Source organism: Lactuca serriola, chromosome 5 (genome assembly GCF_051521515.1).
Source record: "Lactuca serriola cultivar US96UC23 chromosome 5, Lser_US96UC23_V15, whole genome shotgun sequence".
In the NCBI taxonomy this organism is placed as follows: Eukaryota; Viridiplantae; Streptophyta; class Magnoliopsida; order Asterales; family Asteraceae; genus Lactuca; species Lactuca serriola.
Window position 1 is genome coordinate 320892805 of NC_136412.1, and position 72089 is coordinate 320964893.

The window sequence follows — 72089 nt, forward strand, 5'->3', positions numbered from 1 at the left end:
AATGGATAACGGTTCTTGACCGTCAACTTGTTCAACTCCCGGTAATCAATGCACATCCGGTGTGAACCATCCTTTTTCTTGACAAAAAGGATCGGCGCTCCCCAGGGAGAGCTACTGGGATGGATGAACCCTTTCCCCAACAACTCTTGCAGCTGTGAGGATAACTCCTGCATCTCTGGCGGTGCTAGCCGATATGGTGCCTTAGTGATAGGTGCAGCCCCGAGAATCAAATCGATACGAAACTCCACCTGCCTCTCGGGAGGCACACCCGGCAACTCCTCAGGAAACACGTCCGGAAACTCACGCACTATCGGCACCTCATCCACTGAACTTGGCCTCCCAGCGGCCTCTCGTACATCCGACACATAGGCTACGAACCCCTTGCAGCCCTGCTGCAAACTCCGCCTAGCTCTAGCGGCCGAACAGAACACCGAACCACCACGAGTCCCCTCGCCATAAACCGTCAGCGCTCCCCCACTAGGACCTTGGATCGTCACCAATTGACGCTCGCAATCTATGACAGCCCCGAAACGGCTCAACCAATCCATGCCTACTATGACACAAACATCCCCCATAGCAATCAGAATCAAATCAATCGGGAACTCCACCCCGAAGATCTCCAGCACGCATCCACGTATCACCTCGGTAGCACATACCTCACGCTCATCTGCTATGGAAACCCGCAGAGGTCGACTCAACGCCTCTCTCGGAATACTAATGTGCCGACTAAAAGTCATAGATATGAAAGACCGAGTCGCACCCGAGTCGAATAAAACTAATGCAGGTACAGAACTCACAAGAAAAGTACCTACGCATAACATATAGCAATCACAATAGCATAAACTCAATATAAAATAGATAAAGATTACATACCCGCCACGACGTCAGATGTTGCGCGGACCTCCTCCGTAGTCAGTTGGAAGGCTCTCCCCCTACCCTTCGGTGCTTCGGCCTTCACTGGCCGGGTCTCAGCAGCTCAAACCACAGGCGCATATCCCTATGCTGACCTCTGAAGCTGGGGGCACTCGGCCTTCCGATGGCCGGTCTGGTTGCAATGGAAGCAAACCGAGAACCCCTTCGGACAGTCCCTCGCAAAATGTCCTTCCTTCCCGCATTTGTAGCATACCCCAGTCTTGCACGGCCCGTCATGTCTCTTGCCGCACTTCCCACAAGTGCGGCCCCTCGAACTGCCTGACCTCGAATCAGTGGGCTTTGCCCGCTTGGCGGCCGGCTGCGACTGCGTCGGTCGCCGATCACCCTTCTGCAACTCAGTCTCCTCTCTCGCCTGTGTCTCAAGCTCGATCTCCCTCTTCCTGGCATTTTCCTGGAGCTCGGCAAATGTCTGATAAGTCGAGTTCGCCATGAACTCACGGATGTCCCTCCTCAAAATACTCAAATAACGGCTCATGCGAGCCTGCTCAGTGGACACCAACTCCGGGCAAAACAGCGCCCGCTCATGAAACATCCTCGTAATCACTGTCACCGACTCGGTCCCCTGCTTGAGGGTCAGAAACTCCTGAGCTAAACGTTCCCTCTCCACCTGGGGAACATACTCGTCACGAAACATTGTAGTAAACCTCTCCCAGGTCACTGTAGTCAGCTCAGCCGTAGAATAGCTCGCTGTCACGAATTTCCACCAGTCCTTCGCCCCCAAGCGAAGCTGGTTGAGTGCGAATCGCACCCTCAAGTGCTCCGGACACGAGCACGTATAGAAACACCCCTCCATGTTTGAGATCCACCTCATAGCGGTGATCGGATCCTGTGTACCATCGAACTCCGGTGGTTTCGTGTTGCTGAACTCTCGGTACAACAACGAATCACCACCCTGGGGTCTCGCAGCAGCAACAGCTGCGGTGGCTGCAGCAACAGCAGCATCAGTCAAAGCAGTGTAACGCTCGTCAAATGTCTCGATCAGTGTGGTCTTAATAGACTCAAACATCTCCGGAATCTCGGCTCTGATGGCAGTAGCCACCTCCTCATGGATGATCTGACGGATCTCCTCATCGCTCACCCCACTGCTCTCGGGATTATGGCGTGTCCCGACCATGATCAACCTCTGAAATACAACATAAAAATATCAGGGATACTCTCGAGTATACTCACACTCGATAACTCAAACATCCTCTCTCCTGGTACCCCAAGGATTCTTACTTGGACTACGCACCAATCCGGTGTTTTCAATAGTACGAGCCCAATACTATTGTCCACATCGAATCAATATAGAATCCAAGTCCTCCTCCTAGGATCCCAAGTCGCAAATACTCTACTCTCGCTATGCACTGGCTACCCTCAATAGCCCTCTTCTGAGCTCCTAACTGCTACCTACTCACTCTTAAAGTATCTCATAGCAGCGGCGATCTCCTAAGCTAAGGCATCACAAATCAGGCCCACTCTAGTCCTAATAGGAATGCCTAGCCTCTCTAACATGCACAACATAATATCTCATAACTCATAACATATAATGTAAGGGTATTTTGGGGATTCACCGTTCGGGCGCTGGCTGACCGTACACACCATCCACTCTGCTTGTTTCCAAAACTTCTTTTTCCTTTTTAGAAAATTTGCAGTCTTGGTTGTAAAATTTCTCAAATCCTCGGTTTGAGTTCAAATACGCACGAAGGTGCATCCGAATCCCTCAAACCAAGGCTCTGATACCAACTTGTAACACCGTAGGTTTTCAAAATAATTTTTCTTTTTCAAAATCACATAATGTATCACATCACAAATCAAAATCCATAATAAATATTGTTTTCAAAAACAAATCCCAAGATCGCTACACATAATAAACTCCATCGGTGTGTGTGTGTACGTGTCAAGCCGTCGCCTTCCCACGGTCCTCGCTGGTACCTGAGACATCAAACACAACAACTGTAAGCATAAAGCTTAGTGAGTTCCCCAAAATACCACATACCACAAATACGCCACTCGAGGCTAACCCGACCCTCCGGTCAAGATGTCTCAGCGGGACCCTCCAGCCTCGCAGCTCGTCGGACCCTCCGGTCCAGTCATAGCTCATTGGGCCCTCTGGCTCGGTCTGAATCGTTGGACCCTCCGGTCCGGTCTATATAGTCATACAACATACAAATAACACATAGCATGTAATCTCAAATATAACACATAATCTCATACATAACACATAAGACCCTCTGGTCAACTCAGAATACCACTCAAGGTAACGTATAGTGAGAAGACTCACCTCGCGCGTCTCGGTAACTCGTAAATCTCTTCACCACTAGTGCTTGACCTCCCGAGCTATCGACCTCCTACAACACAAGTGTATTTCTACTTAATACTACTTGACTCTGGCTGACTAATACCACGAAGTCAAACCAGTCAACACTAGTCAACGGTCAACGGTCAACCCGACTCGCCGAGTCTGGCGTGGACTCGCCGAGTTCCTACGGAAACCCGATCCCTCTGAATCTCTTCCGACTCACCGAGTCACTCACCCGACTCGGTTACTCAACCCCAGGTTCATAATCGCTGAACAAGCCGCACCAACTCGCCGAGTCTGGGGAATAGACTCGGCGAGTGCATTCCATGCACAACCCCAAACGACCTTCTGAGGTCAGATCCGCTTCACTAATTCATAGATCCAGTCTCCTTAAGCTTATTGACCACGTAAAGTCCAAGTCTTGATGCTCATCAAGCATTGAATAGCTCATTAGTGGTGTTTTAGCCTCAAATACCTTGACCCCAAGCCAAAACCTCCATGGATGCATATAAAGCTTTGGCAATGAGGTGCTCTAGACCTCTATGGATCCAGATCCAGGACCTTAACTCGCTAAGGGACCATGAGGACACTAGATCTAGCCACAAATGGGTTCAAAAGCCCTAAATCTACATGAACATCACAATAACAGAGAATGATTTGAGATTGTACCTTAGTTGTGATGTTCTGGACCTCAAATCTTCAAGAATCCACCCCTCTCTTGCTTCCTCTTGGCTAGATCTCCTCTTTCCTTGCTAGACAACAACTCCAAGATCAATAATGGCTCCTTCCCTCACTTGAATCACTCAAACGCTCTAGGGTTTCTCTCTGGGGACTGATGAGTGCAAATGACGGCCATAAGGCCCTTTAAATACGCCTCAAACCCGAGAAATTAGGGTTTCATTAAACAGCGTGGACTCGCCGAGTCCGGACACGAACCCGCGTCCAAATCCGCGATTATACTCGGCGAGTCTAGGCTCCAACTCGCCGAGTCTCCTCCCAAAGTACCAAAATAAATAAATAAATAATACCTCGGAATCCGGGATGTTACATACATAAAACATATTTGCACAAAGGAATTTCACATAAACATTTTATGACATTTTCTTAGTATTGCAACATACTATGAAAAACTAATTTAATCTATGTATAATTGAAACTACGATGTTAGAATATATACCTTTATGTATATTAAAATATACTAACTATTGAGTTTTTCAAATGCTCCATGGAAAACTAACACCCAATAGTGCGAATGTCTCTAATGTTTCACACCTAAAACCCTAGAACACTAGAACTTGAAAGAGAGATGAGAAAGAAGTGAAATTTGTATTTCACCTTCTAGGTATGATAAGCCACAAAATTTTGATGCCCATGGGTCCTATTTATAGTTTAAGTAACTTGAAGATAAATCCATATTTAAACAATTAAATATTAGGTTTAATTCCCAGTTTAAATCATTTCCTTATCAGCCAGCAGGAGGCTTCCAAAAACCCTTCTCAAAAATGTCCATGCTTGGATGGTTCCATAATTGCTTCTTTTGTTAAACTATTGGAGAATTACAATTCAATCCTTAAACCTTTAATTAATTTCAGTTGATGCCAAATTAATTTCATATTAATTCCGACTAATAGTTAATCAATTTCAACTATTTCTAATTAATTTATTAATCATATAATAAATTAACAAATCATTTTATCTCTCTCCTAAAGTCATTTATAGCTATTTCTAGCTTTTGAGGGCAACCCAAAAAGGACTTTACTTTTATTCACTAAGATTATACCAACTTAGTTAAGACCTTATACATCTTAATCCAATAGTCTTCTACTTGGATAAGTCATCAACTACAATTTCAAGTACAAACTTTGAATAACCAGCAAATAGTGCTTTTCACAGCTACTTTTGTAACGCCTCGATTTCCAGGTATTTACATTTTTTGTCATTATGATGTAAATTGTTTGCACATGTGCCAGTTAAATAAAACGTGTGGATCTGATGGGGTACACTGGGCGTACGCTTGGTATGTTGGGTGTATGTGGACTCTGTTTAAGCATCATTATCTCCCAAGACCTCTTCCCATCATTATACTTCACCCATCATTTCATATCTTGCAAACCCTAATCCACCTTTGCGAGCATTTTGAGCCTTAGAGTGTGTTTTTGGTGTTCTTGGAGGAGGAAGAATGAAGTGGATTCACCTTAGAAGCTCAAGACCTCCTTCTATCTAGAAGCATCTTGCCCTCAAGCTTCATTCAGAGGTATAAATATCTGAACATGCTGATTATTTCATTAGATGTTGCTAGATGTGGAGTTTTGTGCTTATTAGCCCCATAATCTTGGTCCATTTGAGTAGGAGTTATTCTAGACCAAATGAGTTTTCCTTTTGGATGTTTTAGGGTGCTTAAATTGATAAAAATATGATATTGGTCCTATTTTTCCTATCATGCAAAGGTTATGATGTCTTAATGGGTTAAAAAGTTAGAGTTTTATGGCTTGGGCACTTAATAGTCATGCAAGGTCATAAAGTTGGAAACTTTATGATTTATAACACTATTTGGGACTAGATTTGGGCTTTTGACAAACGGGCTTAAGAGATTAAGCACTTAATAGAAAAATGTCATCTGACCGAGTACACTGTGCGCACTAATGTGGAGTCCCATTTTTGAATGATGAGTATGCCATGCGTACGAGTTGAGTACGTTGGGCGTACTCTGCATGGATTTTGACTATTTGACTTGTTAACTTTGACCTTTGACCAGGATTTTGAACAAGTTTGACGTAGGGTTTTTTTGGTATTTTGAGCTATAGTCTGGGTTTTAGTCATTGTTTTTGTTGTAAGATGACCGATAGAGTTGGTATTTGGAGCAGCTTGTTGTTCAGCTATTTCATCAAACTGTGAGGTGAGTTTTCCTCACTATACTTGTGCGTCTAAGGCACCAATGTCATCCCATTAGGTTATTTATCCTAATATATATGATGTTAATATGTGATATTGATCTGCTAGGTCTGCATGATTATTAGTTTGTTGGTTATATGTCTATATGTTGCTTATGTCGACATAGGGTAGTTGGGTTGAAGTTGTATTGCTTCGTGATGTAAGTCAACAACCCGGGTCAATCCAACCGGGAGGTTGTGGACCCAGTATGATATATGTGTGGCAATCCAACCAGGAGGTTATGAGCCAGGGCAATCCAACTGGGAGTTTGTAGGCCAGGGTAATCCAACCGGGAGTTTGTGGACCCAACATGCAATATGTATATTTGTTTGGTTGTGTGTAGTACTTTGGGGGAACTCACTAAGCTTTGCCTTACGGATTTCAGTTTTATGTTTCAGGTACTTCAGATGATCGGGGGAAAGCAAAGGCATGATCGTGTACATCCTTCTGGTTTTATGATATTGTATTTTAGGATACTTTAATTTGAGATTATTACTTTGAGAACAACATTTTATAAACAATTATATGCTTTGGTTGGATTTTAAAAATGAAAATTTTACCTTGGTTTTTGGGACATTATAACTTGGTATCAGAGCCTTGGTTTAAGCGAATTGGATGAATAATCGTGTGAATTCAGACTCAAACTATGGATCTATAAGGTTTTCAAAACTGATTTCAAAATTGTTTTAAAAAGTAACCAAGGAAGGACAAGATGTGTACAATCAGCCAGAGCAAACAAGTTTACCCCAAGTTATCCACACTGTTATTTGTTATTGATAATTATGATAGAACTACATGTTAGTGATAGGCTAGGGATCTTCAGTAGTTGTATGATAGAATTGTTTGATGTATGACGTCTGATAACCTAGGAGGACTTCATGTATGTTAGATGAAATTGGCATCATTACTTTAATTGCTTGGTGTGTGCAACATAGCTATACATAACTAAGATTCTATAGCTTGAGAATATTTGATTTAGTGTTATTTCCTATTCCTTGCTTGGTTGTGGGCTTAGGGTAGAATCAGGTATTTGTTTGTCTATGGTATCCAGTGTTATGTATGATTAGCATGCATGAGCAGTTACAGAGTTGGTGGAAGTTTCATGAGTGAGTATATGGGTGTATATGGTCTGTTGATGAGTGATTAGCCGCTCTCGAGATAGTGAGTATAGGATGTATATGTATCCTACTTGAGGGTTTATTTTCGGTCAATGTGTGATGATCCATTGAGAAAAATATGGGTAGGTATGGAAGGTAGTATGGGCTCGTACTACTGGAAGCACAAGACCCGTATGTGTAGCAAGGAAGTCACAAACCCCGAGGGTTTAGTCTATCAGTGATAGTATGAATTATGTCATTTTCTGATATATTTTGGTTCATTTTCAGTATGGTGTTCACGAGAGGATTTGGCTCTGGATCTGGAGCGGGTGGACAAGATAGGCCAGGGTTAACTGATGATCAGATTCGATAATTGATTGCTATTGAGGTGGCTATAGTTGTATGGACTTCTATTACGAAGCTTTTTGGGTCTATCAAGATCGTTATGATTGATCTTTTTGATGATTGTTATACTGCCCTCAATGTTGTGATATGTTGGAGAGGATTGAGTCCTAACTACAGGGGAGATCTGTGTGGGTATCTTCTCCTGGTATCACAGTGCAAAAGAGAGATATGACCGTTAGTTAACGTCCAGGAGGAGTTTCCGGGATGAAGCTCCGATGATCAAGTTAGTATGAGATCTGAGAAGGATTGTAGAAGATTACAGGAAAGAGAGAATTTTGCCCCCCCCCCCCTCATGAGGAAGAATGATCCTTTTATACATGTTTAGTAGGGGTGTCCCTCAACTAATTCTGTTAAGGATTCTTTTGTGAGGTGCGACGTGGCGGACCCATATTGGAGGGTCCTTCGTCATGTATTTTGCCTATTAGCTGGAAGGAGATCTTCTAAACGTTTGAAGATCATGACTATCGTCTAACGGGCGAGTGTGACTCTCTGATTGGTCCCACGTTTTTCGAGGTGTAATTTTATGAAGAAGGGGTTAAGGCGTGACTCTGCACCTTAACCGCCATATCAGCACTCTTCGCGTTAGAGAAGGCCCGGACTTGGCTTTAGACTAGGTTCTGACCAGGCCAAGCCCGGTGTTAGCTTGACTTCTTTTTTAACGTTCCCCTGAGAGATACGTTAACAAGTCCCTTAGACTCGTAGGTTTATGCATCAGCTTGACAGCGTCGTCGTTCGAGTCTATTAATGGGTTTTGAGCATTACAACATTCCTATGGTGCACATGCAACCCTAATTTCTTTAGATATAGGTTTTTCTCAATTTATACATGCAAATCAATTTCCAAAGCAAGAACCCTAAACTAGCATACAATTTCCGGATTCAATGAATAAACTAGGATTAGAAGAATACCTTTCTTGTTGATTTCTTGATATTGACCTTCAAGAGCTTAGTGCCTCAAGTGTTGCACCTCTAATGGAGTCACAAACATCACTTAGCAATGGATGAACAAGAGAGAGAGGTGGAGGCTACACAAATTGACTAGGGATTCTTCTAGGGAATCAAGTGGCCAATTTTAGGAGCCTTAAGGTTCCTTTTATAGTTGAGCTGCTACTAGGGTTTTCAACTGGAAACCCTAATTCCCTTGCTTAGGCCCTACGCAATCCACAGACCCACATGATAGGACTTGGACGAAAACTCTATGGGCTTCCCATAGATTTTCATCCACCCCTTATCAATAGGGTCCATTAGCCCAAACTACAACTAAGACTAATTGTCTGATTTACATAATTAGACCCCATTCTTTTAATCAGTCTCTTTTGATCACTAAATTAATTCCAAATTAATTTATGATCAATACTAATTAAATAATATGATTTCTTAATTAATATATTATTCTTATAAGATATTAATAAATTATCAATTAACCTTTTTCTCCACAACTCATCCTATCAAATTGCTATGGTGAAGGCAACCCAAAAGGACCATGCTACTATCGGGTCAAGTACATACCAATTATAGTTATGGGCTTAGACACCTAATCCAACATCTATATCTCAACGCGTGTATGCCCAGGATTAGTTCTATTGTGTGACAGACCTTAGGCAGCGCCGTCAATGTGTGTCAGTCCCATTGGGAGACGGTTTGTGACCCCATTTTCGCCTTTAAAATGCCCCCTTTTCCCCATTTTGGCTTTGTTGTATCAATTTGGGTATTCCGTTAATTTCCTTTTCGATTACTAATCCTTTTTTCGACAATGGACCGTTACGGTAGAGTCCCTACTGCTGAGGAGTTCCAATTTCTGCAAGACCGCTTCGGCTTCTTATCGGAACATGGCGTAGTGATTCCGACAAAGGGGGTATCGATCTACGATTTCCCTCAAGAGAAGGGGGGAGTTCTGATCCCTCTATTGAAGCAAGGTTACGCTTGTCGACATCCGATTTCTTCAACATGATTGTGGACCGCTATGGCCTTTTCGTCGACGAGTTGAACCCGAGCACTATTAATAAAATCGTCGGTTTTGAACTTATTTGTCGATCTTTGGGTTATGTGCCAACTTTCTGGGTTTTCGGTTACTTTTTCTATTCGACTACGAATTCCAGAGTCCGCACTTTAGCGAAGAGAAGAGGCATTCATCAATTGATTTTTGAACAAGATGCTCCGAAGAAAAATTGGCAACGACAGTGGATTTGGGTTAACCAGAACCTTGTGGGGTGCGGGTTTCATAGAACCCGAGAATTTTCTGACCGTCTTCCTAAGTTTGTTTGGGAGTAATCTGACTCTTGGCAAGCATCTGGGAAACATCACTATCATTGGGAAGAATTGGGAAGATTTCATTCTTGCAACGGCCGGTATGAGTGCCGCTTGGAGGGCTCGCGGGAAAATGGCGCAGATTTTCATTGTAATATGCAATATTAACTCATCTCCTTCTGCCTCCCCCCTTTTTGGAAAAAAGAGTTAGAATAGGAGATCTTGTTGGCTCTTGAGATCTTATTTTGGCATTTGTTTTCACAGGTGCTGAAGCCGAGATTTCTTTGGAGATGGCCCTGTGTGGTCACTATCAGGGTAAGCTTTGCCATCGGGAGATCGATCTTGTAGAGGCTCTTCCTCCTCCTATTTCTAAAAGACGTATGCGAGAGCTTGCTGGATTGCTCTTGGTGGAAGGGTGAAATGTTGGTTCTAGCGCGCCTACATCTCTTTCCCATCCAACTGTTGGGGTCGTTTCCACAGTTCATTTGCCGATTTTTGCTCCTAGTTTGGCTGTGAGGGTACAAGTAGGGAGAGGTAGTGCTCCTATTCGGAAAAGGCAAAGTTTGCGCGTGGTGCCGTCGTCGGATGAAGAGACAAAATCTGATGATGTGAGTCTTCGTCCTCGTAAAGCGTGTAGGACTGTATTTGTGGCCAAGATTCTTGGCGGTCAATTTTATGTGCCTGAGCAGAAAGAGATAGTGGTGGTGTCTATTTCTCTTATTCAGGAGAAATGTGCATTGGCGAGTGATTTAACTGCTGGATTAGTGTCTAAGTCTGTAACTATATTTAGTATGTACTTAATCCGGTTGTGCATGGTCATTTTGGGTTGCCTTCACCAAAACAACTTGATAGGATGATTCAAGGAGAAAGAGAGGTTATTATGGTTTATTAATATATTATATGAATAATATATTAAAAGAGAAATCATATTGTTTAAATAATATTAGTCAAGAATTAATAAGAATTGATTTTGTGGCTAAAAGACGTTAACTAAATAAAGGGGACTATAACTGTCAGTTTTGTGATAGTTGAATATTGGGCTAATGGACTCCATAGAAGTTGAAGTGGACGAAATCTATGGGGAAACCCATTAGAATTCGTCCAAGGCTTCTAAGCAGGGAGTCCATGGGCTGCTTAGGGCATAAGCAGTCAAATTAGGGTTTCCTGGTTGAAAACCCTAATAGCCTAAGTATAAAAGGAACCCTTGGCAAGCCAAAAACGTCCCTAGCCTTCTAAGAGAAACCCTAGGACATTTTGGTGTCTCCTCCCTCTCTCCAAGATCATCCTCTTTCATGTGGTGTTTATAAGCCACTAGAGGAGTGACATTTGTGACTCTAAGCTCCAAGAAAAGAAGATTCAAGCCATTGTAGAATAGGTAATCATCTAGATCTGATTTCTTATGTTAATTTCAAAATATGTATACTAGATCTAGGGTTTATAAGTCTTGGAAGAATTGCATGTACAATAGAGAAACCTAGATCCAAGCATTAGGGTTTGCTTGAACACATATGATGTTCTTTTGTATAAAACCCATCAGTGGTATCAGAGCCTTGATTGGTTTCTATTGTATTGATGCCTTGTATGTTCATCTTGATGAAAATCGTTTTTCTGCCCTCTGCCCGACTTGACTTGGCGAGTCTAGTTAGTGACTCAGCTAGTCGGGGAGTCAGACAGAGAGAAAATCGGGATTTCTTGCTGTTTTGCTAAAGGATGATTACCAAAATCGTTTTTTACTAATAAAATCCGAATTTTATTGTTATTATATGATTATCCTTACCAAAACAAAAGATAATTACCAATTATTTGAATAATAAATTCCTTATATGATAATATTTGATTATTTAAATTATTTGATGAATTATCTTGTGAATAAAAAAGGAATAGGTTAAATTTAGATAATCGTTAAATTAAATGTTTAATTTAAATTATTTGCTATTTGATCCTATGTGTTTTTAAAAAACTTCAAAACTTACCCTCAATTTTTGGAATTTAAATTAAAAATTTTAATTTTGAAATGTTTAAATTCTAATCCTTATGTGTTTTGAAAAGTTTCAAAACTTGCCCTCAAGTTTTGGAATTTAAAATTTGATTAAAAGTTTAATTTTGAAATATTAAATTCTAAGACACTAGTACTTTGTAAAGTTCAAATTACACTCTTATGGTTTTATTAAGTTAATTAAGTGTATAATTAATAGAGAGTTAATAAATTCATAATGATATGGTTTATATTTAATTAAAATAAAAGTATAATTTATTAAATTAAATCACCTAGTATTTTAAAAGTGTAAAATACACCCTTATATTATATATAAAATTAAAGGTCTAATATTATATATGTATGAGTAAAGAGTCAGTCTTACCATTAGTAGGCCTCATTCAAGAAGTAGGTCTCTAAGGGGTGTTTAAGGAAATTGCATTTAAAATGGCGATTGAATGGGTATCCACTCTTACCCACCGCACTCTTGACTAGTGGAGGGTCGTTGGCCGAACGCATAGGATAGGACACAACCTTCCATTATAAGTATAATGAAGTACGAAGTAACTAAATGTTTTATAATTCCCAAATCTTAGTTAGTTTAGGAAAAATGTGGAGTTGGTGTTATTCCATGAAATTACACTTTTTACCCTTGCTAAGACGTTAGTGGAGCGTGTGTGGTTAACTGACACACTAATTGGGATCTAAGCAAAGGTGGCAAAGGGTGACTCGATGTTTGTCATAGATTGATGGAGCATGTGTGGTTAACTGGCATGTCGATTAGGTGACTGTAACATTGGGGGCACCATATATATTTGAATGGTCATCCACAACTTGTTTGTGATCCTCAGCATCCCAGTCACAAACGAATGGCACAATTGAGATTAAAACATGCCATTGAAAAGTTCAATGAATCTCAAAAGATCTAGGATTTTCAATTCATTTAAAACTTAAACCTTCAATTTTCGTGTTTCATGGTGGAAATTGGTAAATCGTCATTTACCTACCTTCAAATGTTCTGCAATTTGGATTACGATATCCCTCTTCCAAGCTGTAGAATATTGTGTTAGGTCCTAGACTTAATATTTCATTTGGGTTTTTTATTAAGGAGTCAATCAACTAACTTGAATTTCTCCCGTTTTGTATATGTCAAAGTCTAACAACTATGGTCTTTCTGAATCCGTTGGAAAAGGTTTTCCACTTGAAGATGATGTTCCATGATTGGATCATGGAAATGAGAATCATGTTTCATTACCTCCACCTCCTCCAGTTGTTCTCCCTGACCCACAAGTTAGAAGGCTTGAAAAGTTCAAGATCACTCAAGCCCTATTGGTAAAAGGACATGAAGATGGGAAGTCTGTGTGTGCACACGTCTTAGAGATGAAGTAACCCTCATTGAGTTGACTTATTTGCTTATTGTTGCTGAATCAACAATGATTTGGTGCACTGGTCTAGCAAATATGTCTGGTAAGTCAACCTCCCATGCTTCTATGGATATTGACAATGGCAACATTGGAAGTCCAGAAAAGTTTTCTCTACGCAAGAGAAAGGTTGAGTCTGAGATTGTCCCGTGTACCATTCCAAAAGAGTTCATATGTTTCTACTGCCAAGAGAAGGTGCATTGGTTATGAAGTTGCCGCAATTATCTGAAGGATTGTGAAGATGGGAGAGTTAAGTTGTATGACTCTGCTTCAGGTAAAATCCACTATCTAACTCTATTAAGTTCCTATTTTTTATTCTTAATAGATGATGTGATAAGATTGCATTTTGATGTTTTTTAGGATCGAAGAAAAGAGAGGAAGCTTAAAGGAAGAAGCGTGCTTAATCTGATCGTGAAGAAATGAATTTCGATCGCATGGATTCGAAGATCGGATTTTTGAGCTGCTACTTTAGAGTTACGGTAGATTGCTAAGAAATGTAATAGCATAGTTTTCTTTTGAGTTGCATTGTAAGGACAAATTTTTCCGCAATAAAATAAATTTTGATTTTGTCTTATTTATTTATCCTTGCAATGACATGTATGAAAAATTGTTGTTTGTGTATTTCTATTATTAGCAATATTGAAATGGATGTGATTCTTAGTTATGTTATTTATGGTAATGTCATAATTTTCTAAGGAAAGATTCTCATCGCCCAAGTTTCAATTAGACAGAAACTTGGAATCATACAACTTGTATTGTGTGATGTATGGAAATCTTGGTACTTAGGTAATTAAGACTAATTCCTTATTCACATAAGTATGTGAGTCAAGTGAAGGACTAAAGGGTCTAGTACACAATGTTGTGTACTGGTCGGGTCCACCATAAATAAAAATGAAAGTTATTCATCATATTTTACTAAATGATTAGTGAATATGGTTATGCTCATAAGATTAAGTGTAATTCTGAAACATTGGAAAAGTTTCAATATTTGGCATAACGAATAAGAAGAATCAATTAGGCAGAAAGATAAAAGTTTCTCGAATTTGAAAAGATGGGAGAGTACTTTAGTATCATGTTTTATGATCGTCTCATTGATTATGAAAGCATATCACAATTTATTCTCTAAGTAAATCTTAGTGCACTAGTATGGCTAAGAAGAGGAATCGGGAATTGTTGAAGTGGTTAAATTAAAAGGATGAGTCATACTTCGTTCCAAAATCAAGTCTTAGAGTTGTAATCTAAGATTGTGTATTGAGTAACATGTCTTAATTAAGTAACACATCTTTAATAGGTTTATAACACTCATCAAATGTGAAGTAGAAAAGTTTCTTACTTTTGCACAATTGAAAAAATTGGTAAATTGTGATGTCTTAGATAAGACAAAGACCAACTAAGACCAATGTGTGTAGTGTTTGTCTTGATAAGAATCTGCACTAACCTATTGAATATTTGTTATTCAAGAAATATTTCTTGACAAGAGAATCTTATATGTTAAGAGGTCAGTGGGAGTCTAAATGATCTTGAAAAGGATCAAGAACTAATCAAGAGTAAACTTATTAGACACTAGCTCACGACTTGAGGTTTGTAACATATCGTGTTAAAATATTCTTGTTTCTGTGCCATTCCAGTTAACTTAGCTATGCATGTGAGTTCTATGAGTTCTCAATAGATTGCATAAGGCAAAGCACCTTGTTCAATGAAAGTACATTGACTGGTATAGGTGAGCTGCTAAATAACTTGGAAGCAATGGTAGGAGCCTTGATGGCAAGAAATGAAGAATAAACAAGTTCTATCCATAAGAGTTTGGATTTGTCACAAACAATGTCTTACGAATATGGTTATGAAAAAATTCACATGGATAGGAACACATACACCATAAAATCTAAGTGTCATAAGGTTTCTCTCCTTCATGAAAATGATTGTGAGGAAACGCTTTCACTAAGAGAGATTTTAAGGAGATAGCTATTGTGTAAATTGCATTCTCAAATTCGATTATGATTATGACATCCCTCTTCATAGTTCGCATTGTGAGATTTGGCAATTAGTTTAAACATTTAAGACTTGTTGCTACAAGTGCTGAAATTGTTTAGACAGATATATAAGCTATCTAAGGAAAGGTGTATGAGTTTGAGAAGCTTAGATAAAGGCTTATCGAAGCATATCGTATTATAAATGTGAACTTTGGAAGTCAATAAGTATTGCTTTCTAGAAGTCCAAATGTTTTCTGAATACGTGTCAAAGATAGTGGGAACATAACTGTTATGCTGGTATGGATATAATTATCATGTTAGTGGGAGCATGGTTATTATTTTAAGTATTGCATGTTAGCAATATTAATTATAGAAAACAAAAGTTTCACTTTGCAAAGTTGGAGGGGTTGAAAAGTTGTTTTGCTATAATTAAGGGAGAGAATATTATACTTCGTTTCGAAATCTAAAAGTTTGGATCGAGAAATTTTAATCAATTTAGTCAAAGACATATATAGACATTATGTTGAAAAGATTCAACTTAAAATGATTCTATATATGGAAATATTATAGCAAGGAACTGGTAAAGTATCACGTTTTTCATTATGAATCGTGTCCCATACGCTTCGGGTATAGGATCGATTGCATATGTTGTAATATTCGACCGTTCTCCAAATGCCTGGGGCATTAAGAGGGAAAAGGGACTAAAACCGGTTTGACTAAAATAATTAAACATTTGTCAACGACAATCTAAGGTTCGCTAAGGATTGGTCGCTTGTGGGCAGTTGGAAGTATAGTAACGAATGGACCATAATGGCATTATTATGATTAGATATGATTATATTAATAATGAGTTTTCGTATGGCAAATATGGAAATGTTTCCATATTGGGAGTTGGATATCGAGAATCTATGTCTAGATTAGAAACTTTTATGCAAGAAGGATGTTCAAAGGAATGTACTTAGAATGTGAGACTTCACATCTATGGAATTGTCTTGTAGCAATCACCGATAGAGAAGTTTGTAATTTCATTGGCAAAGTCTTTGTGACTTTTGTGAAATAAGATTACAAAAGGATTATTGCATAAAATGTTAGAATCTAACATATTTTAATAGTGACGAGAATTTTGTGTTCTTACACAGTTACACTAGAAATAAGGATTAGGAATTGTGGAATGAGCTTTGGAAATGTTTTTAATTGATCTATTTCACAAAGTATGGACCATAGGTAAACAGAGTGTGCATGCTTGGTGCATGGGACAACTGTTGTTATAATTCAAGTAATAAGTTGATTATCCGAAACATTATACACTGAATAATGTGTAATCAATATGGTGACTAAATAGAAGGAGTTTTATTTATACTCAAAAGTTTGGGGCCATATTGGATTCGATTATTCTTGTGTTTCACTTTGCATGTTTTGACTTCCCGAATAATAATATTATTCGAACGTTCCACAGTCACTCATACTTTGGAAGTATGTATGAAAGAAGATTGTCATGAATTGGTCTGTAGATTGTCTAAAGTGTATTAGAAATAGCAAAAGTTTGTTGCAAATTTCATGAGTGCTTATGAATAAGATTTGAGCATGGGATTAAACCCACGCTCACTTGAGTCACTTCATGGATTTTATCACGGGTGATTAGTGAGACGATAGTATTTTATATTCTTGAAACTGGGATGTGTGAGTTGTATTATTCAAGTCGGTTGCACATTGATAATATGTAAATGCACTAGTAACTTGGTGTTATAAAAGATATTGTTGTGTGTGATTTGATGAGTAGGTACAAGCAAGCATTGAGTCAAAGTTTATCCGTTCCTTTTACCCAAAGTGGGATAAAAGCGACATAAGTGGGCCTCTCGGTGATTTAGTGATGACACCCTAAGCGCTTGGACAAGCCGAGACTAAGTTGATGTGTTCAATTGTAGTCTGTTGTCAGTCGTCATAAATCGGAAATCGGGAAACAACACATAAACAGAGAGAATGATTATAATCCATGTCTCATGTCTATACGATATCTAGAATGGAGGAATATAGGATCCCTTATCTAAAGAACAGATTACTGATAAGATCAGAGTTTGACAACGTCTTTGAGAGCTACGATTGCTAATCAGAGTGTACTTACACTATAGTTACTAAACTTATCCAAGTGGGAGACTTTTTGTAACGACCGAAAAAAAATCCAACCAATTTAAACTTTTCAAAAACATCCCGATTTCATTAAATTATTACAAAAAGGTTTTCAATACGATTAAATTAAAGTATTCCCAGAATCACATCACAACATAAAAATGAGGAGCGGTACAATCACGCCTTCGCCTTGCCACAGTCTCCTGAAGAACCTGAAAAACATAAAACCACAACTGTAAGCCCGAAAACTTAGTGAGATATACCCAAAATACCAACCACATATACCATACACGCATAATCATGTCATAACATATCCAATCACAGAACAGCCATGCACTTCGGGTCTACTGCGTGACTGGTCCGCCGCACCAGCCAACAGTCCACCTGGTCCACCCTCCGAGTCTAGCCATATACATCGAGTCTGCAGTGTGATTGGTCCGCCTGCACCGGGCCTTCAATCCACCTGGTCCACTCTCTGAGTCTACAGTATGACTGGTCCGCCCGCACCGGGCCTCCAGTCGGCCTGGTCCACTCTCCGAGCCTCGGCACGTCTGGTCTGCCCTCTTGGGGCCTACGGCCTATCCGGACCGCTCACTGGGCCTTCGGGACAACCGGTCCGCCCTGGGTATCTTGGCCTACAGCACAAAGCAGGACCCGCCTCAACCCAACTCCAGTCCATTACAAACATGTGCACATAAACATATAATCATATAACATTTCACAGTCAACAAACCGATCAAACAGATGACATAACATATCATCACCCTAACCAGGATACCGACCTAACCGGTCACTAGCATAGCATCACCCTATATCTCAGAATACCGACCTCAACCAGGTCTCTAACATATACCATCCTAGCTACTAGGATGCAACATATCAAAGCAATTTCATAACAACAAATACCCGGATCTTAATCCGATAAAGGGCCGGCCTTGGTGCCTTAGACCCTGTTGATATAGTGAGGATAACTCACCTCGAAATTGCCGACTGAACAGATAACCCAAGCTACTCCAACCACTGATACGACCTCCAACACTGGCCAACACCAAGACACTGAACTCAAAACAATATCCAACAATTACCAAAATGCCCTTGGAAAATAACTGGTCAACCCTTGGCCAAAGCCAACCCCTGACTGACTCTACTCGCCGAGTCAACCCAATGACTCGCCGAGTCCACATACACAAAACTTCCCCCCATCCGCGACTTAACTCGCCGAGCCACCCCAAGACTCGCCGAGTCCAGCAACTCTGAGTCCTTTCTCACTCGACTCACCGAGTCACAGCTCAACCAGAAGAAACTTGGACCTCACGACCAGACTCGCCGAGTCCAAGAACAGACTCGTCGAGTCCAAGGCTATCTTCAACCTACTCGCCGAGTTGTTCTTCCAACTCGCCGAGTTCCAGACCGTCTTCAAGCAACTCGCCGAGTACACCTTTGTGACTCGTCGAGTGCCTCTAGATCTCATTCCAAACAGGACCTTCCAGGCCATGCAATTGATCCAAAATGTAGATCTAGCCTCCTACAACCCATCCATCACGTAAAGTGGCAAACTTTACGTGAATCCAAAGAGATCCAGGCATTTTACACTTTAGGGCTAGGTTTTGGGACATGATGGCTTCACTAATCACTCAAGAACAGGGACTTTAATTCACTTAAGACCTCCTCCACTCCAGATCTGAGGTAGCAACCTCAGATCTACTCTTCAAACACAAGATACCACAAGCTAAGCTTCCCATGCATTCCAAGAATCATGAATCTAGAAGAATAACAGCCCAAGAACAAGATTATACCTCAAAAGAAAGCCCCAACAGCAATGAAATACGAATCTAAGCAAAGACTCTTGCTCCAAGCCTCCTAACTCTCCAAGATCTTCCTCCAAATCTCTTTTCCAAGGTTCAATTGCACTCCAATCCTTCACAATCACGTTTCTTGGGTTTACTGGACTTAAGGGAAGGTAAGGAGGCTGGGGAGAGGGTATAATGTCCTTTATATAGGGATCATCCTCCGAAATTAGGGTTTTCTCCACTCAGCGCCTACTCACCGAGTCCAGCCGCCGACTCGCCGAGTCGGCCACTTAACACACGACCAAAATCACGACCCTACTCGCCGAGTCCACTCGTGGACTCGCCGAGTTGCCCTTTCCAATTTACTCTTTTAACCCTTCAACCTTACTCTTGATATTCCGGGATGTTACAATTCTCCCCCACTTAAATTAGGCTTCGTCCTCGAAGCCTACGGTAACTCAACTCCAGAAATACTCCTACAACGCACCACCTGGCATTAACCAAACCTGGTTCCTCAAAACACAACCATAGAAACCCGAAACTCACTTTCTCCTTTCTTGCGGTGTCCTGACCACCGACTCAAGCCGGCCACCGGCTTTACCCTCTGATAACTACCCCCACCAGGCTCCACACTTAACAACTGAGTACCACTCTATGGTACTTTTCTCGATCCTGATCACCACAATCACTTGACTCTTACGAGCTAGATATAACCCTGAACCACCGGGTTCCTGATCCGAGTCCAACTTTATCCACACCCTGTTGACAGAATGACACACTCTTCAGCCTCAGAGCAACTCCCATGAGTTCTCCTCTTGCAATCGCATGCACATGCTTAACTAGCCCTAGCACTCTCGGGTTGGGAAAACCCATCACACTGACGACATCTCCAAACATCCCCCAGGATGAACCACTACTACATACACAATTCCCTGATCAGAATCACACTGAGAGCCCAAGACTCCCTCCCTGCATCCCTTTCGAGCCTCTTGGCTCTACACCCGCTGAATTCCTTCCGCGACCTCAGCAGACATCCCAAACCGGATGTGATCGCATACCACTGCCGCAATCACGTTGCTCAATGACCGCAATTGGACACTTCAAACATAACTCTACGTTGCTGCTTTCACTTTCATGAATTTACACTCCCTCTCGGAGTTACATTCCTCTCTCTTTCCCTTTCCAAGGAAATCCACTTGGCCGCCTTGTCACTACGATAAGTGCCACGGTGTTCGGCCCACGCTACACCACTCCTTTATAGCATAACCGCTATCCATGCAACACACATGCTCTGAATCTGCTCGCAAGGACTCTTGAGTCCATGCACTATCTCCATTAATCAAGATCAATACCCGGGGCCAGACCATCTAATGCTAACACATCGCAACATACTCAATCCATTTCCTCGAACCGATCTAACAATACCTGCAGAGTCTTCAGCATGACTGGACCGCCTTAACAGGCCTTCAGCCAATTTGGACCACTCTCAGAACCTTCAGCCAATCTGGACCGCCCTCCAGTGCCTTCAGTCTGGCTGGACCGTTCTCCGAGCCTTCGGCCTGACTGGTACGCCTACCGGCCTTCAGTCTATCCGGACCGCTCAACCAACATTTATCATTCCGAGTTATCTCTCCGGGAAATCCTCCCATGCATAGTGTTCTAGCCCTCTAGGGGTTCCGAACTCTATCTCCATCATACATACTTGACCCCGGCCTGATCCCAGGCCCTCCACAATCAAATGCCCTAGGTCTGTATCCCGCCCCGCATGCCTGCCACTTACTCATACCAGCCTACGCTTTGGGCTGACATTAATTAAATAAAGGGGACTAGAACTGTCAATTGATAAGAATTGATTTTGTGGCTAAAAGACATTAATTAAATAAAGGGGACTAGAGCTGTCAATTCTGTGATAGTTGAATATTGGGATAATGGACTCCATAAGAGTTGGAGTGGAAAAAATCTATGGGTAAACCCATTAGAATTCGTCCAAGGCTTCTAAGGAGGGAGTCCATGGGCTGCTTAGGGCCTAAGCAGTCAGATTAACGTTTCCTGGTTGAACACCCTAATAGCCTAAGTATAAAAGGAACCTTTAGTAAGCCAAAAATGTCCCTAACCTTCTAGGAGAAACCCTAGGACGTTTTGGTGCCTCCTCCCTCTCTCCAAGATCATCCTCTTTCTTGTGGTTTTTGTAAGCCATTAGAGGAGTGAAATTTGTGACTCTAAGCTCCAAGAAAAGAAGATTCAAGCCATTGTAGAAGAGGTAATCATCTAGATCTGATTTCTTATGTTAATTTCAAAATATGTATACTAGATCTAGGGTTTATAAGTCTTGGATGAATTGCATGTACTATAGAGAAACCTAGATACAAGCTTTAGGGTTTGCATGAGCAACTTCCCGCGCTCATGTTGATGGTACAGTTGCTTGGGGTAGTTTGCAATGGATGTTGGAGAAAGGAGTGGTTCGCGTAATTGATAAAGTTATTGAGATCGCAGAATTCGCCAGCGGGATCCAGGGTGTTCGTGAGGCATGTGAGGCCCTTGGGTTTGAAAAGGGGAAGCAACTGATTGGTTGCTCCACATGTTCCAGAGAACCTAAAGTCCCATATCATGTTCGTGTTGCAAGAAAGGCTGAAGAGGTGGACGCTTCTCTATCATCCCTAGCTGAGACGGATTTCGTGGGTCTCTTCCGCTTGGAGGAGCTGGATTATGATGGTTCCCGCCAGTTTTGTCACAGGCCGAATCCGAGAGGTTCTTCCTCAGACTCCAAGGGCTGATTTGTGTCTTTTTCTTTTGTTCGTTGTGTAGTGGCCTTTCTATGTACTATGTGTATAGTAAGAAATGTTGGCCGTTAATGACCATAAACTGTGTATTTTGTTTTGTACTTTTGCATGGAGGTGTTCTCTTTCATTTTCTTTTTTTATGTATACACATTATAGTGGCATGTTAACACATATATTATGAATTGCCTTGTGGTATCTTTATGGACAGACTATTTTACTGCACATTCCCTTGTTCTAGGGTTTGCGTTACTCGGCTAATGTGTGCTTCAGACGTCGCATAGCTGCTATTATTGAGCTATGCTCCGTTGATTTGTATGCTTAGTTAGGCTTATTGTGTTAAGCCATGAAATGTTAGTCGCTGTTGTGGACTGTATTGTATGGTCTATCTGCCAATACATAGGCCGAGATCGTCACCTCAAGACCTTTTACTGTTGTAATATCAGGGGAAAGGTTATGAATCTTTTAAAACCCCTTATCCCGTGCCATTAATTTTGATTTGTACATTCTCAGCTCTGAGATGTTAGTGACACATTGTAGGTAAAGATTATGACTCTTTTAAGACCTACGGTTTCATCTTTGCATAGATTTTGCTTAAGTAGCGTAGGTGATCAGCCGTTGTTGCTACTCGGAAAATACGCAAAACCTCTATACTTTGTATACTTGTTCAACATGGTTTTGGCTAATGAAACCAGTGATGTGCAAAGGGTCCTTCGGGTCCCAGTGCTCTGTTCGGGGATCGTGCGTTGAAAATGTTATGTTGAGAATGTTTTAATGGTATACCTATGTGCCCATGTGTTGGCTCTGGCGGTTGCTACATGGATGGGGCCCTGTGATGGTAAGTATCTCAGCCCTTCTTTCATTATCCTTGCCCCCTGAGGTCCTTTGCTATGTCCCCATCAAATTTCGCCCTGAGGTCCTTTGCTATGTCGACTATATTTCCCACTAGCTGTTTCTTATCAATCTCCCGCTTCAATACTATGAACTCATTGGTGTCGTGCATTTTGCTTCGATGATACTCAAAGAACTTGATCTTGTCTTTGTTCACCTTGGCTGGAGTCTTATTGATTGTGTGGACATCGTTGCGGCTACTCCTGCTATCATCCATGTTGAATGGTCTATACCGCCATGATATATGTCTGGAATGGCGGTTATGTCTCTGCTGGTTGCCATCTTGCTTCTCTTGTTGAATCGGACTTGGTCGAGGCACCAGTTCCTCCTGTTTGAGATAAGCGTTAGCTATGACCTTGAGGTTGGCCTCTTTTCGTTCTTCCCCCTCGATTTGACGCAAGTGGTAAGGGCTCTCATACATCTGATTATGCATGGCCACCTGTGAGATGTACAGTTGATACTGATGTAGGATTGGCTACATCCCAATGTTCTGGGTTGCATATTGCCCCGCCGGGGGAACCAAATATGGGCTTGCTCCTACGTACTGTTGTGTGTACTGACTGAACGGTTGGCCGACTACCATGAGGGGGTTGAATTCAGATGCTACTGAGAACTAAAATACGGATCCATAAGGGCCAGATTCCTGGCTGTACAAAATTTGCACATTTATTACTTTTGGCTAAGACAGTGCAGGGGTTGAACCTGGCGTCTGCTGTACAAGTTGGTTGAAGATCGGCGGTTGTTGTGAAAATATCGGCACATGAGACAACCCTGCCATGGCGACCTGTGGGTGGACCATCGGGGAATATTGTGGTTACGGTTGAATGGTGTGAGGGATCCATGTTCCAGTGTGGGAAGGGTTGTTGTTGCAAGGTAGAGATCTCTGTTTGATGCATTGCGATGATATGTGGAGTTGTGGTTATGATTTCTACTTGTGGGGTTGTGTTGGTTGTTGGGCGCCATAGATTGGCTATGTAGGTTGTCGTCGTTTAAGCTACAGAACTGGACGGTGTCTGTGAGACCGGTGTGTAGTTTGAAACGTGCTCCTCCTGAACAGAAGTTTGGCCGCCATCAAGTGACAACATTAGACGCAGCGGGCTTTTCGCCACTGCCCCTGATGTTATTGGGATGTCACCTGCCATCGTTGCTTTCTGGGTTTGCTTTGTGGATGTATCGTTCTAAAGATATGCCCAGATAGCTTCACCTTTCTCTTTAACCAGTAAAAACCTTTCCATTCTGACTTTCCAATGATCATATTCTTCAACAACTAGCAGTGGGGCACGAGTAGGGCAACCCACACTATTTGCTATTTGCATTGAATACATTTGTTGAGGATTAGAAGCAGTCATTGAAGTTAAGATATCTTCAAGCAAAAGTGGTATATAGAAGAACTTTTATCATGAACACAAAAATGGTTGAAATACCAAGGTAATTTCAAACCAACTATGATTTGATCTTATGGATTCAAAGGACAACCACTCAAGCTTTGATACCAATTGAGAGTACAAGAGATCTGATGCGCATGGACAAGGTTTGAAAACTCAAACCTTGAGTTAATGCTTAAGATCAATGTCTGCTAACTAAGGAATGCTTTAGTCAAGTCTAGCAAGACCAGTTAAGTCTGAGTTAATGCATTCAACAAAGTGTTCAAGATATTAATGAAGAGTGAAGATAATGATCAAGGTAAAGACAATAAATGAAGAACAAGAAGAATGTTTGAGAGAATGACTTGAAAGAGAATGGAAGGTGAAGTAAACTAGAATATTGCTATTTTTGTTTGAACAATTCGTCAAGTACTTTGTCATTAAATTCTCCTATAAATAGGAAGACAGATTACATCGTTTGGACCATAACACATACATAGAACCGGATAATAGAGTTGCTCCTGACACTCTGATTATCTAAGTTTTGACAAAAGGGACTAAGTCCTATGACATGTTACATCGAACAAAATGACAAATACAATTAATACAAACGGAAGAGTATTTTCGGACATTCACCAATCTTCACTACGAACACCATACAGACTCCAGACTTTAAGTTGACTCCAGAATAAGGACTGACCTCGGAACTTGGTTGACTCCAGAACATACAAAGGATAGTGATTGCTAGAGGTTCACTTTTAGGTTCCAACAAAATTGTATTCCGGAACCGTACTGTGGAATTCGTTAGAGCTCTCCGGAACAATGTGTTCAGGAGAATATGGTTACTTTTCAAAAAAAAATGGTCATTTATGTCAAAAAAGTCACTTATAAGGGTTAGATTACTCAATATCCCTAAACAAAAAGTTTCAAATTCAAAATCTACTTCAACTAGCGTTTAGCAAAAAAAAATTAGATTTTAAAAAATTGACTTAAATACTCTTTAAAATAAATAAATCATGTCCATACTTTAATAATTATCTTATATGATTAAATATAAATAGATTTTAATAATAATGATGTCTTTATTTGAAACAATAATATCAATGAATTTTATAATTTATTAATATTCATCTAACAAAGTAATAGATATTTTATGATATGAACTTATAATCCAAAATTAATTATATAATAATATTATATCTTTTAGAACGTCGAAACACTTATAATATATAAAATATATTTGGTTTGAATTCTTACGAAATTGAAAAGTCTTATTTATTTTATCTGTAAAAAATATCATCTACGTTATTTTTAACATAGTAGCTGAAAAACTATCAGATAGCTGATAAAAAACAACGTTTGATAAATGTAACTGATAAGCTAGGTGAAAAATATAAAATAACATAAAATGACATGTAGAAAAATATGTTTTTTATAATTAACTGTCAATTTGGAAATTAAAAGAACTCCTGAAAAGTTAACCTAAGTATTTTTTTTAAAAAAAAACTAACGTATAAACTACTTTTAGTTTGCTAAACATGACAAATTAAAAAAGTTCGAAAAATAAACTTTTTGTGGGGCGTCAAACACAACTTTACTAATATGCATAAAAAAAATTTTACCAATTGAGAAACTTAACCGGTGTAACTGATATTAAAATTTGGATGATTTTTAAATTTTGATAAATATAATTTAGAAAGATTAATATATCATCATTATAATTTTAGTTTATATCAATATACAATTTTATGTAATTTTATATATTTCAACAATTTTCAGCTTCTTATGTCGAACACTCTTATACAAATAAAAGCTACAGTTTTCAGCTACTAGCTACTTTTGTCAAACACACCTATGTATGTTATCAAACACACCTTATATATGTTGTATTTTTTATAAACATGTACATATGAAGGTTAATCACAAAATTACAAGAGATGATGCATTTTTGTAATTTTTTAAAAATAATATGTAGATTTCTTTTTCACCAACACCGATCAAAACTTTTTTCTACTCTCATAAGTAAAAATGTTTATTGTTATCGAATTTTTGATAAAATGATCCATACTAAGTAGGGATGGGTATATGTGGGTACCCGTCTCATTTCGTCAGAACCGTAACCAGAACCGGCGAATCATGTGAAGTTAGAACCAGAATCAGAACTGGTGTAGGCAGTTCTTAAATTTTTGAAACCAATCCTGAAACCGGATAACCCAGTTACGTTATTTTTTTAGTTTCGTTAATACAAAATAATTTTTATCAATTGAACAAAAAATATATACTATAACTAGTTCATTACAATACAATTTATAAACGACAATAAAATAATCATTTTAAAAGATAATCCAAGTTGTTAAATCATCTATAATAAATGAATGTTTTTTGCCATTTGTCATCCTCTTATTCAATTTGCCAAATGTCATTTTTTGGTAATTCTGAATTAATTTTTTTCCATATGTCATTTTATAAGTTTTTTCTATTTTATTAAATTTCATATAATATTTTAATGTAATAATTACAATAAATATAGTATTAAATAGATATTAATTTCATTAATAAACATATCTTTTAATTTCAAAATTTCCAAAATTAAAGCTTATTAGTTTCTTTTCTTTATTTAAATTATTTGTTTAAATTTAAAAGATAAAAAATATTTCTATTATAATTATTCGTTATTTTTTTTTTCTTATAACTTCAATGTTCTCAAATATTTTGACATGTATATTTAATTTTTTTTAAATTAATCCATATTATACGTGGATCTTATAATTAGTATAAGTCATAAACCAAACTTCATGTTCTTATACCACTAACATTCTAATATTATTTAGCATCATATATTTTCAAAATGTGTCATCTATTAACATTCATTTTAGACCATTTGTATTATTGAAAAAAAAATTAAAAATATGATTTATTAGCATGTTACCTCCAATAACCAGTTAGATAGTCCCAATAAATGTTTTAGCCATCAACGCTATTATGACCAATTCGTTTAAATATTATGTATTTTAAAATTTTAATATTTTGAAATTAGTTCTAAGGATTACCCGACGGCTAACGGCTACCAAAAAAAATAGGAACCAGAACCAGAACCAATAATTGTTGGTTCCCATTTTTAGGAACCGAAACCTGAACCAATGACCTAGGTCCGGTTCTAGAACCGACGGTTCCAATTCCAAAAACAAATACCCGCTATTTGTGGGCACCCCTAAATTAGTAAGTCCCTACTATGATACTATTTGAATCTATTTCATTTTTTGTATTTTTCTTTTTTAAAATGTTATTCTAATTTAGTAAAAACAAAACATTTTCTTAAAATTTCATCATTTGTTTTTCGGAATACTAAAATTAAAATTCACCTTTTATCACTTCCAATAAGGATTTTATCGCCGACTTAATACTAGTAAAATTGAGTTTAATAGTCATTTTCAATGTCAACCGAAATGTCACCTCTGATTTTATCACTTCCTTTAAGGTTCACTTCCTATGGTCACAAACTTGTACTGTTTGACATGTACAAATCAATATTATATTACTCCCAAAACCTATCCAAATCTTATCCAAACAACTTTCTCCCAAATCCTATCCAACAACTTATGGAATGGAGTGGTTGGGAACAAGCTTACAAAAGCTTTTAAATTTTTTTATTTTTTCCATTAGAAAAAGAAAACTCATGGTCCAAAAGCTACTTCAATAGTTTTTTTTTTTTTTCCAGAGCTTTTAACTTTTAGTTTTCATGTTTTATGAAATTTTATAGCTTTCAAAAGCTTACAGCTACTTTTGTCAACAACTTCTACATAAAACATAAAAGAAGCTACCATTTTATGCCACCATGGTTTCCAATTTTTGCAGCCATTTTATGTACTGATTTTGCTCCTTTTTGTGTAAGTGGAGAAGGAGGAAGTTGGTGAGGCTTTTCCCTATTCCTCTTGATATTAGGTACTGCTTCAGCTCTTGTTGCAAACCAAGGTCTAAGTTCCTAAAATAAATAATGAATTTATCAAAAAATTAACCAAATTTTAATTATATCTTAAACCTAGAACTTAACAAGTATGTTGCGATTATGAGTAAAGAATAAAGTACATTTTCTATATTGATAAGGAAAGTAAAAACATACCTGAACAGGGGGCCTCTGTAGACTGAGGAACTGAAATCAGTAGGCGACTTCAAAAAATATGCATTTTGAATATGAAAGTCAACTCTATCTTGACCTTGGTCCAAAACTTTACAATCAAACTGCAGTATTGAGGTCAATCCTGTCTTTTTGATGCACACCTTCATATCCACTTCCTTGGGATAACAGTCATCTCCTAGAAAGGTTTCCTCACCAAGTATTGCAGAAATAGCAAGCTCCTCACCAGATTCACACTTCTTGCGCATAGTTACATCTTTGGAATGTTGTGAATCCCAAACCATCACAAAATCGCCTGAGGAACCAGTTTCATTCTAAATTCATATCCATGAATGCATTAATTAGCTTCCATTAACAAAAGAACTAGTCTACTATCTGTAAAAAGAAAGAATGATTAGGTACCTTATAAGGATCATTAGCAAGCTCGTGTCTTATCTCTGATTGCAAGACTTTAAGCAGTTCCAGTTCTTGCAAAGCTCTCTTTCCCTTTTGCAACAATGTAGTAACCCTTGACATTGCTAACCAGAGGATTGTGATTAGTGATTAAACAAGTAAGGGAAGGCACAATCAAAATAAAAACAATGTGCAGCTGGAGGGAAATCGTGTTGATTAGTTAACCACAACAATGAATCGATTGAAACGATCCGAGTTCGTTAATGACAGATCCAAGGTTTTTCACAAACGTATAGTATATCAGTTGAATACTTCAGATTAATCTCGTGATACCCGTCAATTTCATTAGCAAGCATGCGTAAATTGATTATCAGAAAGGTAAAGGCTATATTGATCGGGCGACATTGCGAACTCAAGAACAGAAATTGCAACAGTTAATAAAGCTTCGAAATATATGAATGAAACGATACCGGTATCAACAGCAAACAAATCGTCGTCGTTTCTCAAAATCCCTAATTTGACGAAACGAACATTAACTCGATCAATTTGCTGGTGTGATTATGTGCTCTGTGTGTGTGAATCTGTGACTGAAAGGAGCGAATAAGGTAAAAAAAAAAGGGGGGGGGGGGGGGGGGGGGGGGGGGGGGGGGGGAGGAACCTGCTGCCTTGCCGGCGAGAAGAAGGCCGCTGGTCGTGACGTTGAAGTAGACTTGTCGAGTGAGGATGAAGAAAGCAAAAATTGAGGGTTAGGTTTGTAATTCAACGAGACGACGAAGGGGCAAAATTGGATGTTCAAATTTGCATCATCAATAAACTAGATATGTTACCCATGCTCGCATGGACCCTGTCCGTTTGATTTGAATGTTGTTTTTGTTAAAAGATGCAGGTGGGATAATTCGACCCCTTAATTTTCACAAATGGAGACGGATAGATAGAAACAGGAAAAAAACAAAAAAATAAATATGCAGACCAATATATAAAAAATATACCAAAAGAAAAAAATGGGAGTCGACAGAAAGTGCAACGGACAGGAAAAAACAAAAAAAAGTTAAATATGAGGACAAACCCGGACTTTGCCCCGGTCCGTTTTTTGTGTTTTTTATGAAAAAATATAAAAGTTTAGATTGTAAGGACCAAAAATGTCAAAATAACTAAAAAATTAAAGGGTTGAAATTAGAAAGTGCAACGGACAGGAAAAAACAAAAAAAAAAGTTAAATATGAGGACAAACCCGGACTTTGCCACGGTCCGTTTTTTGTGTTTTTATGAAAAAATATAAAAGTTTAGATTGTAAGGACCAAAAATGTCAAAATGACTAAAAAATTAAAGGGTTGAAATTAGAAAGTTTTTAGAAAAGTGGCCAAAGTTGTCAATTCCTTAAAGTTTTGTGGCCAAACTTTGAATGTTAAAAGTTTCTAAAAAATATAAAAATTTGGATTGTAAGGACAAAAGATGTCAAAATGACTAAAGAATAGGAGACAAAATTGACAAAAAAACATGTATATATAAAGGAATGACCATTTTTGCCAAATCCTTGGCAAAGGTAAAATGAGACACAATTGAACATGTATATATAAACTAAAGAATAGAAGACAAAATTGACAAAAAAAAAAAAAAACATGTATATATAAAGGAAGGACCATTTTTGCCAAATCCTTGGCAAAGGTAAAATGAGACACAATTGAACATGTATATATAAAAGAAGAACCATTTTTGCCAAATCCTTAGCAAAGCTACTGTAGCTAAGGTAGGAGAATTTTAATATATATAATAATAATAACTTGATCTTTTGTGTACATATTTGCTATTTCTAATCTTTGTTATGTATCGTTAAACTCATATATCTTGTTTATCTTTTTATTGATAATACTCGGTTTAGATTGAGACTATGAAGGAAGAGCACCAGAAAAGTGAGCGCATAATGGGTTAGATGACTTCCTTCGATTATGATGGTCGTGGGTTATTGACTCGTTATCGGAGGGTGTGTGATCCGTATTTGGGTGGCGCGCACCAGGTTTTGATAGAAGAGGCGTACAAGTCGAGGTTCTTTATTCATCCAGGAGCAACAAAGATGTATAGGGATTCCGGCTCGACTATTGGTGACCATGCATGAAGCGAGATGTGGCCTGGTATGTGGATATGTGTTTGACTTGCTGGAAAGTCAAGGCCGAACATCAGCGACCTCACGACAAGTTGTATCCGCTAGACATTCCCGATTGGAAATAGGAAGAGATTACTATTGATTTCATCACGAAGTTGCCAAGGACAACACGCAGAGTGGATTCGATATGGGTCATCATGGATCGATTGACCAAGAGTGCACATTTCATTCCGATTCAAGAGAGTATCTCTACGGAGAGGTTGACTGACATTTACATCATGGAGGTTGTGGCACGGTACGAGGTGCCGGTTTCAGTGGTTTCAGATAGGGATGTCCCGTTTACTTCCAGGTTTTGGAAGAGCTTTCACGAGGAGCTAGGTACTCGTCTGCATTTCAACACGGCTTTCCACTCGCAAACTGACGGACAGAGTGAGTGTGACAACTCAAACTTATTGCCGTTACATAATCCCGTCTTCACTAATGAAATTCGTCATTATATATTATTTTCCGTAATATTTGGAGTCATCAATAAATAAATGTCTATTCATTTATATTTCTTGATATTATCATAAGTAATTATAACTTGTAAGTGTTAACCCCGTTTAACTAAATAGAGTTATATTACTTTTCAACCACTTCACCCGGGTAAAAAGTTTTAACCCCGTTAAACTTTAGCATCGGGTAGCCGTGTACCGGGTACAATACCCGAGACATATATGAAGCAAATGAACACCACTTTAAACCCTTTTACCACTCATTCACACTCTCTCACTACTTTTTCTCTCTAGACCCGAACTCGACTCCAAAACCGCGAATTCTGACTTCCAAACGTAAGGGTTTCTTCCCTATCTTATTCTAAACATATTCCATTGCATTTAAAGGTCAAAAACCATAAGATTTAGTGGATTAAAGGGAGTTTACGGCCTAGGAAGCCCCTTAGGCCGTAAACACCCAAAACTTGGCCAAATGTCCCATTTTCCCTTCCTTTAAGCTTGGATATTAATTAAGGAAATAGCCTAGATGAGTTTGGACATGAAAACACAAGTTTTTAGAGCCTAAAAAGGAGTTTACGGCCCAAGCTTATGCTTAGGCCGTAAACACCCAAAAACCCTTGGTAAAAGTCCCAAAAACTCATTTAAGGCATGTAGGAATTTAGTTATGACCCTAGGAAATGCTTAAGGCCATTAAGCAACACATTTTGGAGTCAAAAGAGGAGTTTACGGCCAAGACTATGCTTGGGCCGTAAACTACCCAAGTTCCATGCCAAAAGGCCCCAAAAACCCACCTAAGGCCTTCTAGAATTTAACTAAGATTTAAGGGAGTGATTTGGACCATTTAACAACTCATTTTGAGGGACAAAATGGAGTTTACGGCCCAAGCACAAGCTAGGACCGTAAACTCCCCAAAACATCATCAAATGAAGGTTTTAACCCTCCAAATTGGTCCTAGGCATTTACTAGAAAATTAGGGAATTGAATTAAGGCCTTAACATGCACTTTTGGAGGAGTACAAGAGTTTACGGCCAAGCCTAGGGGCTTACGGCCGTAAACTCCCAAGGAGTGGCCTTTGGGCCGTAAACTCCAAGGGAGTGAACTCTTGGACTCCCCCGTAAACCCCTCTTGGCCTTGTACCACTCCCGGGAACCCCTTTTAAGCCCTAAAACCCCGAATCGATGCTAGAATGCCTAAATACTTTAATGAAAAGCATAAAATGATTAATTTCTTGTAAAATACATATTTCATATGACATTAGGGTCCTAAAAGGTGCACAAGTCGTTATTTGGTACAAAACGCTCAACCGACACTTTCACCCGATTTACCCGATTCACCCGATTTACGCAATTTCAGGTGAGTTCATACCCCTTTAATGAACTTTTCAATCGTTTTTACATGTTTTAGGGGGGGGGGGGGATACAAGTCAATTATACATGTTTATGGAAATTAATCACATGTGATTCACTATCCGTAGTTCAAATCACATGTGATTTACCACTATGTTTTATAAAAGGATTTTCGTTTTCAAAACTGTTTTGGATAAATAAACTATTTTCTAAATATTCCTTTTTGACAAGATTTTTATTAAATAAATTCCTTATAAAATGTAACCACACTAATATATTTATATAAGTAAGACTTGAAAGACTTAGGACCGATAGTTCGCCTTATTTCCTGTTCTTGTTTGATTGTGGGCTTAGGGTAGTTGTTATCCGTCCGACTGTCATTGATTTCTTAGTTATATATCATATATATTAGTGTTGGATACGAGTATTTTCAAGTCATTCAATGTTTAAACCACTAAACTGCCAAGAACCATACACACTAAGTTAACTATAATAGGTATAGTTAAGGCCTCTATTACTCACTATAGCTACTACTCTACACTCTATAATACACCCTAATACGATGTTATACACTATTAAGAGAACACATTATGAGTTATACAAAAGACTACTACACTATAATACAAGAGAAAGCACTAATCAGGAGATAACACACTAACTCACTACGAGATACTCTATTCGCTACGCACTACGCCCAGAGTTTTCCGACAGGAAGACGACGCTATATGTATAGATCTATACGGGGCAGACGCTATTGCATCCCGACTGTTAACTTCAGTCTGAGCCGTACAGGTCCAAGGATGCCACTACTTCTCTACACTGTGCATGACCGGGAAGGTCATGGGGTCCTCTATTACTCACACTATTGGTAACATACAAGAAATACACTATAACCGCACTAAAATACTAAACTAAAGGTTAAGTTAATATCCCGAAGTAATCAAGTATCTAACACTAAAGGAAGTTTGAACCACTATTACTGACTCCAGGCATAACCTACCACATTGCATTACTTATTGGAAATTCACTATTATACTTATACAATAAATGGTTTTCAAAGATGAAAATTACATGTTTCTTAAAGGTTTTCACTTACCATGTATTTCTGGAAAATATAGGATTTTCTGGGTTTTTCTACTACTTATGACTGTAAATTGCAGCTTTTCATACTATTGGTTCTAATGTTTTTTTTTATACAAAACTCACACTAAACTCTTATGAACTCACCAGCTTTATGCTGATATTCGTTTTCAAAATAACTTGTATCCTCAGGTCAAAGATAGACAGGTACAAGTGCAACATTTTGGAGAAGGTGGAGCATACAAGATCCATCTCTTATTTTTGTATTACTTTTGGTGTTTGTTAAACATTACAAAACACACTTGTACTTAAACTCACTATGTAATGCAATGGTTGTATGTTTCTTGTTTTTACTATTATGCAATTGTGATGATACTGTACATGACGTCCTCCACCCCGAAACGTATTCCGCCGTTATCGGTTTTGGGGTGTGACAGTGAGCGGACTATTCAGGCCTTTGAGGATATGTTTCGGGCATGTCTATTAGATTTTGGTGGGAGTTGGGATACGTATCTTCATTTAGTGGAGCTTTCATATAACAACAGTTATCACGCAGGCATTGATCGACCTCCTTTTGAGATGCTCTACGGGAGGAAGTGCAGGAACCCGATATGTTGGGGAGGGTTCGGTCAGCGAGTCATGGGGAGTACTGAGGTGGTACTCAAGACTACTGAGTTGATTCAGCAGGTTCGGGGTAGACTTCATACATCACAGAGTCGGAAGAAGAGCTATGCCGACAAACACTAATTTGATCTAGAGTTTCATGTTGGAGATATGGTTCTCCTGAAGGTGTCACCTTGGAATTGTGTCATCCGATTCAGGAAGTGGGGCAACTTGGTTCCCATGTATATCGGTCCTTGTAAGGTTTTGACCCAGGTGGGCAGGGTTGCTTATCGCTTGGATCTACTAGAGGAGCTTAGTCAGATCCATTACACTTTTTCACGTCTCTCGGCTGCGAAAATGTTTGGTTGATGATTCCGCGGTGGTTCCATTAGAGGATATTCAGGTGGATGATCGTCTGAATTATATTGAGAGACCGATTGTCATCTTTGACATGAATATGAAGGCTCTGCGGAACAAGTCGGTGGATCTAGTAAAAGTGCAGTGGCAGCACCGCAAGGGTTCCTTATGGACGTGAGAGCCCAAGGTCGAGATGAGGGAGCATTATCTGGAGTTGTTCGCAGCGACGAGCTTTGAGGAAGAAGTCTGATTCAAGTGGGGGGAATTGTAACATTTTAATTACATGTATTTTTCCTTTTTGTCCTTAACCTTAAAACTCTTGCATTTTGGTCCTTATCTGAGTATGTTGGGTGTACGCTAGGAGTACGATGGGGATACTGGCTCAATAACTTTGTCACGGAGGTAACCCACGTACACTGGGCGTACGTGGAGTATAGAAGGCGTACAACCATCAAGGACAAACCCTAATTTTTAGGGTTTGTTCCCTATTTAAACACCTTAAGTTGCTATTGGACCTTCTTATGACTAGCCTCCACCTTTCCAAACCCTAAGAACGAAACCCTAGTTGCCTTTTGAGTGTTTTGAGCTTGGAAGTGATCTTTGAGAGCATTTTTGGTGATCTTGAAAGAATAAGAGCTCTTGGAAGTTGCATTGGTGTGGTTAGAGCTTGTGGATCTAGAATTATCACCAACTTGGAAAGCTTTTGGAAGTATAAAGCTATTAGCCTGATGGTTCATTATGTTAGATCTGGTTAGGGCTTTTTTTTATGCATTTTATGGTCCTTTAACTCATGCTTGAGAGTATGAGCTACTCCATAAGCTAGGGATGGTATATCTTAGCATTTTTTAGGCTCCTTATGCTTAAAAAAAATGCAATCTTGATGTGTTATATTGGACCATGCATGAGTTAGGGTTTTTATTATGGCTATTGGTCAAAATCAAGTATTGGGTCCCATTAAGACATGCAAAGGACTAAAGTTGCCAACTTTACGTGTTAAGGCATCATTTAGGATCAGATCTGAGAAGTGGACTTAGTGGCTTAACCAATTAAGCACTTAATGGAAAATTGGGCTTGCTGTGGAGTACGCTGGGCGTACGCAGCGCGTACTGGCCAAAGGTGGTGTACACAAGGCGTAAGTCTGAGTACGCTCGACTTACTCAGCAGCTGTTGACTTTTGTGATTTGGGCCATATTTGGACCATTAGGGTTTTAGGCCTTGTTGGGCTACTAGTCCTTCTAAATTTGGGCCATTGTTAGTCTTTGGGCCTTCTTGGATTTGGGCCCATAATGGCTTTGGGTATCATTTAGGGATTTGGGCCATATTGGGCTTTTGGTGCCTTTGGGTTGGGCCTCGATTATTGGGCCAAGTGAGGAAAGGGTAAAATGGTCTTTTACCATAGGTGTTGGACAAATGAACTAGATTCCCAGTTATGATTTATGGCCCAATTATTGATTGGGGTTTTATTTGATTGATTAGTGCGAAGATTTTCCAATTCAACAACCCAATCATTTGTTTGGCTGGCGGCAGACTGATGTGAGTTTGTTCACTATACTATAGGACGCTAGGATATGTTACGTGCTTGTAGTCTTTGTGACTCCTGTTGTATGTGTTATATGCCTGTGTGCTTGTTTGTTATATGTATGTGAGGTGAAATAGACCCGGTACAACCTTGTGGTGACATATGAGTTGAAATAGACTCTGGGGTGAAATAGACTCGGGGTTGAAATAGACCCGGTACGGCCTTAGGCCGACGCATGAGTTGAAATAGACTCAGGGGTGAAATAGACTTGACAGAGCCTTGAGCTGACATATATGTATGGTATGCGGTATTTTGGGGAACTCATTAAGTTCCGTGCTTATGATTTTTAGTTTATATTTCAAGTACTTCCTGATCGAAATGGAAGAGCTCGGGATGATCGTATCGCACACACCACGATTTCCGTTTTATTTTACTATGATGTATTAAGCTGATTCATCTAACTTTCCTTAATGGTTTATGAACACATTTTGATTGATGATTTTATTATCATGAAAACAAAATTATATAATTGTCATTTTAAATATCTGAATGACGAACCATCTATACTAATAAATGAAAATCAATATGCCACATGTCATTCTTTCATAACTTTTGACACTTGTAATTTTGTAGTTTTTTTTGGATTAATAAAATCCAAATGTCAAATTCTAGGTTTTTTCAAATTTTAAAATTAAAAATCCATATAAAATTTTATTTAAATATGTAATGTATTAAATGTTTTAAATATGGTTTATTCCTTTCTTATTTTACATCCCCAATTTCCATCTATATACTTATACGTCCTTTATTTGCTCAACAATTCACAAAGAAGGATTTCAAGATTTTATTCTCACCATAATCTTTCATTTTTTTCTGAAAAAAAAATCAAATTACAACTGAACATTATAATCAAAATATAATATAAAACCATTTATATGATGAATTTCAATTCAATCTAATATTATGTAGTTTGTATGATTAAAAATATTTTAGATATATCTTAAAAATATCAAAATATATTATATGAAAACTTTTTGATAATGACACCAACAACATGCTTATCTAGCTTGTATTTGTTGTTGTTTTTTTTTTTGTTACAACATTAAAACTTTCAAATTTTCTCTTATCGTGCCATTTTACTTTGAAAAATCTATCATTTTTTTTATTATCATGGGATTTTACTTTGAAAAACCGACCTATTATAGCAATGTAGTTTCATTTTTATTTTTTCTGTTTTCATTCTATTACACCATTCAAACTTTCAAATTTTATTAAAACAACAACTTACTTTGAAAAATCAATGCATTTTATTTTGAAAAATCCATCAAAAAACTTCGTATTGAAGGATTTACTTTGAAAAATCTATCAGATTATTTTTACAAAGGCATTTTACTTTTTAAAAATCTACCATTGATAGCATTGTTCTTTCATATTTCTTATAAACACATTTCTGTTTTGAGAAATCAACACATTTATAGCTTGCACTTTCCTGTATTCTTTTTAATATCAAAGCATTCAACTTTAATAAATCTATCATAATTTTTATTATCAGGGCATTTACTTTTGATAAATCTATCAATTGATCTAAAGCATTGTTTTTTCATTTTCTTTCTGTTGAAGCTTTAAAACTTTTTCTTATAAAGGCGTCTTACTTTTAGAAATCTGCCAACTATAGAATAATACTCTCAAGTTTCGTACTTCGAAACTCTATCAAATTTTATGAAAAATCTTTGCATTTCTTAACATTGTTTTTTTTTTGGAAAAAATCCATAATTTTTTTTTTCATATCCATGCATTTTTTTTTTGAAAAATATATCAATTTGTTTCTAGTAAAGGCATTTTAGTTTTTAAAAATCTCCCATGTATAGCATTGTACTTTTAGTGTTATTTTAGCACATTACCCCTTGAAAAATCAACTCATTTATATTGTTGCTTTTTTCAGTTACAGCATTAAAACAATCAAATTTTTATTGGTCAAGACATTTTACTTTAAAGAGTCTACCATTAATAACATTGTACATTCAGGTTTCATACTTTGAAAAATCGATTTTATGTTTTTTTTTTGAAAAATCTACCAATTAATAGCAATGCCTTTTTTGTATTGAGGGATTTTACTTTGAAAATCTATCAGATTATTTATTTTAAAGACATTTTACTTTTCAATGAAAAATTAGTTAAAATTTTTCTCATCAATGCATTTTACTTTGGAAAATTTAACCCATTTTTAGCAATGTAGTTTCAGTATTTGTACAACCCATATTTCATTTTTCTTATCTGGATGATAAATCTTTATTTATTGCTTTCTTCTTTAAATGGCTTTTCTTTTACCTTGATTAGCATTTCAAACCAAAAGAACTTTAATAAAAAAGTTGACTAAATGCAATAATTAGCAAAATGCTTTCGTTTCTGTATTACATCATAGTGACTTCCAATTTTTTTATTTTTTTTTCGCATCAAAACATTTTACTTTGAAAAATCAACCTTTTTATAATCTTTGCATTTTTTAGTTCTTATTCTGTTACAGCATCAAAACTTAATTTTTTTATCAAAGCTTTTTTACTTTGAAAGATCCACCAATTTTAAATTTTTTTATATGCATATATCCATTTGAAAAGTAAACCGAATCATGACATTGCATTTTTTAGTTTTCTTTTTGTTTTAAACATTGTAACTTTATATATCTTTTTTCTTTACAAGGATTTTTACTTCAGAAAATTGTTTTAGTACTAGTTTCAAATTTCTTGTTATATGCACATTTCTCTTTGAAAAATCAACAAAATACTATTACACTATTCACTTTTGTTTATGTTACAAAATTGTAACTTTTAAGTTTTTTCTAATCAAAGTATTTTAAATTGAAAAATCTATCAATTTTTTTTTTGATCTACACATTTTCACAAGATGGTTTTCAGTTGATTGTTTCTTTCATTCAGAGGATTTATAATAGATCTTATTACAAAAGATGTGGTGTATTTTTGAAGAGAGTGACATTTATATTCATCCATGGAAAATATAATGGTATTAGTTTTTGAAGAAAGTGAAGAAACATCAACTGAAATGCTTAAAACAATATTGGCTAGTGTAAACAAAAAAGTGAGGTAAGATTTTTGCTTGAATTTCTTTCTAGTTTCACATGATTATTTTATTATAAGTGTTATCAAATCATATTACTTTGAAATTTTATCTTAACAAATTATATTACTTTGAAATTTTCTATAAAAATATCCATCAATTTTTTTTGAACCTAGAGATTTTTATTTAAAAAACTTTTATTTTTACTTTACAAAATTCTCCATTTTTTTCTTTTCAAAGATTTTTGTTTTAAAATCTATTATCTTTTTTATTAATACAAGCACATAAACCAACATTATAACTTTTAAGGTTTTATCTTGTTATAACATTTTACTTGTAAAATTTTCCTATTTTTTGTTCAATAATTTGAAAACTATACCATTTATAGCATTGCACTTTCATGTGACTTCTTAAAAGCACTTTTCATCTATCATCTTATTTCTCATTAAGGAATTTATATTGAAAATCCAACAAAAATTTTTGTATCTAAGGATTTTGTTAGTGAAAAAATCTATATTTTTTTTTCAAAGCGTTTTGCTTGGAAAAAGCTACCAGTTATAATAACATTGTAACTTTCAAATTGTGTTCACATGAAGGCAAGATTTTATGAAAAATTTACCAATTATGGTGTTACAAATTTCAGTTTTCCTTATGTTTTAAAAATATATTTTTAAAAGTTTTTCTTATCAAGTTCATTTACTTTAAAAAATTTATCCATTTTCTTTTCTCAACAAAGCATTTTTTGAAAAATCTATGAACATTTTTAAAAGCATTTTACTTTGAAGAATCTACGAATTTATGCATTGTGTATTTAGTTTTCTTTTAATAGCCTTACACTTTTAAGTTTTCTTTCTTTTATAACATTGTAACTTTTTAATATATTTTTTTCTCGTATCTAAGCACATTTCCCTTTAAACCCATTTGTAGCATTGCTTTTTTCAGGTTTTTATTTATTTATTTATTTATGTTACAACATTAAATCTTTCAAGTTCTATCTTATCAAATCCCTATCAAATCAACACATTTATATAATGTTTTTTTTTGCAACAAACATAAAACTTTTAGATCTAGGCAATTTTTTAGAAAAATCTACCATCTTTAGTTTTATACTTTTCAAGCTTTTTCTGGCGTTTTACTTTGAAAAACTATCAAAAGTTTTCTTACCATTTACTTATAGCATTGCTTTTTTCTGTTTTATTTCATAGCATTGTAACTATAAAATTTTTCTTAACAAGGGATTTAACTTTGAAAAAGTCATCAAATTTTTTCCAAGGCTATTTTACATTGAAAAAATTTATCATCTTTTTTTATTGCAATTTTTTTTAGTGAGAACATTTTACATGTAAAGGCATTCTACTTTGAAAATCATGTCAAAATCTTTCATGTTAGGGTATTTTTTTCAAATATTATCTTATCGTGCCATTTTACTTTGAAAAATCTATCATTTTTTTTATCATCATAGGATTTCACTTTGAAAAACAAACCTATTATAGCAATGTAGTTCAGTTTTATTTTATCTGTTTTCAATCTATTACACCATTAAAACTCACAAATATTATTAAAACAGCAACTTACTTCGAAAAATCTTTGAATTAAAGAATTGCAATTTTACATTTCTTACTATGAAAAATCTATCAATTTTTTTAAAAAAGCTACCAGTTATAGCATTGTACCCTACAAGTTTTTTCTAACATTTTACTTCAAAATCTATCAAAATTGATCTTATCAATGCATTTTATTTTGTGATATCCTCATATCCATTGAAAAAAATTCAAATCCAGAGACTTACTTTGAACAATCTATCAAAAATTTTCTTATCAAGTCTTTTTAGTTTTAAAAATCTACCGATTATATCATTGTACTTCCTTTTTTATTGTAAGCACATTTTACTTTGAAAAATATATCAAGCATATTAGCTTAAGAAATCTATCATTTTTTTTATTATTAAGAGATTTACTTTTGAAAAGCTACCATATATAGCATTGTACTTTCAGTTTTTTTTCATTAGTACATTTCCCTTTAAAAATAAATCATTTTTTAAATTATTTTTCCAGTTTTCGTTCTGTTACAATATTAAAACTTTTTAGTTTTATCTTATCAAAGTCATTTTCCTTGGAAAAACTAATCATTTTTTTTTAAAAAAATCTACCATTTATAGAGTTGTATCCATCAGAAAATTTGGTATTGAAGGACTTATTTTGGAATATCTATCAGATTATTTTTTAAAATAGCATTTTGCTTTTCAAAATATACCATTTATAACAATCTACTTTATTTTTCCTTATAAGCAAATTTCTGTTTGATTAATGAACACATTTATAGCTTTGCATTTTTAGTTTTCTTTTTTAAAATCAAGGCGGTCTATTTTAAAAAATCTATCATAAGTTTTTTTATCAAAACATTTATCTTTGAAAATCTACCAATTATAGCATTATTCTTTTAGTTTTTTTACTTTGAAAAATTAATCATGTTTTTTCGAAAAATCTTCCATTTAGAGTGTTGTATGATTGTATCGATCAAGTATTTTCTGTTTACTTACTTTAAAAACCGATCAAAATATTTCTTATCAATGCATATTTTATTTAAAAAAAATCCATCACAAAACTTTGTATTGAAGGATTTACTTTGAAAAATCTACCATTTATAGCATTGCACTTTCATTTTTCTTATAAACACATTTCTGATTTGAGAAATCAACACATTTGAAGCTTGCACTTTCCTGTATTCTTTTTAATACCAAAACACTCAACTTTAATAAATCTATCATAATTTTTATCATCAGGGCATTTACTTTTAATAAATCTATCAATGTTTTCCCCACTTTTTTATTTCCTCAAAATTTCTAAAATATTTAAACACACACACACACACCCAACCCTTATCAACGTCCCACCCCCACCCCTACCCTACCCCACCCTTACTTACCTAACATCACCTATCAAATTGTACTTTTATTGAATTTCTTTTTTTTTTTTCGTTCTTATAGAGCATTAATACTTTTAGATTTTATCTTATCATGTCATTTTACTTTGAAATATTCATCATTTTGTTATTTTTATCGAAGGCAAATTATTTTAAATAATCGATCTTATTGAAAAATCTGTCTTTTTTTTCTATGGTCAAGATATTTACTTTTGAAAAATCCACTAATTATAGCATTGTACTTTCCGTTTTTGTAACTTTCAAAATATCTCTTTTTAAAAAAATAACCCAATTATAGCATTGCTTTTTTCATATTTTGTTCTATTACAACTTCAAAACTTTCAAATTTTATCTTATCATGTCATTTTATGTTGAAAAACCTTTCATTTTTTTAGTATCAAGGCTTTTTTACTTTGAAAAAAATCTACCAATTTTGTTTCTTCACTTTCAGGTTCTTTTTATAAACATATTTCCCCTTTAAAAACCAACCCACTTAAAGCATTGTTTTTTTCATTTTCTTTTTGTTTCAGCCTTAAAACTTACAATTTTCGTATTTAATATAAAGGTGTCTTACTTCGAAAAATCTGCCAAGTAATGAATAATACTCTCAACTTTCGTACTTTGAAAATCTATCAATATTTTATAAAAAAATCTTGCAACTTTATGTATCTTTTCTCTTTGAAAAATCAATAAAAATACTATTACACTATTCACTTTTGTTTATGTTACAAAATTATAACTTTCAAGTTTTTTCTAATCAAAGTATTTTAAATTGAAAAATCCGTCAATTTTTTTTTTCTTATTAAGGCTCTTTACTTGGAAGTTTTATCAAAGTCATTTTACTATGATAATTCTATCATTTTTTTTTCTTATCAAGGCATTTAACTTTAAAAAACTACCTAGTACGCCATTATACTTTCAATTTTGTTTGATACATGCATTTTCATAAGATGGTTTTCAGTTGATTGTTTCTTTCATTTGAGGATTCTATATATTCATCCATGGAAAATATAATGGTATTAGTTTTTGAAGAAACTCAGCTGAAATGCTTAAACCAATATTGGCTGGTGTAAACAAAAGAGTGAGGTAAGAGATTTGCTTGAACTTCTTTCTAGTTTCACATAATATTTTTATTTTAAGTGTTATCAAATCATAATACTTTGAAATTTTATCTTAACAAATCATATTACATTGAAAAATCAAACAAAAATTTCCTATCAAGACATTTACTTTGAAAAATGTAGCAAATTCTTTCTTTTCAAATCATTATAGCTTGTTGTTTCTTTCTGTTACAGCTTATCCATTACATCATCGTACTTTCAATTTTGTTATTATAAGCATATTTAACTTTTAAAAGTCAGCTCATTTGATGCATTGCACTCTTCATTTTTCTTTTTGCTCAGCATTATAACTTTTAAATTTTATTTTAACTATTACTTTCTTTGTAAAATTTATAATTTTTTTTTATAAAGCCATTTAATTTTAAATAGCTATCAAATTTTTTCTCATCAAGGCATTTTCTTTTAAAAAATCCATCAAATTTATTCATTGTCTTGAAGATTTTTTAAAAATCCCCATTTTTTTTTCAAACCATTTTATTTGAAAAATCTATCATATTTTTTAGTAACAAGTCATTTTACATTCAAATTTCTTATTCTAAGCACATTTCCTTTTGCAAATAACATTATAACTTTCAAGTTTTATCTTGTTATAACATTTTACTTGTAAAATTTTCCTTATAAGTAGTTTTCATCTTGAAAATCAAATAATTTAAGGTTTTTTTTTTTTTTTTTGTGTGTGTGTGTTAGAAAGTTAGAACTTTCAGTATTTATCATATAAAGTCACTTACTTTAGAAGCAAAAACATCAATTATTTTACAACAATTGATAATTTGTACAAAATCACTTTCAAAAATTAAAATTGCTAATGTATTTAATCCTTCTGGAGTTAAAACTTCAGAGATACAATTTTGGTAGCTTCAATTTTGAAAAACTTCTTTCTGCAAAAACAACCGTAACCGACACCGTTAACAATATTCTTTATGCAACCAACACATTAGGGAACATGTCCATTTTTCTTGCGTACTACGATAGTTAAATAGATGTCCAAAGACTTTCACCTTTGTGTATCTCAATAAATAACCTCAACTCAATCATTTGTCAAGTTCGATTCAAGATTTAAACATTATTTTTTAGTTCATCATCAACTAACGATCTAAATTGGATCTCAAATGAAAAACCAAATATAGATTCAAACTATTACATTTGCTTAAATTTATTTTTCATTTGAACAAAAGTTATATCTACAAAAATAATAAAATAATCATTTTTAAATGCTTCTTTGGACACTTGGTGATCTCTTTTGGTGTTTAGAATTTTATCATATTGTTTTTTTCTATTATAAATATGTTTTGAAGAAACTAGGGTTTAACTTTAACACTTTGCTATTTCTATAGCTTCACTAATAAAAAAGTCAAACCCTTTTTTTTATATATATCCTTCAAAATAAAGAAACATTTTTTTGAATTGTAAGTTTTTTACTTACAAAATATATTTGTACAAAATTAAAAACCATATAACTAAATTTAAAATATATTCAAAACTAGAAAATTCACTATTTACTACTGATTCAATATCTCTACACACTTGTCCATTATTATCATGTAAAAAATTTAATACCATATAACTAAACTTAAAGTAAATCCACAACTAGAAAATTCACCATTTAACATCTCTACACATTTGTCCATTATCTCTTATTTTAGATAATTTTTTCAAAACTCAACTAAAACACTTCATCATCTTGATGAATTGAAAAAAAAATTATAAGTTATTTGGCATGTACTAAAAAAGGTTTTTGCCTTTAGCAATAATTTGTCATATCATAAAAAACCAAATTTAAACTATGACATCCACATGACATATAAAACACTCTGCTATTTAGACAACTGTTTTTAAACATCTTTGTGTTTTCCTTTCAAATTTGCCCAATATCATACCTGTAACAACGATCATAACTAAAATTCAAATCAAAAGATTTTAGATTCTTTTAAAACAATAAAAAGACCTAGGTCGGATGTATTTTCTACATTTAAAAAACTGTAAGAAAAACTGTTCGACTTCTAATGGAACACTTTCTAAATCTATAACACATCTTATTCCGAGTACAATCAAGAATTACAGAAAAATATTTTCTCTTTTTGATTTTTATTTATAAATGCTCCTTTTAACTCGGATTCCAATATTTCAATTAAGTTATTTTGAATTTTTTGACCAGGACAATGATTATGTGTTTCTTTGTATTTAATTATTTGAAAATGTTATTTCATTACCAAATCAAAAATCAACAATAGATTCAAGCTCATTTAAAAAAAAATCTTTTTTTGTTTTTACAAAATTTGTCATTTGTACTATGAAAAACTAAGTTAGTTTTTGCTAAACATCTACAACAAAATTAATTCTAACTATAACTTCTTTACAAAGTTCAGTATCTTTTTTAATCATGGGCGTGTTTGGAAAAAGTAGATGTTAGTTAGAAGTGGGTAGCGGGAAGCTGTAGCTTTTATTTGTTATATGAATGTTTTGCAAAAGTAGCTGGAAGCTTTATAAAATTACATAAAATGTCAATTGATTGAAAATAATTAAATATATAAATATATTTTTAAGGGTAATTATGAAAATTGATTTCAAAAGCTCAAAAACATTTTGTTAAAACTAAAAGCTAAACGCTCATACTGCTAAACGAAGCTTTTTGTTTAAACTAGAGCGTTTTATCACAAGCTAAAAGCTAAAAGCTCTCTAACGCTTCAAAAAGCTTCATGCTAAACATGCCCTATTTCTTATAGCTCCTTATCAATTGTTTCATTTTTATTTAATCTAATATGCATTTCAATCCAAGTCCTAAAATTAATCATATGATCATAATTATTTTCATGTTATTTTAATGTTTCATTAAAATTCTTTCAATCTAATTCATTCGGTTGCCAAATTACTTTTTGTTCGAACGGTTTTAAATAGCTTACAACAAAAACAAAAAATTTTATCAAGTTTTTTTGAATACACTAACCATTGTTTATCTAAGTAATCACAATTTTCTAATTTACACATAAAACAATTTTCTAATTTACGCATAAAAAATAAAAAAAAATGTTTATCAAGTGCAACTTTTAGAAAAATTATGTTTGTATCCATTTCTCTATTATTACCAAATTTCTGTTAGTAAATCTTTTATTTATGAATTTAAATCTTCCAATACATTAGGATAAAAATATTAAAATTACTTGGTTTAGCTTTCTTAACAAAGTCAATACTTTTAAAATCATTAGAGATATCAACCAAATTACTGGAAGTACTTGGTGGAATATTAAAAATGTTAATCGGATTATTATAACTAACGTTTTGATTTCTAAGAAAAAAATTATTCAAAGATTTTTTTTAATTAATTAGCCTCTTGTTCGGTTTTTTTGGTTTCTATATTGTGCACCTCAATTTTTTGGGGAAACATATTTAAAACTCAACAAATCTAGTTATAAATGCTAAGCAAAAAAGATACAACCTGAACAAGAACACAAGGCAACCGATTTTGAGCAAACCTAAGTTTTCAAATTTCAATACAAAGTAGCCTCCTAATCCACATCACAAAAACAAGAAATAAAAACATAAAATGTTTAAAAAAGATAAAAGAAACTTTAGTAATTTGTAGCAAAAGCAAGCTACAATTGTCAAAAAATTTCCTGAAGTACACCACAAATAAATGAGAAAAGTTGAAGGCATCATATTTCGAGGTTAAACATAGGAGAAATCTAAGCTCAAATAAAGACGAAAAACTATTTTTTTACTGTAAAGCGAATTACTTAATCAGATACACAGAAACACATAAATTGAAATCCGACACTAAAATTGAAATCAAAAGAAAAAAAGTTGAGAAACTCACCCAAATCAGAAGAAGACAGTTAAATCAAAATCAAACAAAATCATACAGACCTTTTTTCGTTATCAAGCTTTCAGATATGTGATATATGCCTCTTGAGTCCGTATTCAAACGAATCATCTAATCATATATGTTTACAGCCTTGATCTCCTAAATATGTTGAACAGTTGAACTGTTGAGTCATTTTCTTTCGTTTTCCTCTTGCTTCATACAAAAAAATCGAACCAAATCAACCAGAGTAACTGCGAATCGTTGAACTCAGAATGAGAAGTTCAAGAGAGATTTAGAATAAGGAATAAAAATCGGACCATAGAGATATGAGATAGTTCAACGATTTACAGCCTCGAACTCCACAATACGATTTTCAAGGGTTGTCGTTACCGTTTTGACGATTGAAGTTCTAATGATATTTGGTGCTCACGAATCACGCCTTTGCCTTCACTCCTACATCCGAGCATGTTTCATTTTGGACCGGGCACCTATACTTCCGTTTTGGGCCAATATTCTTCTCGTTAAGCCATTTTACATTGAAAGTTGGATAACAAAAAAGGAATGTCTGATTTTGATTGTACTTTCTTCTTCTTATTTGGGTGAGTTCTCTACTTCGTTTTTTTTTTTTTTTTTTTTTTTTTTTTTTTTTTTTTTTTTTTTTTTTTCTGATTTCTTTTTACTGTTTGATTTCGATTTCCCATGTTTAAGCTCGAAGTCTGCTGCCTTCAATATTTCTCTATTATTTGTGGTTTACTTCAGGTAAATTTATAACTACTGTGGTTTGCTTTTTGCTACAAATTACTAAAGTTCCTTTGATCCTTCTAAACTTTTTTTTTGTTTCTTGTTTCTTTATATTGAAATTTGACACTTTGCTCAAAATCCACTGCCTTGTGTTCTTGTTTAAGTTCTATCTTTCTTTGCTTAGAAGATTTGTGGAGTTTTAAATATGTTTCCCCGAACAACCATAGGTGCTCAAAATAGAAAATGAAAAATAAAAGAAGAATAAGAGGCTAATAAATTAAGAGAGTCTTTGAATAAATTTTTTGTTAGAAATCAAAATGTTAGTGGACACAATCCCGTTAATAATTTTAATATTCCACAAAGTACTTACTAATAGAGTGTAAGATGATTTAAATTGAGAAATGAAAGATTTACTAAAAGAAAATCAGGTCAAATAGAGAAATTGATACAAACAATTTTTCCAAAAGATGCACCTGATAGACATTTTTCTTGTGATTTTTTATACGTAAACTAAAAAAATACTGATCGTTTAGATTGAAAATGGTTAGTTTATTCCAAAGAACTTGATAATTTTTTTTTGTATTTGTTGTTTTAAAATCGTTCGAACTAAAAGTAATTTGGCAACCGAATGAATTAAAAATTGAAAGCATCTTAGTGAAACATTAAAACAACATGAAAATAGTTCTGCTTATATGATTAAATTTAGAACATGGACTGAAACACATATTAGATTAAATAAAAATGAAACAATTGATGAAGAGTTACAAGGAATGATTAAAAAAGATACCGAACATTGGAAAGATATCCTAGTTAAAGTTATTTTTGTTGTCAAATGTTTAGCAAAAAATAACTGTAGCTTTTCGTGGTACAAATGAAAAAATTTATAAAATCCTAAATGCTAATTTTTTAAGTGTATTTGAATGGATTGCTAATTTTGATTTGGTAATTAAAGAACATTTTTGAATGATTAAAGACAAAGAAATACATAATCATTATCTTAGTCATAAAATGAATTAATTGAAATGTTGGCATCAAAGATAAAAAGTGCAATTGTTAAAAAAATTCAAAAAGGCAAAATATTTTTCTGTAATTGTTGATTGTATTCTGGATGTTGGTCACGAAGAGCAAATGACTTTGATTATAAGATGTGTAGATTTGGAAAGTGTTCCATTAAATATTGAAGAGTTTTTTTTTAAAGAATTTTAAATTATAAAAGATGCATCCGGTCTAGGTGTTTTTAATGTTTTACAATATGCTATAAAATCTTTTGATTTGGATAATAATTATTTTTGTGGTCAATTCTTGACATAAGGAAAAAACCTTTTTTTTTGGTACATACCAAATAATTTATAATTTTTTTTTTAATTCAACAAAAAGATGATGTGTTTTACTTGAGTTTATAATTAGTCTAACACTTAAATCATTATCAACTATTCGTTCGGAAAGTCATATCGAAAGTGTTAAAGCAATAAAATACAATTTTCTCAAATAAGGGAAGATATAAAAAAATTATCTAAAATAAGTGATAATCGACAAATGTGTAGATGTTGAATGAGTAGTAAATGGTGATATTTCTACTTTTAAATTTATTTTAAGTTTGGTTATATAAAAACAGTAATCAAAACATTGTCATATAACCCAAAAGGCCAAAGTATGTCACTACATCATATCATATCCCGAGTGCTTTCCTTTCGATCATGAAGTACCTGAAACATAAACTGAAAACCGCAAGAGTTCCCCAAATACCACATACCATACATGATTAACACATACTGACCCCCGCCCCACATCGAGCCTTGCCCGACATCGAGTCCCACGCGGCTCGGGCCCCGCTCGGATTACATATCTATCATTCATTAGGCCCTGCCTGATATCAGGCCTCGCTTGGTACACATAATAAACACATAACATATAACCTTGCTAGCACATGCCATAATCACAAACAATAACATATAATACAGTCAACGGGCCTCGCCCGACATCGAGCCACGCAAACATCTAGCATCCTATCATAATAATCAATGACCAACATTGGTGCCTTCGAGCCGTTAAACACAGTGAGGAAAACTCACCTCTGAATCTCAACGATAACTGAGTAGGTCCCGACTCCGAATATCAGTTCTACCCGTCACGTATTCATTAAATAGTGACCAATCCTTAAATACAACTAAAAATACCTAAAATACCCCTTTATGTTAAACACAATGTTTATGTTGGAAATTGGGCTTTTGGACAATTGGGCTTGGGCAAGGACTCTCAGTGTAGGTCAGGATCCGATCACTGTATTTAGCGAGTCGATGGCACCAATGCCGACCCATGTGTTATATGTTGTATGTTTACCGAGCGGGGCTCATGTCAGAACAATAACGAATATATCGATAGATTCTTAAACAAGAATATGAATAAAAAACAATAAAAGCAATGATCGAACTTGTGTTGAATAATTAATAATCAATGCCTTAGAAAAGCTCGATGAAGAACTTCTTTGTAAAGGCACCGTAGGGAATCACAAAAACGATTAACCTTAATACAACACATGCATGCTATATTTAAAGCCTAACCATAGCATCATAAAGACGGATGGACAGGCCTAAACCGTAAAAAGGCTAACTACATACATAATAAATTTGACACAATCTAATAAATGACCCAACAATCTCCCCTTTGTGTCAAATAAGGAAGACAGATTCTTCAGTTCTGTTGCCGTTTCTGGACCTTGAAGAGCTTTGGCATGAGACTAAGCAGGGTACTGCGAACTGCAATATACTATCTGATCATATCTGCGAAGCATTTCTTAATATTTGAACCATCTCTAGCACTCTTTTAAAAAACATGCTCCAATCGTCTTTTTGAATCCTTCTGAGCTTCTTCTTGGAAACATCATACGAAGCTTCTTTGGGTTTGACAATGGGTTTCTTTCGAAGTGCAGTCGCTATCTTTACATCTATTTTGCTGACTTTGTGGATATACGAGTCCAACATCCTTTTGAGATGTGCCACAATAGGTTCATATTTTTGTTCATCCTTTAGCAGGAGATGAAACGGAGATACCCAGTCAAACGGGTTAAGGCACTTCAGGTCTGCGAGTGTAAATTCAAACACTGAACTCGCAACACCTCGAGCAGTTTTAAAATGAGCATTGATAAAACTCTCAGTTTCAATTGGTCCAAAAACTTTGATAGCAGTAATCTTCTTTGAGCTTCAAGTTTGGTGTTGAGGCTTCATGTGCTTGAGATAGAACGAGAAAAGCACTCGATCAACATCATGATCCGGAAAAGGAGCATTCACAACTATATCAAAGCTACGAAACTGAAAAGCCTTCGGAGTGATAGGTAGATCAAGTTGCGAATCCAAAGAGTTTTCCAAATCAAATGATACCACGGGCTCAATCCAGTAAACATTTTGATTATTAACGACTTCGTTCAGAATACGCTCCACAGACCAGGAAGGAAATAGAAGCTTTTAAGTTTCAAGGGTGACTTGGGCTTCACGGGCTTCCCTTTCTTGAGCTTCAACTTCCTTGGCAATTTGCAGATTTTCATCAATCTCTACATCACGAGATTTGGATATAAGTTTTGCTCCTTCATCCTGTTCTCCATCATCATCATCATCATCAATCAACTTGTCTTTACCTTTCGATCCCGAAGCTTCATCACCCTTCAGATCTTTTGATTTCGGCTTTTGTCCATGCTCATCAGGGCCACCAGCCAGTTTCTTGATATCTTCACCAGATGCCTTTTTCGCTTCTCCCCCTTATTTCCGAAGAGAAACCGATGCCGAAACATCTTCTATCCGATCAAGTATAGAGAATACTAGTCAAAGTTTGTCAAGCAAATGATGTCTAATAAAGACTGTGAGCATAGAATCACTAGTCTCAGTGAGAGTTCGCAAAAACTGATTGACATCGGTGAAAACACTTTTGACCACAATGTTTTCAGATATGAGCTCTTGGATCTCCGTGTTGGCATAAGAGAGGTGGGCTGAAACAACTTTCATTTTTTCCGTTTTGAGGACAAGCTTATCCATAAGAGCATTCTCAATAGCAAGATCTGCTTTAAGCTTTTCAATCTTGGAAGTGATCGACGTTTGCAGCTCTGCATTATCAGCCTGGATGCCAGTGCGAACCTCAGAAAGAGCTTCTTTCTCAGTTTGGAGTGTTGTACCAATGTTTGTAATTACCTTGTTCGCAACAGCTGTGTTTCGTTCCGAAGAAGTTTGGAAGTCTTCCATAAACCGTTAAACATCAGAAAGTATTATCGACTTTTTCGGTCGTATCACGAACAATCTTTTCAGAGTGCTCAATGGACTTTGTCGATGTAGCAAGATTCTCAGCATGCTCCTTAGTGAGAGTGTCAAGTGAAGCTTTGTAAGACGCATGGTAATAGTCACTGCTGGACAAAGATTTGGAAGACTCAAGGAGAGTATCCAACTTATCATTAAGGGCTTTGAATTGCCCCTTCGTCATATGTGCATCTTCATCATCACTAGACGGTTGGACGTTAAATGGGCTGTAGTGGAAGTCTTGGAAATAATCCCAATCATCACTAAACACCGTATTAGGATCATCAGTTCTTAGAGGTGTGATGGGAGAGAAAGTAGGACCAATAGTGACACCATAATCACCTGCCCCCGTATCAGATACGTTGATAGTTACTGGCGGTGTACTAGTGGTTGAGGTGGTTGTTGCTGAAGAATCTGTGAAAAATGGAGTTGGTTGAGGAACTGATAAATGTGGTTACGAAACTCCAAATGAGATGTTCGGACATGAAGCAATGGCAATTGGAGTGGTGGTTTGAGTAGGAGTGTGATTCGGAGAAGATGGAGGAGTAAAGCCCTGAAAGAAGTCTTCTGTTAATGGAACAGAGGTGGGCATTGAGAAAGTTACCTCTGGATTGGGTTGAGCAGCAGATGGTTCCGAAACCATAGGTTGTGAAGTCTTAGCAGTATCTCCAGTTTCGTGCTGGACTTGCTCTGTTCGATGAACTTCGGAATTTATACAAGACTCTGAATCCTCCTCAGTATCTGGAGTAGGAGACCTAGGCTTACGAGTGGCTCTTTTGATTGTCTTCTTTGGAACTTGAGCTGGTTCGGAAGGACCAACTTTAGTGTTTCGCTTACCTCCCCTCTTAGGCTTGTTCGCTTCCTCCAAAGCCTGTTTCATTTCAGGTGTTAAAAGAAGAGGACCTAATGCAGGTTGCTTCCAATAGTTGTTGATGATGATGTTGTCTATTGGAGCATAGTTGAGCATTGCCTCAGGAAACGAGCCGATAAATGCGAACTTTTGTAGGATCCGTTACGATGCAGTTCGAATTGTGAAAAATGGGGATGGCCGCCATTATAGAACCCTCTATCACTGTAATGTTGAGGCGATTGATGACCTTTTGAAAGATGGACCAGAATCGCGAAAATGATATTTTTGAGTGCCGAGTCGTGGAAAATGTTCTCTGAACCAGTTGAGCCCAAAGGACAGAGCCATAATCCAGATTAATTCCGTGATATAAACCGTAAAGAATAGTGCAGAAGAGTTTGCTTGCACGGTCCGAACATGTGACCATCTCTGAAATTTTTTGAAAAAAGTGTGAACAACCCATTCCACATTGGAGGAAGATTGGGCTTCTTGAATTTTGACAAGATGTATGTTAGGTGGCAGAACTGACAGCATGATGTTATGAATGGTTTGAAAAATTAACACGCCCAAATCGATTCTTATCCCTTAAAGACCGCCTTTTTAGTTCTACACATTCGGAGTACAACAACATTCAAAATTTAATAACATTCGCCATAACCTGTTTTCGTATTTGAAAGTAACCATTCGGAGTTACAAACCAGACTTCGGAAAATCATGAGGATTTTCATGCAAGAGTGTGCCAAAGATAAAGAAATAAAACCAATATATCTGGGATTCTAGTGATGTCAATAAATCGACATGAAAACAGTTGGATCCCAGACAACGATTTCTTCCTTCGGAGTCAAGAGAGACTCGGAAGTGCCTGTTTTGTATCTCGTTGAATTACAATCATCTGTTTGTTGAGAAACAATGAAATGCTTTTTTATTAGGCTCAAAGGGTGGCTTCATCTTCAACTAAACGCCTAAACTCAACATGATTCCGAACATTCGGAAAAAGTACTTGTCTGACCAGTGTAGCCATTTTAACAAGTATGCTTTGGAATTATTTGAGTAGTTGGATAGTGTGGAAATCTCACGAAAAATAAAAACAGGATCTCTTGGGTGGAAATGTCTTATGACTAGAACATTCCATTAAGATCTCGCAAAAATAAAAAATATAGAGATTCCAAGGTACAAGCGACGAAGGTTGTTAATCGTAAATTCCATGGTGAATAATCTAGAACATAGCAATTGTTCACTGTCAATTCAAAAACTGGTTTCGTATTTTGGGTTTCACTAAATTTGTGGTGACAACGCATTTAAGATCATTAACACAGAAGTTGTATAGCCATAAACCTCAGTGGTAATTTCTGAGAGTCTCAAGGGTTACGAATATGAAAGTGAAGGTAATGGAGAATACATGAGGTGGTTCCAAAGAGAAAATATACCTCTGCTATGAAAGAATGACCAAGCAGTCAACTCTTAACTCAATATGAGAAGAGTAAGGTAGCTCAATGACTTATGTGAATATTAGCCTAATTGGGAAGAAATGATTGGTATTATCGATTCATTAAGGCTTCAAACATAGAGTCTCAGAGGCTTCAGAAAACATGTAGCAGCATGCTTCTAGGGACACTTAGCTAGTACATAGATTCGAAGTTATATACCTGCCCCATTATTTCGAATTGAGATGAAATTGTACCTAAAAATAAATTTGAAAATCAACATACAAATAAACAAAATATTTTTGGTGATTTTAATTTTCTGAAAAGATTAAACATAAACAAGAAAGAAAATAATTTTGTATTTTGGAATTTCTTGAAAAAGAAAAAAAATAGAAAATTAAAATATTTTTGTATTTTGACAATTTTCTGAAAAAGAAATAAAAATAGAAAATTAAAATAATTAAAATACACAATATACAAAGGATATGTGATGTTCTGAATTCCAGATAAACAGTGGAATGCGAATCGCTCCGAGCGCTCAGACCCATTCGGAGTGTGAATAGTGCGTTGCGAGTACCTCCGAGGGTTCGGACCGGTGTGAAACTTAAGAAATGCGTTTCGATTACGAAGATGGTTTCAGAACAAATTCTACTTCTATCATTCCTAGGCCTTTAAGAATACGATTGAAAGTTTGTTCAGGTAAGGCTTTCGTAAAGATATCAGCCAGTTGATCAGCAGATCTTACAAAGTGAATTTCAAATTTGCCATCCTCCACATGATCCTTTATGAAGTGATACCTTAGTGCAATATGTTTAGTCTTGGAATTTTGCACTGGGTTGTGGCAAATGCGAATTGCACTTTCGGAATCACAGTATAAGGGGATTCTCTTCATATTAATCCCATAATTCCTAAGCTGATTTCGAATCCAAATCACTTGCGAGGTACAAGAGGCAGTTGCGATATACCCAGCTTGAGCAGTCGATAGGGATACGCATGTTTGTCTCTTTGATTGCCAACTTACTAGTTTGCAATCAAGAAATTGACGTCCCTAGTTGTACTTTTTCGATCAAGACCGCATCTGCCAAGATCAGCGTCAAAGAATGCTTGCACAAAGAACCCTGAGTTGGAAGGGTACCAAAATTTTGAGCAAGGATGTTCGTTTCAGGTATCTGAAGACATTCTTAAGTGCAGTCATGTGGGGTTCGCGAGGATTTTCCTGAAACCTAGCACAATAACAAACCGAAAACATAATGTCTGGATGACTTGCTGTTAGATACATTAATGATCCTATCATTTGTCGATAGCGAGTCATATCAGCAACTGGTTTGTCCAATGAAGGTGTAAGCTTTGTTCTGAATGCCATTGGAATCTTTTCCTTCGAATCTCCCAACATTTCGAACTTGGCAAGCTGTGTCTTCATATAAGCATCCTGATTGATGAATATTCCCTCTTGACTCCGTCTAATATTCAATCCAAGGAAAAAGTTAATAGGACCCATTTAGCTCATCTCAAAATTAGTTTCCATCAATTTTTGGAATTCAATAGTTACTCTAGGATTAGTAGTTCCGAAAATGATATCATCAACATAAATTTGGACAATGATCAGATGGCCACCATCTTTTTTGCGAAAGAAGGTTAGTTCGACCGAGCCTTGTCTAAAATTTGATTATTTTAAAAAAATGAGTTAGAGTTTCATATTATGCTCGTGGAGCTTGCTTCAAACCATACACAGCCTTATCCAAAATATAGCAGTGGTTTGGATATTTCTCGTTTACGAACCCAGGTGGCTGTTCCAAATAGATTTTTTCTTCTAGTTCCCCGTTCGGAAAAGCACACTTGACGTCCATTTGATAGACTTCAAAGTTCTTATGAGCTGCATATATCAGGAAAATGCGAACAGACTTCAGCCGTGCTACTGGTGTGAAAGTTTCTTCATAGTCTATTCCTTTCTCTTGACAATAACCTTTCACGACCAAGTGAGCTTTGTTTCTTATTACATTACCTTCTTTGTCAAGCTTATTTTGAAACACCCATTTTAGTCCTACCACAGATGCATCCTTTGGAGTTGGGATTAATCTCCATATCTTGTTTCATTCAAACTAATTGAGCTCCTCCTATATTGCTTGCACCCAATCAGAATGGTCAAGAGCAATCTTAACATTTTTGGGCTCAATCTTGGAGATAAACGAAATGAACATGCAAAATTCCGTCTTGGAGAATAATGCAGTCTGCGTTGCCTTTTTTTGTGCTCTCGTAAGAACTCCTGAAGATGCTTCTCCAATTACTTGTGTCTTAGGATGATCCTTGGTCCATTTGGTCAGAGGAGGATAGTTTGGATCACAGGATGGATCCAATTATGCATTAACGTCCTCAAATTCCGACTGAGCATCTGAATCATTGTTGTAGTTCTCATTCTACCTCTTGAATGATGGATGTTGCTCATTATTCGGAACAGGATGCTCCCCCTAGATTGGACTTTCGTGGTTGAATGGAGCAGTTAAATCCCCCTGGGTTAGAGCATTCATAGCTGGTGGTGAAGATGGATCCTCAGAAGCCTATAGACTAAGTGGTTCGCTTCCAAGATCCTTCGCAACATCATCAATAATCTTCTTAATTTCATCTTCCTTGATATCTGTTGCTTTTGATTCCGAAGAGATCGCCTTTTTTGGCTCATCAAATAGGTTGTTGAATTCTTCGTGCAAATTTGATAGAGGAATCGTCATCGGATTTGTCATGGGAAAGGTCTCTTCAGATTGACGTTTGGAGGTTTGATACTTCTTTAAATAGTTATCTTCGAACGTGACATTGTAGGTTTCTTCAATCCGTTTGGATTTCGTGTTGAGAGCCCGATATGCCTTAGAAGTCAGAGAGTACCACATGAAGATTCCTTCGTCAGCCTTCACATCGAATTTGGTCCGTTTCTCCTTAGAGTTGAAGATAAAACACTTGGAACCAAATACATGAAAGAACTTGACATTAGGTTTTCGCTTGTTTAGAATCTCATAAGGAGTTATTGAAAATCGTTTATTGAGAAGAGATCGGTTTTGAGTGAAACAAGCTGTTCCGATCACCTCAGCCCAGAAGTACAGTGGCAAGTTCGCAAAGGATAACATGGTCCTCGCAGCTTCATACAGAGACCGGTTTCTCCTTTCAACGACTCCGTTCTGCTGAGGAGTGTAAGGAGTTGAGAAGCTATGTGCAACTCCCTTTTCAGTCATGAATTCTTCAAACACTTGGTTTTTGAACTCCGAACCATTATCACTGCGAACATTCCAGACCAGCTTTTGCATTTGAAGCTTGATCTGCTTGATAAAGCCCTTAAGCTTAGAGGCGGCTTCATATTTTTGTTTAAGAAAGTAAACCCAGGTGAGTCTTGAAAAGTCATCAATAATTACTAATATGTATTTGTTACCACCAATGCTCTCGATAGCAGAAGGACCAAAAAAATCTATATGTAATAGTTTAAGTGGCAGGATCATTGAAATCAGACATATAATGGAGAGGTTATGGCCTTCAGAAGGTTGGAGGGTTTGAATCTAACCCTAGTAAGCGGGGGAGGGGGGGGGGTACATAGGGAGCACATGGAGCGTCGCCGCACCAAGGTTAGTACGTGGGGTGTACCTCGGTTTACGCTGGGCGTACAAAGAAGAAGGATCACGACTCATGTGAGGAATACGCTAAGCGTAATGGGAGTACACGAGGCATACTTCTGATTCATGCAAACCCTATTTTAGGGCCTTGGACCCTATTTAAGCTCATTTTCTTATCACTAAACCCTAATACCTTCAGCCTCCATCCCTTTTTAGCCCTAGAATCAAACCCTAGGTGCAATGTGGTGATTTTAAGCTTTCAATGTGCTTGATGGGTGTTTTGTGAAGAAGGAAAAGAAGAGAGTCATTTGGAGGTGTGGCTTGAGCTTCTAGATCCAGGAGTATCTTTCCATTTGAAAGCTTCCTAAGGTAAAAAGCTTTAACCTTAATGATCTTTTGGTTGGATCTACTTTATGGGGTTTCTTTGGAATTTTTGAGTCTGTTGATGTAAAGGTGAGCTTTTGATCTACTCCAGAAGTAGTGGATGTTAGATCTATGCTCCAATTAGGTTCCTTGTTCATAAAAATGGAAACCTTATGAATGATTTTGGTCCATGCATGTATTAAGCTCTTATTAAGTTCCTATTTAAGTGTTGATTCCCGTTAAGATGTGTTTATGAGTAAAGTTGGAAACTTTATTGGTTAAGACCTTGCCTAGGGACCATATCTATGTTTTGGACATTTGGACTTAACCCATTAAGAGCTAATCAGGGTTTTGGACTTCTGGCTAGTATGCTGGGTGAACGAGGAGGTACACTCAATGTAATGCGAGGATTGTGCATCAAAAAATTGTACGTTGTGCATCATGGTCGAGTATGTAGGGTGTACGTCTTGAGTACGCTGGGCGTACTCCCTAGTGGGTCGTTTTGGGCCTTTAAGGTTTGGGCCATTGTTGGGTATTCTTAGTTTGGGCCGTGTTGGGCCATTAGACTTCTTTTTTGGGCTTTTGGTTGTTACCTTTTGGACTACTTTGGATTTTAGGCCCGTAAAGGATTTTAATGGCCTAATTTGGAAAATTGGGCCATAGTTGGGCTTTGGGTGTTTATGTTGAAATTTGGGCCTTTGGACAATTGGGCTTGGGTCTTGGGCCAAGTTATGAAAAGGGTAAAAAGGTCTTTTACCCTAGCTTGGATTCTCAGTGTAGGGCAGTATCCGATTATTAATTGGATGATTATTTTATGATTGGCAGCGCGGGGATTTTGTTAGCTAGCCAGCAACCAGGGATTCTTTCTGCGAGAATCGGCAGTGCGAGGTGAATTTCCTCATTGTATTTACTGTGTCGAAGGTACCAATGCTGACCTATGGTTTGTTATGCCTAATATGCTTGTTGTTTGCGTGACTCTTGCATATGTTATGTGTTTTATGTTTACCGAGCAGGGCTCGATGCCAAGCAGGGCTTGATGAGTATATTGTATGCTAGTTAGCTGTATGTGTTTTTAAGGTTACCGGGTACGACATGATGTCGTGCGGGGCTCGTAGGCAAGTATGTATGCTATTTATCTATGTGATTATGGCATGTGTTGTGTGTTTATATTTTATATGTTTATACCAGGCTGATGCCAGGCGGAGCCTGATGACTAACAAATCTTTATACCTAGCGGGGCTCGATGCCGGGCGAGGCCTGATGACGGGCAGGGCCAGTATATGTTGATCTGTATGGTATTTGGTATCTTGGGAAACTCACTATGCTTTGTACTTACGGTTTTCAATTTATGTTTTAGGTGCTTCTGTTTTCATATGGAAGAGCTTGGGATGATTGCAGAGCACACACATGTTTCCACCTTCTGCGATTTACTCTGATAACGATGATGTATTGATAAAACTTTAAATGCTTTGGTTTTGTGAAAATGATATGATTTACTATTTTAGTAATTTAAAAATTATAATTTTAGGTCTTGTCATTTGGGACGTTACAATTTAAAACTGAAAATTCAGTTATTAATGATAAAAACAAAGAAAAAGGCGTTGCTTCTTTATCCGATGATCTAAAGCATCAAATTGTGAAAACACAAACTTTTAAATTGCTAGAAAGTGTTGAAAAATTGGCTTGTCATGAAGGAATTTCAAAATAAAAAGCACAAAATAAAGCCTATTGGAAAAATGTATAAGCTTTTCAAAATCAAAAGGTTTTTCAATAAAAATCATATGAATCAGGTAAGAAGTTTTCACATAATAAAAAGTGATTTCAAAACAAACAATATAAAATAAAAAAGTAGTTTTCAAAAGAATCGAAACTATGTCCAAAGTCAATTTCGATCAAATGATTTTCAAAGAAATGGTTAAAATATTGGACAAAAGAGTTTTGTTCAAAATCATGATCAAAGGAGTTTTGGTCAACGATATGGCAATCATAATTTTGTTCAAAATCAAGGACAAAAGAATTTTGGTCCAAATCATGTACAAAGTAGTTTTGATCAAAATAGAAAAGTTTTTCAACAATATGATGTTGGTTTTCGAAATTAATATCAAAATCATTTTCAAAATCAACCAAATAGGTCATTTCCAAAAAGAGAATTTGAAAAATTAGAAGTTAAAGAAAAGAAAAGTGAACCATTTAAACCAAGAAATATACATTTTCTAAATCCTAATTCGAAACAACAGGTGAAAGAAACATTTTCAAAAGGAAGAAGTGATGTTAAGAACATCAATCACTGGCTTGAGGGAAAAGGAAAACAATATCAATCAGGAAAGTATTCTCAAGAGCAAATTAAATCTGCGTACGGGAAGTATTTGAATGATTCAATATGTGGAAGTACTTCGTCTCAAGAATCAACTCCCACAATGCGAAAGTGGAATGAAATTCCAAAGAAGAAAGTTGAGACTTTCAAAAAAAAGGATGAGAAAGTGAAAGTCAATGTTGAACCTTCCACAGTGAATGATTACATTTAGATGCCTAAAGCTAAAGAAATTGACTTAATTGACAGTTTGAAATCGAAAGTTTGTTATTGGATCTTAGGTTATTTGTTACATAATGTGTTCCAAAATAATGTCAAAGGACCCAAAAGGTCTTGGGGACCTAAATTCTTTTAACTAATCGTAGGTTCTTTGTGGCGAGCAATATGACGAAAACATTGATAGTGGATGCTCGCGTCACGTGACCGGAAGGAAGGAGAATTTTCATGATTTTTGAAAGCTGGACAATGATGGAGTTGTAAAGTTTGGAAACAATAACAAGTGTAAAGTCAAAGGTTATGGAAAAGTAACGAATGATAAATTCACTGTGAATCGAGTTTCCTATGTTGAAGGACTAAAGCACTATCTGATTAGTGTTTTGCAACTAGTTGCTGGCATTGGATCAGGTTCTCTTTGATGAAGAAGGAAGTATTATCTCCAACAAGGAAACGAAGGAGGTTCTACTGAAGTCCAAACAAAAGGGAGACATGTTCACTGCTTACTTGAAACCAATTGTGGGTGTACCTTTAGTATGTTTGCAACCGAAAGCATCCTATGATAATGATAATGATTCTTTGTGAGTTGCATGTGAACGAGGAAAACAACATTATCAAGGTCATCCGATCATCATAGATTCAAAAATAATCGAACCTTTGCAACTTCTTTACATCGAAGTGTGTGAAACTTTGACTGTTGAGGCTCCCAATAAGAAGAAGTATAATACTCGTTGTTGTTGATGATTTTTACAGGATTACTTGGGTTTTCTTTGTTCGACAGAAGTCTGAAACTGATCAAGTGATGTTGTTTTTATCAAGAACATCGAATTAAGCTTGAAAAGGAAAGTTTGTAAGATAAAGAGTAATAATGGAACGAAGTTCAAAAATCGAATTCTACATTCATTTTTGACTGACCTGGGCATCTCTCATAATTTTTCTTCTACATACTCAACGCAACAAAATGGTGTTGTCAAAAGGAGAAATCGTTCCTTATGTGAAGCAGCGAGAACAATGCTTACCTATGCAATTTTGCCACAATACTTTTGGTCATAAGCGGTTTCGACTGCTTGCTTTATGCAAAATCAATCTTTCTTTCATCGTCGTTTTAACATAACACCTTATGAAATTATAAACAAAAGGAAACCTAATGTTAAAATTTTCCATGTTATTGGGTAGAGGTGTTTCATTATGAATCTCAAGGATAATTCTTCTAAATTTCAGTCGAAAGCCGATGAGGGATTTCTTGGGATATTCACAGAATTCTGTTGCCTATAGGGTGTTAAAAAAGCAAACCAGGAAGCTCGAAGAAACATTCAACCTCACATTCGATGATCATTATGTTATGTAACACTCGGATCCAGGTAATTTTCCTTTTAGTCATTGTAATAAAAATATATTTGCGAAGGAGGTCCCTTTGTACGTTGGTCGTACATCTATGTACGCTTAGCATACATGGGCATGATGAATCGGGACTATGAGCGATGTATGCGGGGGGTACGTAGCCAAAAGTTAAAACCCTAATTTTAGGGCATGAGCCCTATTTAAACACACTTATGACATTTGGACCCTTACTCTTATCAATCTCCACTGCTATTATCGTCCTTAAAACCTTAGTCCCTTTGGCATGTTAGATGTAACAGCCCGAAATTCAAGTTCAACCATTTAACCCTTCATCTTTTCCAAGTTGTCATATTGGGTCCTTTGTGTTGAGTGTTAAGCTTGTGAGTACGTTGGGCGTACAAGGAGTACCCTGCGCATACTCGCGCGCTTATTTTGTACGCGGTTCCATCCGGGTACGCTGGGCGTACCTAAGGTTACACCGGGCGTAACCGGCTCAGACTCAAAACCTTAATATGACTTGAGGGCTATAAAAGGAATGAGATGGTCTTGTCCCTTAGCCACCATCTTTCAGAAAGAAACCCTAAGAGAGCATTTCCTTCGTTTTTAGCTTGGGTGTGAGTGTTCTAAGCTTCAAAGTGCCATTTTAAGGTGGTGAAAGAGAAAAAGAGACCATTGTGGAGGCTAGAAGTTGGTGGACAAGTGTAGATATGAGGACTACAAAGGTTGGAGCTTCTTCCTGAGGTAAAAAGTTCAGATCTTGCCTTGTAGTTTATATGGTGTGCTTCTTGGACCAATTTCTAGGGTTTTTGGTCCTAAGATGGAGACTTGATGAGCAAGTAGTCTCCATTGGCCTAGATCTATCATATTCCAGAACTATATGAGTTGTATGTTCATAAAAATGCAATCTTGGACGTGGATGTTGAGCCATGCATAAGATCTAGACTCTTGGAGGAGAAGGGAAAGGCATTAGAAGGTATGGGGAACCTTTATAGCCATGCAAAGGCTTAAAGGTTTCGACTTTATGGATTAAGAAGTATTAAAATGGCCAGATCTGGAATATGGGGTTATGTCTTAATCGCTTAAGACATTAGAATGAGGAAGTGAGAAACTGGGATGTACGCTGGGCGTAATCCCAGTACACACCGCGTAGTGGGTCGCGTCCCCCGTTTCTGGAATGCAAGGGTACGCCCCGCGTACTGCTTGCTGTTGACTTTTGTTGACTTTTGGGGTTTTGGTCAAACATGTGGACTTTCGAGTCAGGGAGGGGTGAAATGGTCTTTTACCCTTCTATGGGATAGTGGAAAAGGGTGTAGCATAGCCTTGGAAGCCGATAATAATTAGAATGATTATTTGTTGTGATTAGGCGGGGCTAGGTCGTTGTTTCGAGATTCAGAGATATCGAGCACGTGAGATTATACGAAGTGAGTCTTCTCACTATACTGTACCTGGAAAGGTACCTATGTGTGACCGGAAGGTCTTGTATGCTATGAGATGCATGTTTTGTATGCTATGCGTTGCATATTCTGTATGCATTATGTATGTGATATGTATGCTATGTATGATATGGGCCGGAAGGCATTATGACGTGGACCGGAAGGTCAAGGAGTCATGGACCGGAAGGTCGATATGAGTAGGACCGGAAGGTCTATTGGGACTGGGACGGAAGTCCCCTGAGACACATGGACCGGAAGGTCGTGTTGAGTATGGCCTGGAAAGGCGTATGTGTGTAAGGGTATTTTGGGGAACTCACTAAGCATTTATGCTAACAGTTGTGTTATGTGTTTCAGGTACTAGCGAGGACCGTGGGAAGGCGCCGACGTGACTCGTACACACTAGAGAGAGGATTTGATTTTTGTGATCTTCGGATACGATATGTTTTGATAACTATTGTTGGATATTTTTGAAAATATTTTATGTGAAAATGGTTGTGACAAAATGAAGTTTTTGTTTTGAAAATTACATTGTTACAAGTTGGTATCAGAGCCTTGGTTTGAGGGATTCGGATGCACCTTCAGGCGTAACTGAACTCAAACCAAGGATTTGAGAAAATTTTCGAATGATAAAAGCATTAATTTTTTTTACAAGAGGTTTTGAAACAACCAAAGCAGAGCAGTGTGTACGGTCAGCCAGCGCCCGAACGATGAATCCCCAAAATGCCCTTACGTTTTGTGATATGACATGTTATATTATGCATGCTAGAGTTGGCTAGGTATTCATATTAGGACTAGAGTGGCCTGATTTTGTGATGCCTTAGCCTATGAAGGATTGTGCTGCTATGTGATGCTTGTGAGCGAGTAGGTAGCAGTGAGGGGCTTATGAGAGGTCTACCGAGGAGTAGCCTATGCCAGTGAGATATAGAGTACTTGTGACTTGGGACCCAAGGATGAGGACTTAGGGTGAATACTGATGCGGTGTAGGCGGTAGTATAAGAGCCCGTACTACCAAAGACACCGGAGCAGTGCGCACTCTAGGTAAGAATCCTTTGGGCACTAAGGAAAAAGTAGGGTCGAGATTTCGAGTGTGAGAATGATCGAATGAGTCTTTGATATTATTATTATATTATATTTCAGAGACATCATGGTTGGGACACGCCACAGACCTGAGACGAGCGGTGTGAGTGACGAGGAGCTTCGTCAGATGATCCACGATGAGGTGGCTGCGGCGATAAGGGCCGAGATTCCGGAGATGTTTGGGTCTATCAAGACCACACTGTTGGAGACTTTTAATGAGCGGTACGCTGCGGTGACTGAGGCCACAGCCGCTGCAGCTACAACAGCTGTGGCTGTTGCCAGGCCTCAGGGAGGTGACTCATTGTTGTTCCGGGAGTTCAGCAACACGAAGCCACCCGAGTTTGATGGGACGCAGGATCCGATCGCTGCAATGAGATGGATTGCTGACATTGAGGGATGCTTCTATACGTGTTCATGTCCGGAGCACCTGAGGGTACGGTTCGCTTTGAACCCGCTTCACTTGGGAGCGAAGGATTGGTGGAAGTTCGTGACAACGAACTTAACTCTTGCAGAGATTTCAACAGTGACCTGGGAGAGGTTCACCACCATGTTCAAAGACGAGTATGTTCCCCCGGTGGAGAGGGAACGGCTGGTTCAAAAGTTCTTGACCCTCAAGCAGGGTAATGATTTGGTTACTGTGGTCACCCGGAAGTTTCATGAGAGGGCGATGTTCTGCCCTGAGCAGGTGTCTACCGAGCAGGCACGGATGAGCCGGTATTTGGGCGTTCTGAGGAGGGACATTCGGGAGTTCGTGTCGAACTCGACATACCGGACATTTGTTGAGCTCCAGGCAATTTCCCGGAAGAGGGAGATTGAGTTGGAGACTCAGGCTAGGGAGGAGGCCGAGTCTCAGAGGATGGATCGGCGGCCGGCTCAGTCTCAGCCGGTAGCCAAGCAGACCAAGTCCGCTGATTCGAGGACTGGAGGCCAGAAGGGCCGCACTTGCGGGAAGTGCGGCAAGGGTCACGAGGGGGCCTGTCGATCAGGTGCTTGCTACAAATATGGCAAGGAGGGGCATATCGCCAGGGATTGCCCCAAGGGATTAATGGTTTGCTTCCATTGGAACCAGACCGGCCATCGGAAGGCCGAGTGCCCTCAGCTACACCAGGGATCAGCGCAGGGATCTGCGCCTGCTGCTAGGGTTACCGAGGTTCGACCGGTGAAGGTCGAGGCTCCGAAGGCTCGTGGGAGAGCTTTCCAGTTGACTGCGGAGGAGGTCCGCGCGGCGCCCGATGTTGTGGCTAGTATGTATTATGTATTTTGTCTTTTGTTTGTGATATTGTGCTTATATGATGATATGCATAGGTACTTTTCTTGTGAGTTCTGTACCTGCTTTGGTATTATTTGACTCGGGTGCGAGTCGGTTATTTGTTTCCTTGGCATTTAGTCAGCACATTAGTATCTGTCGAGAGGCATTGAGTCGACCTCTGCGAGTTTCCATAGCTGATGAGCGAGCAGTGTATGCTTCGGAGGGAGAGCATATGCCAACTATATCTTATATCGAGGGGGAGCGTATGCCTAACCATGTTGATGTTGAGGGGGAGAATCGCATCTCAAATCCATTAGTCGAGGGGTAGACAAGCGAATCGAATCATTATAATGGTAATGATCAAAATAATGATTGTCATGATGTAACTGATAATATCTCAATTGCAGGAGAAGGCTCAGAAGCGGATGACATTTTCGAAGATGCACCTTTAGACTTTAATCCTGCATATCCACCGATGGATAAGTGGACAAGAGATCATCTGAAAGAATAGATTCTTGGTGATCCAAATTTTGGTGTCTTGACTTGAGCACATATTCACGCTAAAAATGAAGTTTTGAATATTCATCAAGAATTCTGTATGTTTAATGTTTTCATTTCGAAACTAGAACAAAAAACAGCAAAGGTTGCGTTAGAACACGCAAATTGGGTTGTTGCAATGCAACCTGAACTTACTGAATTTGAACAAAACAAGGTTTGGAGATTAATTCTTAAACCTAAAGGTGTTTCGTTGATGGGTCTAAAATGGATTTTAACAAAACTGATAAAGAAGGCAATATTATTCAAAACAGAATGAGACTAGTCGTAAAAGGTTATTCTCAACAAGAAGGTATCGATTATGAGGAAACCTTTGCTCCTATCGCAAGAGTCGAGGTGGTACGAATTTTTCTAGCCTATGCAGCTCATAAGGATTTCAACGTCTATCAGATGGATGTCAAATGTGTATTTCTCAATGGTGTTCTAGAAGAAACGGTGTACGTCGAACAACCACCAGGTTTCATTAAAGATAAGTATCCTAATCACTGTTATATTTTAGACTAGGCAGTCTATGGGTTGAAACAAGCACCTCGTGTCTGGTATGAAACTCCTGCAAATTTTTTGAAAATTGCTAAATTTAAACAAAGATAAGTTGATCCTACTTTATTTCAAAAGAAAGTAGAGGATCATCTGATGTTTGTTCAAATTTATGTCGATGACATTATTTTTGGTTGGACTGATCCCTCATTGTCTAAGGAAGTTAAGGAATTCATGAAAAGTCAATTCGAAATGAGTATGATGGGGAACATCAATAAATTTTTGGGTTTACATATTCATCAAAGCATGGAAGGAATTTTTGTCAATCAAGAGAAGTATACTCGAAATCTGCTTGAAATGTTTGGCATGACGAATAACACGAAAGTTAAAGTACATATGGCAGTTGGCACACACTTAAGTCCTTTATTGGATAAGCCCGTTGTGGATCTAATAGCGTATAGAAGCATGATCGGTTCACTTTTGTATTTAATAGCAAGTCGACTTGATATTATGTTTTCTATATGTAATTGTGCCATGTACCAATCATACCCAAAAGAACCCCATCTCAATGGAGTTAAGAATATCTTTTGATACCTCAAAGGAACAATTTTGTTGGGATTATGTGTAATGCCTGTGTTTCTAGGCTAGGTATTAATGATGATGTAATAGTCTAGGTTAACCTTTGTAACCCGTCTTGAAATAATAAAGATGTATTATTTGAGTATTATGTGTTTTGTGCTTAATTGTGCGACTTAAATGAATTAATGATAAGAATAAGTGTTAAAATGAAATGTTAGATAAACACGATATCTATGAAGGATGTGGTAGTGTTCGTGGAAAGGTTTCCGAATATATAAGGAATTCCGAAATCCGAGTTATAACGAAGAAGTTATGACCTATCGAAGTTTCGCGACAGAACCGGCACGACACTGCATGACGTAAATAGTGAATTTATGATAGAGCGATATTCAGCCTTAGTGATCTAAACGGAAGTCGTAGAATAAGTTATACCGAGAACGTGCATAAGAAGAACGTCTAAATTTGACTTCGTATGATGAAGTTATGATTTTTCGAAGTTTCAACTTAGCAGTATGCAACCCAAATCTCGAAATAGAGATCGAGTGATATTTGGCCGAAACAATCTAAATGAGAATCGAAGATCTCATCGATAGTATTCCAATAGTGAAAAGACAGACGAAAATGGACGTCAGATGAAGAAGTTATAAATTTCTAACGGAGTTTTCCTGTCCCGACCTACTAAAAATAATATAATAAAAATAAATTCAAAATTAGCCGACGGAGTCTAAACGAAAGTTGTAGAGCTTAGTCTCACCTACGCGTGGATATAAAGAATGTCAAAAACAGAGCTCGTATGAGGAAGATATGATTTTATGAAGTTTTTAAATAATTAAAATATATAAATAAAATTATTTATTCGGATAATACCCGAATCTGTGACTCAGCCGATCTGATCCACCCGGTACGCCCCGCGTACCAGGAGTACGCCCAGCATACATGTCGACGAGGCGTTAAGCCCCGCGTAAACTTTGATTACGCCCAACGTAATCCGGTGCTCAACACCCTATAAATAGATCTCGAGGGCAGCCGATCTTAGTTGCTCAAATTCTTCTCTTTCACTCCCTTTCTTTATATTTCTTGGCAATTTATACCCTCGAAGCCCCGATATCAATCCCGAGATCCCAAGCAACTCCCGAAGCCCCGAAGATCCAGAGAAGTAAAGTTTCCGAGCCGAAACTCTGTCCGCGTAAAGCCCGGTTTTGTGAAGAGCTCCCGGTTTCACCGAAGAAATACTACTCTTAGAGCCGTAGTTCTGTCCGATCATCTTCTGATCATGTGAGTGTATAGTTACTTTCTTCTAACACATAAATACAAAGTATGTCCATAATATACGTGTTATGTGTTTATATGTTATGTGCTATTTGAAATGAGTATCGGTTGAATGTTTTATATATGTTTTTTGTTGTATATATATTTATATTTTGTCTACATATATGTTGGGTAGAACATGGGTAGATAGTGATGTGTGATGAAATAAAAATAACGAGAGGCCTCGATGTGATTGTGATCTAGTCATTCAGCAGAATATGGATGATGACCACAGACTCTTTCTAGACTGTCCCGTGGAATGCAGGCAGGCTCATAACCTGTAGATGTTGGCGAACTTGGGTGTTCATTTGCTGTATTCTATCCCCCTCATGGTTGCCTTAGGACATTCATTACTGAGGAAACTCATTTGCAGTAGTGTCGGTCCCGATGAAAATCCTAGATTAGGTCCCTTGTAATAGTTGTTGTCATAGGGACGTAAAGTGAGGATAACGGGAATGAGTAATCGGTTTATTGATGGTTGGTGAAATTAAATATTATTATTTATTATGGGTTGAAAACCCTATATGCTCACCAGGCTCCCAAGCCTGACCCACTCAGTTTCTTTGTATTACAGGTAGTGGCGCGAGGGCATAAGTTGGAGAACTTGTGAAGATGTTTTTGTTTATAAACCAGTAGTTGTATAAAACTGTGTAAGGTCTATGTTTTATTGTTTATTCTTTTGTGTCTGTATCGGAACATGACATCCCGAATTTTGATATATAATGAAAATACATTTCTTTAAGAAATGCTTTGATAAACTTTATTTTATCATGTTTTGTTTTGGGGAAAAATTCCACAACTCTTTTAAATCAATGGAGTTACTCTGAAATTATTTTAAAAAGCATAAATGAAACCGGTCTTTTCTGGCCGTGATTTTGGGGATGTCACATTATGGTATCCTTCGAAGACATGATTCTTTATCCAAGCATTCTATGATGCAGACCTGGTTGGATGTTATTTGGATCGAAAGAGCACAACAGAAGGGTGCCAATTATTGGACGGGAAGCTTGTGAGCTGGCAATCAAAAAAGCAAACTTGCGTTTCGATTTCGACTGCCGAGGCAGAATATTTGGCTGTTGCTGCGTGCACATGACAAGTAATATGGATTCAAAGTCAATTACATGATTATGCAATGAACAATAAGAAAATACCTTTGTATTGCAATTCACAAAGTGAAATTCAAATTTGTCATAATCCGGTCCAACACTCGAAATTGCTCTTCGATATCATTTTATCAAAGACCACGTAGAAAATGGCAACATTAAAGTCCATTTTGTCAAACCACATATCAACTTGTTGGCATTTTCACAAAACCTTTAGATGAAAATCATTTTAAGGATTTTGAATAGTCTAAGAATGATTGAGTCATCTTCTTTTCGACATTCGGATTGATTCTGACACAAACATAAGTTTTATCTTACTTTTGATTGTTATGGTTACTTTTGATTAATAGGAATTTTCTTTGCACTTTTTTAACTCAATTTCTCATGTTTGCGATTCATTTAGAGGTTATTGTTCCTATTTAGCGTTCGACTTCTCTCTGAATCGTTCAATAAAGAATTTTATTTCACGTCTGTGGAGAGCCTTTCGACACTTAACTCATGTTTACCAAATTCAAGATCTTGTGTAACATCCAGAAATCAGGTATAACTATTTAATCCCTCTTCTTTTCCAAGTTGTCAAAACTAGCCCATGGAAGGAAATAGTAGCAAATGGGTACGCTGGGCGTACTGAAGAGTATGCTACGCGTAGTCATGAGCGTGATCTTGATGCGGATACTACCCAGTACACTGGGCGTACCATAGTGCACGCTGGGCTTACTGGGCTCAGACATGAAACCCTAAATGAGGAATGAGCACTATAAAAGGAAAATTATGGCCTCCTTTTCATCCACCATTTCCAGAGAGCAAAACCCTAAGTGAGCCCTAATCTTCGTTATAAGCTTGTGTGTGTGTGTATTTGAGCTTGAAAGTGTCATTGTGTGCTTGTGAAGAAGAAGAGAAGACCTTGAAGAGGAAAGATTGGAGTCCAAGCTTCTAGATCTGAGCTAAACTGAGTGGGGAGCTTCTGATAAAGGTAAAAAGCTTCAAACTTTACCACTCTTTTGTTATGAACATCATATAGGAGCATTTTTAGGGTTTAAGTCCCAAAGGTGGAGACTTTTTTAGCAAAGGAACTCCATGGACCTTGATCTTCCCCATTTCCGTGTATTTTGTGTTATAAATCCATAAAAATCCAATCTTGGACGTTAAGATTAAGTCATGCATGAGATTAGGGCTTAATGGGGAAAAGGATATGTGTTTGAAGTGATTGGTGACCTTTATAACCATGCAAAGGCTTAAAGGTTTCGACTTTATGGCTTAAGAGAAAGTAGAGTGCCTAGATCTGAGATATGAGCTTATGTCTTAATCTATTCAGACCAAAAATCATGAAAGTATGAAACTGGGACTTACGTTGGGCGTAATCCCAGTATGCGCTGCGTAGGGGGTCGAGTTCCCTGATTCTGGATGACCACGGAGTACGCCCCACGTACAGAGCTGGTACGCGCAGCATACCTCCCTACAGTTGACATTTGTTGACTTTTAAGGTTTGGTCGACACGTGGACTTTTGGACCATTAGAGGGGTAAAATGGTCTTTTAGCCTTTTGAGAGAACATAGGAAGGGATTAGTCTAGCCTTGAGAGCCGTATTAATTTGAGATAAATACTTTATGTGATTAGGCGGGGGCTAGGTCATTGTTTCGAGTTCGGGGATATATAGCACGTGAGTTACTAGACATCATACGAGCCGAGTCTTCTCACTATAACTTACCTAGAGCTGTAATTATGTGTGACTGGAAGGTCTTATGTGCTATGACGAGTATGTGATATATGTTTCTATGCGATATGTATATGTTATGTATGTTATGAGTAGCATGGTATGGACCAGAAGGTCAGTATTATATGGATCGGAAGGTCAACAGGGTATGGACCGGAAGGTCAACAGTGTATGGACCAGAAGGTCAGCAGTGTATGGACCGGAAGGTCAATATGGTATGGACTGGAAGTTCTACTCAAATTGTGGGACCGGAAGGCCCCTGAGACACATTGATCGGAAGGTCTCGTAGAGCTATAGCCTCGAGTGGCTAGTTGTATGTACTTGGTATTTTGGGG

The 72089-nt window shown here is 36.9% G+C and overlaps 1 protein-coding gene and 1 long non-coding RNA gene across 4 annotated transcripts; both read right to left on the reverse strand.

The window, feature by feature from the left end:
- Nucleotides 1-27838: 27838 nt before the first annotated feature.
- On the reverse strand, nt 27839-29539 carry LOC145055066 (Mitochondrial glycoprotein family protein). Of its 3 annotated transcripts, XM_079003351.1 has the most exons (5): nt 29395-29505; nt 29207-29248; nt 28746-28861; nt 28329-28657; nt 27839-28190 (listed from the first exon to the last, which is right to left on the reverse strand). In XM_079003351.1, the coding sequence occupies exons 3-5, from the start codon at nt 28857-28859 to the stop codon at nt 28034-28036; spliced, it is 600 nt and encodes a 199-aa protein (XP_078859477.1). In that variant the 5' UTR covers nt 28860-28861; nt 29207-29248; nt 29395-29505; the 3' UTR covers nt 27839-28033. The 3 variants fall into 3 exon arrangements, with proteins under 3 accessions (XP_078859477.1, XP_078859475.1, XP_078859476.1); XM_079003349.1 differs by lacking the exon at nt 29207-29248 and having other exon boundaries at nt 29395-29539; XM_079003350.1 differs by lacking the exon at nt 29395-29505 and having other exon boundaries at nt 29207-29348.
- Nucleotides 29540-47041: 17502 nt separating this feature from the next.
- LOC145055067 (uncharacterized) lies at nt 47042-47775 on the reverse strand. The gene is made up of 2 exons (XR_013685072.1): nt 47467-47775; nt 47042-47362 (listed from the first exon to the last, which is right to left on the reverse strand). It is a non-coding gene; the product is annotated as an uncharacterized LOC145055067 (long non-coding RNA).
- Nucleotides 47776-72089: the final 24314 nt, after the last annotated feature.

What these genes read in the sequence shown, in the direction of transcription:
- LOC145055066 (XM_079003349.1), bottom strand. Translation starts at nt 28,859, where the DNA reads ATGTCAAGGGTTACTACATTGTTGCAAAAGGGAAAGAGAGCTTTGCAA. An exon ending in TTGCTAATGATCCTTATAAG is followed by an intron (nt 28,658 to 28,745) that starts GTACCTAATCAT and finishes ATATGAATTTAG; the next exon opens with AATGAAACTGGTTCCTCAGG. An exon ending in TACAGAGGCCCCCTGTTCAG is followed by an intron (nt 28,191 to 28,328) that starts GTATGTTTTTAC and finishes TATTTATTTTAG; the next exon opens with GAACTTAGACCTTGGTTTGC.